The 71,686-nt window shown below is 41.3% G+C and overlaps 3 protein-coding genes across 9 annotated transcripts; all 3 read left to right on the plus strand.

The window, feature by feature from the left end:
* Positions 1–6,444: 6,444 nt before the first annotated feature.
* On the plus strand, positions 6,445–11,382 carry LOC134320307 (dynein axonemal heavy chain 8-like). 3 transcript variants are annotated; one of them, XR_010013675.1, is made up of 4 exons: positions 6,445–6,558; positions 7,895–7,992; positions 8,076–8,201; positions 10,967–11,381. XR_010013675.1 is itself a non-coding variant. In XM_063001668.1 (4 exons), the coding sequence occupies exons 1-4, from the start codon at positions 7,050–7,052 to the stop codon at positions 11,009–11,011; spliced, it is 300 nt and encodes a 99-aa protein (XP_062857738.1). In that variant the 5' UTR covers positions 6,919–7,049; the 3' UTR covers positions 11,012–11,382. The 3 variants fall into 3 exon arrangements, 1 of the variants encoding a protein (XP_062857738.1); XR_010013676.1 differs by lacking the exon at positions 6,445–6,558 and adding an exon at positions 6,608–6,678; XM_063001668.1 differs by lacking the exon at positions 6,445–6,558 and adding an exon at positions 6,919–7,080 and having other exon boundaries at positions 10,967–11,382.
* A 3,019-nt stretch (positions 11,383–14,401) lies between these two features.
* LOC134320306 (uncharacterized) lies at positions 14,402–28,125 on the plus strand. Of its 3 annotated transcripts, none has more exons than XM_063001666.1 (4): positions 14,402–14,938; positions 25,725–25,922; positions 27,387–27,431; positions 27,984–28,125. In XM_063001666.1, the coding sequence occupies exons 1-4, from the start codon at positions 14,554–14,556 to the stop codon at positions 27,989–27,991; spliced, it is 636 nt and encodes a 211-aa protein (XP_062857736.1). In that variant the 5' UTR covers positions 14,402–14,553; the 3' UTR covers positions 27,992–28,125. The 3 variants fall into 3 exon arrangements, 2 of the variants coding, with proteins under 2 accessions (XP_062857736.1, XP_062857737.1); XR_010013674.1 differs by lacking the exon at positions 14,402–14,938 and adding an exon at positions 24,967–25,153; XM_063001667.1 differs by lacking the exon at positions 27,387–27,431.
* Positions 28,126–38,386: 10,261 nt separating this feature from the next.
* Positions 38,387–52,549, plus strand: LOC134320308 (dynein axonemal heavy chain 8-like). Of its 3 annotated transcripts, none has more exons than XR_010013677.1 (4): positions 38,387–38,500; positions 39,837–39,934; positions 40,018–40,143; positions 52,081–52,549. XR_010013677.1 is itself a non-coding variant. In XM_063001669.1 (4 exons), exons 1-4 carry the CDS (start codon positions 38,992–38,994, stop codon positions 52,123–52,125), a joined length of 300 nt encoding a protein of 99 aa, XP_062857739.1. In that variant the 5' UTR covers positions 38,870–38,991; the 3' UTR covers positions 52,126–52,549. The 3 variants fall into 3 exon arrangements, 1 of the variants encoding a protein (XP_062857739.1); XR_010013678.1 differs by lacking the exon at positions 38,387–38,500 and adding an exon at positions 38,549–38,620; XM_063001669.1 differs by lacking the exon at positions 38,387–38,500 and adding an exon at positions 38,870–39,022.
* Positions 52,550–71,686: the final 19,137 nt, after the last annotated feature.

The following is a 71,686-nucleotide window of genomic DNA, read 5'->3' on the forward strand; positions in this document are numbered from 1 at the left end:
TTGAATAAAACCGACTAAAAGAATGTATTTCTGTGTAAATTTGTACATGCTTTACATTAAAAAGGAATCTATTTCATTTACACAGCTCTAATGCATCCAGAGATGTCACCCAGATTGCTAATGGCAATATATTTCATCACACTTTTAATCTAGACCTTTCTCATAATGTCAACATATCTGTCATTCAGTGTAAGCCTTCCCCCAACAAATTCATCTACAAGGTGAGGCAGCATACATGAAAAGTAAAAACATTTCAGACGCTGTGCATGCTCCTGTACAAACACCTTGTCAAACTCAACTGTGAAAACAACATTCTCATTAGGTGTCCAGATAAATAGTCTGGCTGTGTTAAGACCTGTGCAAAACATTGAAAGTTGTAACTGCATGTAGTATCATCTGCTACCAGTTTTCTGCAGCTGAAGTTTTCCATTCACTAACTTGATGTCACTGCATTTCTGTGTGAGCTGATCAATGAGTGATGTATGGCTTTTGTTTGGCACTGGACATTTTATCTCAAGAAGCACAGTGGAGTCAATAACTCCATCTGGACTTGCTGAGAGCCAAGGTTCTTGAAGACTTATAACAGATCCACTGTGTGTAATGTTCATGCCTTGCTCTTCCAGGTGGTTGCAAGCTGCAAGTTCATTTTTTTCCATAATTGGTAGCATAGTTGCCTCGAAAAGTAGGATACATATGCTCACATAGAAATTTGTCGCTTCTTGTGGTGGTATGTACTGGAACTTTTTTTGCAGAACTTGCAGTAATTCTAATTTTCCTTTGCCACAAATCAGATGCACTTTGCTCTCTTGTCTCAAATTCTATCTAAGCTGCTTGTATGTCATTAACCTCAATGAATGCTTGGTAGAATGCCTTGCATGCTTTACATATAAGGTCATCACTGTGAGTCTGGTGTGCCAGGAAAATGTTTTCATTGACTGTTTTTGTTTGCCTGCAAGGTTGATCTGTTGGAGTGGCACTGTAACACTTCTCCAGTAAAGTATTCTTTAAAAGAAAGAGTGACTTGGTAGGAGCTTTGTCTACACTCTCTCTAAACTCTTTGTGTGACAGATGATGTGGTGTGTTTGGGAGCAATTTAGATCTGACAGTGCCATCATTGCAGTCATATTCATCCTCTACCCTATGGTGTCTGAAGTTAATCTGACACAGCCGTTTAGGCTGAAGGTTCTTTGACGTCCCTGCATTCCACCTGTGCTGTTTATCTGTACCTGTTATCCCTGTCTTTCCACTGACCACTGCATTCTGCACCTGAAATAGTGATATGAGACAGTCTAACATGCTTAACATGGAAAAAAAGCTTAACATGGTTTAATGCACTAAAACAACTAGGAACACAAAACACTTCTTACTCATTACTGCTCATAAATGCTGCTTAAATAATGAACCTGTGATTAAAAAAGAAAGTAAGCAATTTAATGTTTTTTTCCCCCCTTATAATGGGTTTAAATGGGGGGGTGTGAGCTTAACAAAAGTTGCTACTTTTCTTTTGGATCACAGGTTCACTTCAGCAGCAGAATGTAGTTATGAGCGGGGAGGGGGGGGGGGGCGAACGGAGGATGTGGAGGAGTGGTGAAATTCATTTTCACTTTCACATTCAGTTCCGTAACATAACTCGTATAATGCACTTTCACTTTGTATGGTCCAAAATTTTAGAGAACGTTGCAGAAATTGGACAAATAACATTCAAATCCGGACACGGCTTGTCCAAGTGAATACCGAACGGGTATATACACTGTTTGTTGTTCCCAGTTCATCGTTTTAGTAAATTAAACAACGCAACGCGTTTTATTCTGTCCCTTCAGCTCCCCTTTCCTGCTTTACATCCACTCATGAACCAATATAAGTATACACTGTTGTAGAAGTAAAAACAATCAACAAATCAGTCGTGATACATCGTTTATTATTTCCAGTGTTTCACAGCTATTAGAATGTTCCTCGGCTCATCCCTACCTTCCACAACTTCGCTAACCCTGCAATGCACGAGTAACCCACCGTCTCCACTACTCCACTCTCCCTCAGCATTACCCACGCCTGATGTTTACCTTCAGCAATTCCTACGCATGTAAGCCTCTGTGCTTTTATAGTTCTGTAGCTCCTCACCGTCTACAGCTTCGGAAAAGACGAAATGGTTCACTTATATCAATATAGCTAACCTCATGTCATCTACCCACTCTGTAGACGTGGAGCACTGTCAGAACACGGTCACCACAGCTTCTTAAAATGTCCTTACTGTCAAGTGCTAGGAATTAAGAAATGACTCAGTTTTAACTCAAACAAAACTGCTTTATTGTTCGGAGTATCAGCTTGCAGAGACGCAGAACATTCGGCGAGTGAGCAGGGTGCGTTCCGACAACACACCGAGAGGAGGGAATAAGTAAAGTAAGTAAGTAAAATTTATTTATATAGCACTTTTCACAGATAAGAATCACAAAGTGCTTTACAAAAACATTGCATTACAAAATATATATACTCATTGTTGCCAGAAATCACAAAGTCATTTACAAAAACATTGCATTACAAAATATATACGCTCCTCTATATAATAAACAATAATAAAAAATAATAAAAATAAATAAATAAATAATTCATTCAACATTATACAAATGCCTGCTTGAAAAGATAAGTCTTTAGTTGTTTTTTAAAAGAATCTACAGAATCTGCAGATCTTAAAAAGTTGGGTAGTGCATTCCATAATTTTGGAGCAATTACCTCAAACGCGCGATCCCCACGAGTCTTTAAGCGGGAGCGTGGGACAGACAGCAAGTTCAGCTTGCTAGACCTAAGAGAGCGCCCCGATACATATGGGTGGAGTAGCTCTGATATATACATCGGAGCCTGATCATGCAATGCTCTATAGGTAAAAGTCCAAATTTTAAACTGGATCCTATAATGCACAGGAAGCCAGTGTAGAGATCTTAACAGTGGGGTTATGTGACACCGTCTATTTGAGCTAGTAAGTAATCTAGCAGCGGCATTCTGTATTGTCTGCAACCGATCACAAGCAGACATACTAAGAGCAGAAAACAGGGCATTGCAGTAGTCAATACGAGATGAAATAAAAGCATGTATAATCATCTCTAGGTCAGCATTTGAAACTATAGATCTCAATTTGCTTATATTTCTTAAATGAAAAAAACAAGATCTAGTCAGCTGTTTAACATGTGTGTCAAATAACAAAGACTGATTAAAAACAACACCCAGATTTCTTAAATCTGAATGGACAGCAGAGGAGAGAGATCCAAGACCATTTTCAATCAAGAGGGTCACCTTATCAGGGGCAATGATCATGACCTCAGTCTTTTCTGCATTGAGCTGTAGAAAATTATTTGCTGTCCAGTCCCTAATAGCACCCACACAGTCCATGAGTCTACTTATATTATGCAACTCATTAGGTTTAAATGAAAAATATAATTGGATATCATCAGCAAATAAGTGATAAGTAATATCAAAACTATTAATAATCTGTCCCAGAGGCAACATATACAAAGAAAATAACAGTGGCCCCAAAACTGATCCTTGTGGAACACCACAAAGTAGTGGAACAGAAACTGACCCAAAATCTCCAATAGATACAGCAAAACTTCTCTCAGTCAGATATGATTTAAACCAATCTAGCGCTATGCCCGATAAGCCCACCCAGTCATGTAACCTATCTAGCAAAATTTGATGATCTACAGTATCAAACGCAGAGCTAAGGTCAAGCAAAACCAAAACAGAACATTCACCTGCATCAGAAGACATTAACAAATCATTGGAAACCCTCAAAAGAGCGGTCTCCGTTGAGTGTCCCTTTCGAAATCCTGACTGATACTTATCAAAAATATTATATTTCTCTAGAAAAGCAGTGAGCTGGTTAGCTACCACTTTCTCTAACATTTTTGATAAAAATGGGAGTTTAGATATGGGTCTAAAATTTTTAAGCTCTGCAGGATCTAAATTGGGTTTCTTCATTAAGGGCTGAACAATAGCATGTTTAAAATAAGAAGGTACACACCCTGTTGCCAGTGAAGAATTGATTATATTTAACAATGCGGGGCCTATACTTGGTAAAACTCTTAAAAATAATGAAAAAGGCATCACATCTAAGGTGCTTGTTGATGGCTTTAATTACCCAGCAACATCCAACAACTCACCTAAATCGATAGGTTGGAAAGAATCCAAAACAGTAAAAAGACCTGGAGGACCAATATTGGACAGATACAACCTCGTCTGAATATTAGATCTAATAGCCATTACTCTATCAACAAAAAAAGAAAGAAATCTGTTGCAGACCTCAACAGAAACACATGACAATGTTGTAACTGGTGGCGAAACAATGGTATTAATTGTATCAAACAAAATCTTAGGATTTTTCTTGGATGATAAAATTAGATTTGCAAAATAAGCAGAACGAGCATCTTTTACTAAATCATTAAAAGAAAGACGAAGATCTTTTAAGTAAAGGCGGTGTACTTCCAACCCAGTAGACTTCCATAATCGTTCATAACTTCGGCACTTCCGTCTTAAGGAGCGGACCTCATTAGTCATCCACGGAACACTGTTATGAATGGCTCTAGACCTGGCCTTTACCGGAGCTACTTTATCCAGTATTGAAGAACAATGATTATTAAAAGACTGCATTAAAAACTTAGCATTACTGCAATCCATCTCGAAATCACAACCATAATGAGTTAGAAATTGATCAATCGATTTCTGAGTTATGATGCGAGAATGTGTCATCTTTTTAGGACAAAAATGTTCAACATTTCCAGACAGGTTAAAAAAGACACATTTATGATCACTAATCAAAAGATCTTCACACCAGATATGATCGATATCTAACCCCAGAGAGAAAACCAGGTCTAAAGTATGACCACCCAAATGAGTGGGACCCGAAACAAACTCTTTAAAATGAAGAGACTCTGTAATATTAATAAATTCTGTAGCTACGCAATCTGAGGCATCATCAATATGCAGATTAAAATCTCCAACCAGTAGAACATTGTTCAGCTTAATAACTGAGGTTAAAAAATCAGTAAACTCAGATAAAAACTCACCAGCTGGACCAGGAGGTCGATATATTAAAGCACAGTAAAATGGCTTAAGCCCTCCAACTTTTATGAATTGCAGTTCAAAAGTAGTAAACTCTTCAATACTTACTAACTGACAATTATATTGATTTTTCCAAAACACCGCAAGACCTCCACCGCGACCAGACAATCGGGGGGTCCCAATAAAAGAACAGTCCAGCGGGCAAAGTTCATTTAGGTGCACAAAATCCATATTTCGTTGCCAGGTTTCAGTTACAAACAGAAAGGCCAAATTGGTCCTAATAAATAAGTCATTTAACACGTGGGCCTTATTCCCCACTGAGCGTGCATTAATTAAGCACATATTCACAGGGGGAGCCAACGAGGTTTCATTAGCTGAGGGAATCCGTCGAAGAGTATTGAAGTCCACTCCACGTTTTCTATCCCGCTCCGCATGTAGTGTTGAGACGGAGCGCACAGCTGACCAGATAGATGGAATCGCGCTGGGACTGGAATCGGACTGGGAGTAAACAAACCTTCTCCGGGAGCTCCTATGAATGTAGCGGCGCCGGCGTAAAAGTCCAAGTTGTTTTATTGCTGATGAACACGATGGAGTAGTGTAGTTGTTGAGTTTCCTCAGTTGATTGACAGAATACCTTAACATCGTGTGTGTGTGTGGAGATCAGCTGTAGCTGCTACTCGTGGAAGCGGTGTACAGGACCAGACCACAAGGCAGGGCACACCAGAAAATTTAAGTCCAGGTAAAAAGTTCCTATTGTGAAACGCTGACAGCAGATAGGTAGAAAACGAGAGTCACTGTAGCATCCTCAAAGAGAATTATGAAGATAGAGCTGCAGTAGCCAAACGTACCAGTGCCCGCATCTTTTAAAATAACCCAACACACTCCATAGTCATCAATCAACAGGAGCGGTAGTGATTACAGGAGTGTATAAAAAGATGAAAATGACAGAAAAACACGATAAAAATACAAAAATACAATAAAATACGGTAAAATACAGTAATGGTAGCGGCAGCCAAATGCGCCAGCGTCCACCGTCACCATGGCAAAAAAAAAATCAGGATAAGGGTACACAGTGCACTCGTCTAACAAAATGCATAAATAGACAGTCGCTCTACACTTACTATTCAACCACCGAGTGCTTTTGGTCATGTTTGTTAAAAAAACCCAGTTACGAATGACCACTACTTCTGTCGTTCAGAACGTAAACACTGTAACCGGAAGTCAAAAACCGGCTTCAGCTACGAATCACGGGAAAGGTCAAAGTTCAGGAAAATCGTGGATACCAAACATATGCGGATTCCTGGCTGCGTTACGAACCTCATACAGGTTTAATATATAGGATGCCTAACGAGTGCACAATAACATGGTATATATGGGGTTTTTTACACACTACAGCAGTGTGCGGTTTGGGACGCGACCATTTCTTCTCACGAGACTCGACGGTTAAAATTAAAATGTATACATAAATAACAAATAACGGTTTTCTGCCAGAGGGAGCTTCTCTTATCGGTAATTTTCTATCCAAACATTTATAACTTTTATATTTGAAATCGAAATGAAACTGAAATATTAGCCAAAAATTCGAGTGAAATTCATTTTTAAAACGCTATTTTGAAAGGTAAAGTTAAGGTAAGTCCGTTAAAAGGTAAGCTAACCTTAATGACAGTTACTACTGAATCGACCCTGGCTCTGAGCTAGTTAGTAAGTCCTGTTTAATATTAATTTAGATACATTATTACTTAGACCGTTCGGTATTTATTTTCATTTCACGATTTTGCAATGAACCCGTTTTATACCGGTTAACGGTTTCAAATGATTTACAAATGATTATTTTTGGTGAGTCGGTTCGTTTTAGTCAATGTGTAAATGAATCGATTCCTCTATGAATTCTCGGAGCAGGTCCCACTGAATCGATTCTTTTACTTACTGACTCCTTCAGAACGAGTTCAAACCTATCTATTCATCAGGATTTCAACAGTGGCACACGAGACTGACGGAGGATGTGTCCGAGACGTGCGTCATCCAGGGAAGGTGGGCGTGGCGGCGGCGGCAGGGCTTAGCACACGCTTTCGCGCTCCAACAAGGGGAGGAGGGGGAGGGGGGGTTGAGGGGGCGCAAGGCTCGCCAGGCACACGAAGGGGGGCGCATGCCTAAAAAGGTTGAAAACCCCTGACATTCATGACAGAAACGGTATTGACTCGTTACACAAGGACAATTTTGTTTCTCCAGTTAACTTGGCACGTCTTTGTACTGTGGGAGGAAACCAGTGTTCCTGGAGGAAACCCACATGGACATGCAAGAGAACATGCAAACTCCACACAAAAAGGACCTGGGTATCGACAAATCTGTTATGTAACTAACTACAGTGCACGGGTGCGCAGCAGATCGAGTAGATGTGGCCTAGCAACATGAACTCCGAGGGCCTGGATTCGAATCGCCCCTCCGGCTGCTGACTATGAGAAATTTTGCACGTTCTCCCCAAGTCCACATGGTTTTCTACTGTGTACTGTGGTTTGATAGCACCATCCAAAACATGCAGAAGGTGGAATGGCTAATCTAAACTGTACAGTACACACACATTCTAAATTGGGGAGGTTGGGCATTTGTCTGTGTACTATTAAGTAGGGAGGGTCGCCTCAGGAAGAGCATCCAGATCCATTGTGGTGACACATAAATACAGTAGTACAAAACAAAAAACATTAAAAAAACACTGACGATCCTTTAAAGTTCATGTCACATCAGTGTTTGTCCTGTTACAGGAAGTGATGTGACTGATTCATTTTATATGGCAGCTTTAAATATCACATAACTCTATATGGATTTAATGCACTTGTGCTTTTGATAGAAATGAACCCATCAGAGTCTGTAAAACAAAGGCCAGGCAGGTCTCACCAATCTGTTGTCAGCATGCAGGCCATTCACAAATCCACAATGGAGAAACAGGTGAGATGAATTTACATTAAACCATAATGAAAGACCTGTTCTGTAGACGTGAAGCTGACCAGCAGGACTTTGTTAACCTGTAGGCCAGATACAGACAGGAGAGGAAGGCTAGTCTGATGCCAGCACACCACTACATATTTGAAGTCCTGGCTGTTGTGCTTGGCCTGGAAGTTTCGGCGGTTGAAGATTTAATTCTTGATGCCCCATCAGTAAGTTTTACAGCAGATTTATAGGGCTGGGCGATTTTGCAAAAAAAAAAATCTCGATTATTTTAAAATTATACCCGATTGTCGATTACGATTTCGATTTTTTTTGTTACAAAAATAGTAACAGCACCAAGGACGGACTTAGGATAGTCTGGGCCCCTGGGCAAAGAGTTGCCCAGCCCCCCCAAAAAAAAAACATAAATAAATTAATACATTACTCAACCTGTCAATAGCTAACCCTAACACAAGAATCTATTTTATATAAGTTTCTTTCTACTCTTCTTTCTTGCACAGTCATCCACTAATTCATCAAAATTAAGCTGTCTGACCAAATCTGATTCAATGGCCAGAAGTGACAGTGAGTTCAGGCGGTTTTGGCGCATCCTAATCCTGAGTTCATTCTTAATACGAGCCAGTTTGGAGAATGAACGCTCCCCTTGACAATTTGTGATAGGCACAGTCAAAAAAAGTCTAAGTGCTATGTAGACATTTGGAAAGGTTGACTGTAAATTCAAATTGATCATGGTTTTGAGCATTTCACTAGGACATTTTTCTTTTTCTGTTATGAATGATTTGTATTGTATCAATTCATCTGCCAGGCTCATGTTCAGATCTGAAGGATATGCTGCAGCGAGTGAGTTAGCCTTTAAAGTGAGCTCACTGTTGGACATATTGTCAGGCATGAAAAGAACATCAAATAGCTCAGTTAAGTGTGTGTATGCATTCAAACTGCTTGAAATTGCTTGTCTTAAATTTAAATAATTGCTAAATTAATTTGTGTCTCTGCGCTTAAGAGAAATTGAACATAATAATTTTGAAACAATACAAATTCAGAAACATTAAGTAAGGGCCTGAAAAATATGGTAGCTTGTAGGTCCCTAGAAAGTCAAGGAGCCATGGTAAACGACTTCTATGGAAGTCAAGGGCTGGGGCCTCGTGATCAAGGGCCCTTTAATGGTATGCCCTGCTCTTCTCTAGGGCCCCCTGGTAGGGGCTCTCATAACCAGGGCCCTCTAAAAATATGCCCCCCTCTTTCCTAAGACCCCTAATAGCCAGAAGTCGACGTCAGAGCAGTGCCACAACGCCTCATCCATTTTCATAAGGGGCCAAAAAGCATGGCTAGGGCCCCCAAAAGCATGGCTAGGGGCCCCAAAAGCATGGCTAGGGCCCCCAAGAGGCCCTGGGGTCAAAGTCCCTAATAGTCAGAGGATCCTTAAAATGGAGGGCCCTCGGAAATAAAAATATATTGTATCATAAATGTTGATAGGCATCGCAAAATGTTTTGGGCCAGGGCCCCCCTGGGGCCCCCTGACCTCAAGGGCCCCTGGGCGCTGGCCCCACTGACCCGGTCAGTAATCCAGCCATGAACAGCACCACCTATAATTATCCTTTTAAGGGACTGAAAAATTAAGTGAAATATAAGACCGTGGTAAATATAAGCGTTTTCTTTTTTTTTACCTTGGCTGGAGATTTTCAATACAAATGACATCCAAATCTATGAAAACGTGTTTGCTTTAGCACAGCTGGATTTGTGAAACTTTCACAAAAACAGTTTGTGTTATTGTTTTTGTCAGGCACGTGCACAGATAGACCCCTAGTGGTGCTCAAGCACCTGCCTTTTTGCCCTAGATGAGAAAAGTGCCCTTTCTGGAGCCCAATTTTTTTTCTACATTCATCAATATTTAAAAATAAAAATGACCCTCTCTGTCATCAATTCCCCCCAAAAGTGTTTTGATATCGGACGGGCATTTATTTGAGTTCTTGTGAGAATTCTGCCCCGATCAGATCCCCGCCTTGCCCCTCCCTCCTCCTCCTCCGGTTAGCACTCATGCAGTGCTGAGCGCCAGGCCAAACCGCTGCTACACACTTCTCCTCTGACCCGCAGCATCAGACAGACAGATAGTGACAGTGTTTCATACAAAGAGCATCCATGCATAACGCATAACCTGTACTCAGGGGTCATGAAATACGTGATTTCAAAGCCTTGTCCAGCTGTTTACTGATGTTTGTCATGTTTAATGAAGGGGCAGGGGGACAAACTGCAGCAGACAGACAGACAGACAGACAGAAAGAGAATTTAAAGACAGTTTTACTGTTTTACAAATTACAAGTTCACTAGTTTTGTTTCATTTAAAATCTGACTTATTTTGATGTGAAAGCCTGAAGACAAAAAAAGCATGAGCACAAACATTTTGCAGGAGAATGTCATGTAGCTCTCACAGTAAAGTGTTGCAAATAGGTACAAACATACAATATTTTATAATTACAGCATCCTGGCCAAAACGCTGTGTAGGAAAAGTCACCTTTAGTCAAGGAGTTATTTTCATGCAAGCATTTATACTTCAACAGTTGAGGTTTACAAATGAGGAATAATTTTGCTAGGTAATTAACATTACAAACTAATATATGTAGAAGGCTAAATATAATGCTCTATGATGTAGAACAGCATATAAAAATGATGAATAAATAGAAAAATGTTATTTAGCTGTCTATTTGATTTTATTGGCATAATAATAGGCCCATTGTTAACATTAACTACCCAAAGTGGGTTTCTGATTTAAAATCAAAGGTTAGGTCTTAAGTTGAGCTACATGACAGTCTGGTGAGGTAAATTGATACTAGTAATGGTATATTATTAGTGTAATGCTTCAACTCTGTCAGAAAACAGTAAAATGATGTATACTGAGTTCTCCCCTTTATGGAGATTCAGTAAGTCACTCTTGATTATTATGCACGACCTTGATTTATCTCATTTACAAATTTTGCAGCATAATGCCAAGAAAAGAAAGGCTACAAAAGCAGAAAGAAAATGAACTACAGCAAGCTTTTATCCTGGAGTACACCATCTACCAGTAAAGCAAATGAGGGAGATGTATCAGTTTCAGTTGTTTGGTTATTAAGAAGAGCCACAATATGACCTTGTTTTTGCCTTTTTTTCATTTATTTATGCAATTTGATAATTTGAGTTATTTGATTAGATGTGTATTGATTGTGTTAACAAAAATAAATATGTAAGTTAAATATCCTATTGTGTTTTTTTATTTTTTTTATTAATAATTTTGTCGATGGGTGCCCTTTTTTTTGGCTTGAGCACCTGCCCCCAAAAATGTCTGTGCACCTGCCTGGTTATTGTGTTATTGTCATTATTGTTAATGTAAATTCTGTTAATTTTGTAAATGCAAATATTGGTATTTTGTAAATTCTAGTCTTCTTTAAATGTATTGCTTATAACACTAGAGACTATTGCACCTTAATTTCGTTATACCTGGTATATATACCTGAATTTAAATGATTTATGCAGTTCTGCCACATTTCCATGTGTAATAACACAGCAGTTCAGCTTTTGGGGCAAATATAGAACATTCATTTATATAACTTTGATAACTGGTCATGTATAGAGATAGAAGCAGACACAAATTAACAAATTAACAGAAAGTTCATTTGTGTCTGCTTTTATACTGTTAAAGTTAATAAAATTTCAAAATATTTCAAAAAGTTATTTTGTGTCTGCTTTATGCACAATGTTCTTTTTTTGCCCTAAAAGCTGAACTACTGTAGTATTACAAAAGAAGTGAGCAGCACTTTATAAAAAAAAAAAAAAAAAAAACTATGTTTGTGGAAAATTAGATAATGCCCAAAACAAGTGATATATAATTTCTATTGTTGGTGTAAAAAAGCGTTTTAGAGTCAAACCCTCCAAATATTCATCTTTTTAATATATTAACAAAGGACTGATAGACAAAAAATATGTGTCTGCTTTTATCTCTTCACATGATCAGTTATCAAATTTTAATGAATGTTCTATATTGTCCCAAAAGCTGAACTGCTGTGTTATTACACGTGAAAATGTGAGCAGAACTGTATAAATCATTTAAATACACCAAACTGTATTTGTGAAAGATTTCACAAATCAAAGTGTGCTAAAGCAAACACATTTTCATAGATTTGGATGTCATTTGTATTAAAATCACCAACCAAAGTTAAAAATACGCTTATATTTCACTTCACTTTCCTTGTTTGCGTAGACCATGAAATCTGAATCGCTATCCGCAAGCTGACTGTACTGCGGTACCACACTGATGGTGTCAATCAACCTCTTTGAGTATTCTATTCTCTAAGCCTACATGGCTAACCTGTGGCCTTGGCGAGCGTTCGGCCTCCCTAGAACTTGGTGTCAGAAAATGCTAGCGTACTGCTCTGTTATTGGAGTGAAGGTGGATTCATGCTGTCAAGGGTCCAAGGCTAAGAATGCTGTGAAAGCAAATCCTGCTTCCTTAGCGATGCCGTTTAGCTCATAACCCGGTGAAATCTTGTAACAACGTTTGAATTTCCCTTCCTAACGCAGATATGTGAAAAATTATAACTTGTTTTGGGTGAAACTGTATAAGTATTATAAAGCCAGGCTTACCTTCCTTGGATGACCATGTACGTGAATTCCCCTACAGCATATATCCGATTTACGGAACGGAGACCCTTGTACATTCCCACTCCCTACTAAGTCGTGGCCACACGTTATTAAGGCGTGGGAACGCGTTACTAAGTCGTGGCCATGCGTTATTAAGGCGGGGGAACGCGTTAAGTAAGTCGTGGCCACGCGTTAATAAGGCGTGGGAACGCGTATGTAAGTCGTGGCCACACGTTACTAAGTCGTGGCCACGCGTTAATAAGGTGTGGGAACGCGTTAAGTAAGTCGTGGCCACGCGTTATTAAGGCGGGGGAACGCGTTAAGTAAGTCGTGGCCACGCGTTAATAAGGCGTGGGACCGCGTTAAGTAAGTCGTGGCCACGCGTTATTAAGGCGTGGGAACGCGTTAAGTAAGTCGTGGCCACGCGTTATTAAGGCGTGGGAACGCGTTAAGTAAGTCGTGGCCACGCGTTATTAAGGCGTGGGACCGCGTTAAGTAAGTCGTGGCCACGCGTTATTAAGGCGTGGGAACGCGTTACTAAGTCGTGGCCATGCTTTATTAAGGCGTGGGAACGCGTTAAGTAAGTCGTGGCCACACGTTATTAAGGCGTGGGAACGCGTTAAGTAAGTCGTGGCCACGCGTTAATAAGGCGTGGGAACGCGTTACTAAGTCGTGGCCACACGTTATTAAGGCGTGGGAACGCGTTAAGTAAGTCGTGGCCACGCGTTAATAAGGCGTGGGAACGCGTTACTAAGTCGTGGCCACACGTTATTAAGGCGTGGGAACGCGTTAAGTAAGTCGTGGCCAAGCGTTATTAAGGCGTGGGACCGCGTTAAGTAAGTCGTGGCCACGCGTTAATAAGGCGTGGGAACGCGTTAAGTAAGTCGTGGCCACGCGTTAATAAGGCGTGGGAACGCGTTAAGTAAGTCGTGGCCACGCGTTAATAAGGCGTGGGAACGCGTTAAGTAAGTCGTGGCCACGCGTTAATAAGGCGTGGGAACGCGTTAAGTAAGTCGTGGCTTCTCGATACATCAGCGGTTGGTGTATGTGCAAAGTCTCCTGAGCTCAGAATATACTTTTACCAATCTATGTATTTGATTCTTAATAAATTGCTTTATTTGACTAATTTGTATTTGTTCTTTTTCCTGGATGAAAGAACACGATTTTCAACAGTTAATTTATCAATCTATACATTTCTGCATATGTGTCCAGGTTATTATTAATGAGCGACCTATCATAATCGTTTTAATGATTTTGTAAGTGCATTCTGGTTTTATACCAAACATATGCGGATTCCTGGCTGCGTTACGAACCTCATACAGGTTTAATATATAGGATGCCTAACGAGTGCACAATAACATGGTATCTATGGTGTTTTTACACACTACAGCAGTGTGCGGTTTGGGACGCGACCATTTCTTCTCACGAGACTCGACGGTTAAAATTAAAATGTATACATAAATAACAAATAACGGTTTTCTGCCAGAGGGAGCTTCTCTTATCGGTAATTTTCTATCCAAACATTTATAACTTTTATATTTGAAATCGAAATGAAACTGAAATATTAGCCAAAAATTCGAGGGAAATTCATTTTTAAAACGCTATTTTGAAAGGTAAAGTTAAGGTAAGTCCGTTAAAAGGTAAGCTAACGTTAATGACAGTTACTACTGAATCGACCCTGGCTCTGAGCTAGTTAGTAAGTCCTGTTTGATATTAATTTAGATAAATTATTACTTAGACCGTTCGGTATTTATTTTCATTTCACGATTTTGCAATGAACCCGTTTTATCCACGATTTTCCTGGCAACACTATGGGGGCTGCCATGACACCTCCCTATTTCCGTTTGCCGGTTTTTCGTTTCCGGTCGCGTTAGATCTGCTGTAGTAGTAACAACAACATTTCTAAAGAGAACAATGTATTACTTTGGGTAAGGACCGCATGGTTCAAATATGAGCTCGGGCTCGACGTGTGCCGCTCTCGGGTGCCACAACAACTCAAAAAAATTTAAGTTGTTGTTGGAAAGTTCGTGCTTTGAACACCAGCTGATTTATAAACACTGTCCGTGCGCTGCGCCCTATGCGTTACATTCCATGCCAACAAAGAAGGAAAGGAAACTAGCGTGGCTTGCAGCTTTAAAACTGAAATATCCTCCAAAGAGGATATATGTTTGCTCATTTCACTTCGTTGAAAAGAAGCCAACAGAAATGCATCCTGATCCGGAGCTGTATTTGGGTTACGACAGACCACCCCAAAAGAAGAGACGAAAGCTAGTTCGGGTAAACCAGACGACATCTACTGCCACTGGTCTTAATGAAGATGCAGACGAGGAACCTTGTGAGTGCATTCAACTCAGTATAATGTCTTTTTGTAGTGCAGTAGTGTTTAACGTTACATACTGGATAACATATTGTAAAAAGCTTAACGCAGCTTAATGTAACGTTACTTAAACAGCCAAAAAGAACCAAAAGCTTCTTCATAACTTATTTTACTGTACTGTACTGTTCATAAATACTCTCTACTGCTGAACTGAACAAGTAATCCAAAATGAAAGTTACCAGGGTCCCAAGTCGGGGAGGGCCCTTGAGGAGTCTAGAAGGAGTTTGGACTGGGGTAAGGGGGCCTGTATATATATATACAGTTGAAACCAGAAGTTTACATACACTGTATAAACATGATGCAAATGATATTGCAGAATTGGGCAGTCCAATCCTGGTCCTGAACATCTGCCACCCTGTAAAGCCAAAATTGTTAGACAACTTTACCTCCTAAACTGTCTAAGCACCAGTGATATGCAATATTCATTACTTCATAGCTTTCATTTTTCATAAGCTACATTTAAAACCTCCGTGAAGCTGGCCCCCCATGTGGTCAAAAATGGAATATAAATATTATGATTCGTTTGTGCTGCGTTTGTGCTGGTTTGTGCCGTAGGAATCATCGTTTGTGCTGGCACCGTTTTAGAGAAATTAAGCATTATATTTTATTACCTGTGACGTCACTCAGCCCCCCATCAGAGCCCAAATTGCACCAAAACCACCTCATTCGTTTGTGCTGGTTTGTGCTGCTAAAAGAAATATTTGTGCTGGTTTAATTCTCAAGTTATAAAGCTATAAATATTACACCCGTGACGTCACCAACCCCCCATCAGAGCCCAAATTGCACCAAAACCACCTCATTCGTTTGTGCTGGTTTGTGCTGCTAAAAGAAATATTTGTGCTGGTTTAATTCTCAAGTTATAAAGCTATAAATATTACACCCGTGACGTCACCAACCCCCCATCAGAGCCCAAATTGCACCAAAACCACCTCATTCGTTTGTGCTGGTTTGTGCTGCTAAAAGAAATATTTGTGCTGGTTTAATTCTCAAGTTATAAAGCTATAAATATTACACCCGTGACGTCACCAACCCCCCATCAGAGCCCAAATTGCACCAAAACCACCTCATTCGTTTGTGCTGGTTTGTGCTGCTAAAAGAAATATTTGTGCTGGTTTAATTCTCAAGTTATAAAGCTATAAATATTACACCCGTGACGTCACTCAGCCCCCCATCAGAGCCCAAATTGCACCAAAACCACCTCATTCGTTTGTGCTGGTTTGTGCTGCTAAAAGAAATATTTGTGCTGGTTTAATTCTCAAGTTATAAAGCTATAAATATTACACCCGTGACGTCACCAGCCCCCCATCAGAGCCCAAATTGCACCAAAACCACCTCATTCGTTTGTGCTGGTTTGTGCTGCTAAAAGAAATATTTGTGCTGGTTTAATTCTCAAGTTATAAAGCTATAAATATTACACCCGTGACGTCACCAGCCCCCCATCAGAGCCCAAATTGCACCAAAACCACCTCATTCGTTTGTGCTGGTTTGTGCTGCTAAAAGAAATATTTGTGCTGGTTTAATTCTCAAGTTATAAAGCTATAAATATTACACCCGTGACGTCACTCAGCCCCCCATCAGAGCCCAAATTGCACCAAAACCACCTCATTCGTTTGTGCTGGTTTGTGCTGCTAAAAGAAATATTTGTGCTGGTTTAATTCTCAAGTTATAAAGCTATAAATATTACACCCGTGACGTCACTCAGCCCCCCATCAGAGCCCAAATTGCACCAAAACCACCTCATTCGTTTGTGCTTCGTTTGTGCTGCTAAAAGAAATATTTGTGCTGGTTTAATTCTCAAGTTATAAAGCTATAAATATTACACCCGTGACGTCACCAGCCCCCCATCAGAGCCCAAATTGCACCAAAACCACCTCATTCGTTTGTGCTGGTTTGTGCTGCTAAAAGAAATATTTGTGCTGGTTTAATTCTCAAGTTATAAAGCTATAAATATTACACCCGTGACGTCACCAGCCCCCCATCAGAGCCCAAATTGCACCAAAACCACCTCATTCGTTTGTGCTTCGTTTGTGCTGCTAAAAGAAATATTTGTGCTGGTTTAATTCTCAAGTTATAAAGCTATAAATATTACACCCGTGACGTCACCAGCCCCCCATCAGAGCCCAAATTGCACCAAAACCACCTCATTCGTTTGTGCTGGTTTGTGCTGCTAAAAGAAATATTTGTGCTGGTTTAATTCTCAAGTTATAAAGCTATAAATATTACACCCGTGACGTCACCAGCCCCCCATCAGAGCCCAAATTGCACCAAAACCACCTCATTCGTTTGTGCTGGTTTGTGCTGCTAAAAGAAATATTTGTGCTGTTTTAATTTTCAAGTTATAAAGCTATAAATATTACACCCGTGACGTCACTCAGCCCCCCATCAGAGCCCAAATTGCACCAAAACCATCTCATTCGTTTGTGCTGGTTTGTGCTGCTAAAAGAAATATTTGTGCTGGTTTAATTCTCAAGTTATAAAACTATAAATATTACACCCGTGACGTCACCAGCCCCCCATTAACGTTCAAATTGCACCAAAACCACCTCATTCGTTTGTGCTGGTTTGTGCTGCTAAAAGAAATATTTGTGCTGGTTTAATTCTCAAGTTATAAAGCTATAAATATTACACCCGTGACGTCACTCAGCCCCCCATCAGAGCCCAAATTGCACCAAAACCACCTCATTCGTTTGTGCTGGTTTGTGCTGCTAAAAGAAATATTTGTGCTGGTTTAATTCTCAAGTTATAAAGCTATAAATATTACACCCGTGACGTCACTCAGCCCCCCATCAGAGCCCAAATTGCACCAAAACCACCTCATTCGTTTGTGCTGGTTTGTGCTGCTAAAAGAAATATTTGTGCTGGTTTAATTCTCAAGTTATAAAGCTATAAATATTACACCCGTGACGTCACTCAGCCCCCCATCAGAGCCCAAATTGCACCAAAACCATCTCATTCGTTTGTGCTGGTTTGTGCTGCTAAAAGAAATATTTGTGCTGGTTTAATTCTCAAGTTATAAAGCTATAAATATTACACCCGTGACGTCACCAGCCCCCCATCAGAGCCCAAATTGCACCAAAACCACCTCATTCGTTTGTGCTGGTTTGTGCTGCTAAAAGAAATATTTGTGCTGGTTTAATTCTCAAGTTATAAAGCTATAAATATTACACCCGTGACGTCACCAACCCCCCATCAGAGCCCAAATTGCACCAAAACCATCTCATTCGTTTGTGCTGGTTTGTGCTGCTAAAAGAAATATTTGTGCTGGTGTAATTCTCAAGTTATAAAGCTATAAATATTACACCCGTGACGTCACCAACCCCCCATCAGAGCCCAAATTGCACCAAAACCACCTCATTCGTTTGTGCTGGTTTGTGCTGCTAAAAGAAATATTTGTGCTGGTTTAATTCTCAAGTTATAAAGCTATAAATATTACACCCGTGACGTCACCAACCCCCCATCAGAGCCCAAATTGCACCAAAACCACCTCATTCGTTTGTGCTGGTTTGTGCTGCTAAAAGAAATATTTGTGCTGGTGTAATTCTCAAGTTATGAAGCTATAAATATTACACCCGTGACGTCACCAACCCCCCATCAGAGCCCAAATTGCACCAAAACCACCTCATTCGTTTGTGCTGGTTTGTGCTGCTAAAAGAAATATTTGTGCTGGTGTAATTCTCAAGTTATAAAGCTATAAATATTACACCCGTGACGTCACTCAGCCCCCCATCAGAGCCCAAATTGCACCAAAACCATCTCATTCGTTTGTGCTGGTTTGTGCTGCTAAAAGAAATATTTGTGCTGGTGTAATTCTCAAGTTATAAAGCTATAAATATTACACCCGTGACGTCACCAGCCCCCCATCAGAGCCCAAATTGCACCAAAACCACCTCATTCGTTTGTGCTGGTTTGTGCTGCTAAAAGAAATATTTGTGCTGGTGTAATTCTCAAGTTATAAAGCTATAAATATTACACCCGTGACGTCACCAACCCCCCATCAGAGCCCAAATTGCACCAAAACCACCTCATTCGTTTGTGCTGGTTTGTGCTGCTAAAAGAAATATTTGTGCTGGTGTAATTCTCAAGTTATAAAGCTATAAATATTACACCCGTGACGTCACCAACCCCCCATCAGAGCCCAAATTGCACCAAAACCATCTCATTCGTTTGTGCTGGTTTGTGCTGCTAAAAGAAATATTTGTGCTGGTGTAATTCTCAAGTTATAAAGCTATAAATATTACACCCGTGACGTCACCAACCCCCCATCAGAGCCCAAATTGCACCAAAACCACCTCATTCGTTTGTGCTGGTTTGTGCTGCTAAAAGAAATATTTGTGCTGGTGTAATTCTCAAGTTATAAAGCTATAAATATTACACCCGTGACGTCACTCAGCCCCCCATCAGAGCCCAAATTGCACCAAAACCATCTCATTCGTTTGTGCTGGTTTGTGCTGCTAAAAGAAATATTTGTGCTGGTGTAATTCTCAAGTTATAAAGCTATAAATATTACACCCGTGACGTCACTCAGCCCCCCATCAGAGCCCAAATTGCACCAAAACCATCTCATTCGTTTGTGCTGGTTTGTGCTGCTAAAAGAAATATTTGTGCTGGTGTAATTCTCAAGTTATAAAGCTATAAATATTACACCCGTGACGTCACCAGCCCCCCATCAGAGCCCAAATTGCACCAAAACCACCTCATTCGTTTGTGCTGGTTTGTGCTGCTAAAAGAAATATTTGTGCTGGTGTAATTCTCAAGTTATAAAGCTATAAATATTACACCCGTGACGTCACCAACCCCCCATCAGAGCCCAAATTGCACCAAAACCACCTCATTCGTTTGTGCTGGTTTGTGCTGCTAAAAGAAATATTTGTGCTGGTTTAATTCTCAAGTTATAAAGCTATAAATATTACACCCGTGACGTCACCAGCCCCCCATCAGAGCCCAAATTGCACCAAAACCACCTCATTCGTTTGTGCTGGTTTGTGCTGCTAAAAGAAATATTTGTGCTGGTTTAATTCTCAAGTTATAAAGCTATAAATATTACACCCGTGACGTCACCAGCCCCCCATCAGAGCCCAAATTGCACCAAAACCACCTCATTCGTTTGTGCTTCGTTTGTGCTGCTAAAAGAAATATTTGTGCTGGTTTAATTCTCAAGTTATAAAGCTATAAATATTACACCCGTGACGTCACTCAGCCCCCCATCAGAGCCCAAATTGCACCAAAACCACCTCATTCGTTTGTGCTTCGTTTGTGCTGCTAAAAGAAATATTTGTGCTGGTTTAATTCTCAAGTTATAAAGCTATAAATATTACACCCGTGACGTCACCAGCCCCCCATCAGAGCCCAAATTGCACCAAAACCACCTCATTCGTTTGTGCTGGTTTGTGCTGCTAAAAGAAATATTTGTGCTGGTTTAATTCTCAAGTTATAAAGCTATAAATATTACACCCGTGACGTCACCAACCCCCCATCAGAGCCCAAATTGCACCAAAACCATCTCATTCGTTTGTGCTGGTTTGTGCTGCTAAAAGAAATATTTGTGCTGGTTTAATTCTCAAGTTATAAAGCTATAAATATTACACCCGTGACGTCACTCAGCCCCCCATCAGAGCCCAAATTGCACCAAAACCATCTCATTCGTTTGTGCTGGTTTGTGCTGCTAAAAGAAATATTTGTGCTGGTGTAATTCTCAAGTTATAAAGCTATAAATATTACACCCGTGACGTCACCAACCCCCCATCAGAGCCCAAATTGCACCAAAACCATCTCATTCGTTTGTGCTGGTTTGTGCTGCTAAAAGAAATATTTGTGCTGGTTTAATTCTCAAGTTATAAAGCTATAAATATTACACCCGTGACGTCACCAGCCCCCCATCAGAGCCCAAATTGCACCAAAACCATCTCATTCGTTTGTGCTGGTTTGTGCTGCTAAAAGAAATATTTGTGCTGGTTTAATTTTCAAGTTATAAAGCTATAAATATTACACCCGTGACGTCACTCAGCCCCCCATCAGAGCCCAAATTGCACCAAAACCATCTCATTCGTTTGTGCTGGTTTGTGCTGCTAAAAGAAATATTTGTGCTGGTTTAATTCTCAAGTTATAAAGCTATAAATATTACACCCGTGACGTCACTCAGCCCCCCATCAGAGCCCAAATTGCACCAAAACCATCTCATTCGTTTGTGCTGGTTTGTGCTGCTAAAAGAAATATTTGTGCTGGTTTAATTTTCAAGTTATAAAGCTATAAATATTACACCCGTGACGTCACCAGCCCCCCATCAGAGCCCAAATTGCACCAAAACCACCTCATTCGTTTGTGCTGGTTTGTGCTGCTAAAAGAAATATTTGTGCTGGTGTAATTCTCAAGTTATAAAGCTATAAATATTACACCCGTGACGTCACCAACCCCCCATCAGAGCCCAAATTGCACCAAAACCATCTCATTCGTTTGTGCTGGTTTGTGCTGCTAAAAGAAATATTTGTGCTGGTGTAATTCTCAAGTTATAAAGCTATAAATATTACACCCGTGACGTCACCAACCCCCCATCAGAGCCCAAATTGCACCAAAACCATCTCATTCGTTTGTGCTGGTTTGTGCTGCTAAAAGAAATATTTGTGCTGTTTTAATTTTCAAGTTATAAAGCTATAAATATTACACCCGTGACGTCACTCAGCCCCCCATCAGAGCCCAAATTGCACCAAAACCACCTCATTCGTTTGTGCTGGTTTGTGCTGCTAAAAGAAATATTTGTGCTGGTTTAATTCTCAAGTTATAAAGCTATAAATATTACACCCGTGACGTCACCAGCCCCCCATCAGAGCCCAAATTGCACCAAAACCACCTCATTCGTTTGTGCTGCTAAAAGAAATATTTGTGCTGGTTTAATTCTCAAGTTATAAAGCTATAAATATTACACCCGTGACGTCACCAGCCCCCCATCAGAGCCCAAATTGCACCAAAACCACCTCATTCGTTTGTGCTGCTAAAAGAAATATTTGTGCTGGTTTAATTCTCAAGTTATAAAGCTATAAATATTACACCCGTGACGTCACCAACCCCCCATCAGAGCCCAAATTGCACCAAAACCACCTCATTCGTTTGTGCTGGTTTGTGCTGCTAAAAGAAATATTTGTGCTGTTTTAATTTTCAAGTTATAAAGCTATAAATATTACACCCGTGACGTCACTCAGCCCCCCATCAGAGCCCAAATTGCACCAAAACCACCTCATTCGTTTGTGCTGGTTTGTGCTGCTAAAAGAAATATTTGTGCTGGTTTAATTCTCAAGTTATGAAGCTATAAATATTACACCCGTGACGTCACCAACCCCCCATCAGAGCCCAAATTGCACCAAAACCATCTCATTCGTTTGTGCTGGTTTGTGCTGCTAAAAGAAATATTTGTGCTGGTTTAATTTTCAAGTTATAAAGCTATAAATATTACACCCGTGACGTCACCAACCCCCCATCAGAGCCCAAATTGCACCAAAACCATCTCATTCGTTTGTGCTGGTTTGTGCTGCTAAAAGAAATATTTGTGCTGTTTTAATTTTCAAGTTATAAAGCTATAAATATTACACCCGTGACGTCACCAACCCCCCATCAGAGCCCAAATTGCACCAAAACCACCTCATTCGTTTGTGCTGGTTTGTGCTGCTAAAAGAAATATTTGTGCTGGTTTAATTCTCAAGTTATAAAGCTATAAATATTACACCCGTGACGTCACTCAGCCCCCCATCAGAGCCCAAATTGCACCAAAACCACCTCATTCGTTTGTGCTGGTTTGTGCTGCTAAAAGAAATATTTGTGCTGGTTTAATTCTCAAGTTATAAAGCTATAAATATTACACCCGTGACGTCACCAACCCCCCATCAGAGCCCAAATTGCACCAAAACCACCTCATTCGTTTGTGCTGGTTTGTGCTGCTAAAAGAAATATTTGTGCTGTTTTAATTTTCAAGTTATAAAGCTATAAATATTACACCCGTGACGTCACCAACCCCCCATCAGAGCCCAAATTGCACCAAAACCACCTCATTCGTTTGTGCTGGTTTGTGCTGCTAAAAGAAATATTTGTGCTGGTTTAATTCTCAAGTTATAAAACTATAAATATTACACCCGTGACGTCACCAGCCCCCCATCAGAGCCCAAATTGCACCAAAACCACCTCATTCGTTTGTGCTGGTTTGTGCTGCTAAAAGAAATATTTGTGCTGGTTTAATTCTCAAGTTATAAAACTATAAATATTACACCCGTGACGTCACCAGCCCCCCATCAGAGCCCAAATTGCACCAAAACCACCTCATTCGTTTGTGCTGGTTTGTGCTGCTAAAAGAAATATTTGTGCTGGTTTAATTTTCAAGTTATAAAGCTATAAATATTACACCCGTGACGTCACCAACCCCCCATCAGAGCCCAAATTGCACCAAAACCACCTCATTCGTTTGTGCTGGTTTGTGCTGCTAAAAGAAATATTTGTGCTGGTTTAATTCTCAAGTTATAAAACTATAAATATTACACCCGTGACGTCACCAGCCCCCCATCAGAGCCCAAATTGCACCAAAACCACCTCATTCGTTTGTGCTGGTTTGTGCTGCTAAAAGAAATATTTGTGCTGGTTTAATTCTCAAGTTATAAAACTATAAATATTACACCCGTGACGTCACCAGCCCCCCATCAGAGCCCAAATTGCACCAAAACCACCTCATTCGTTTGTGCTGGTTTGTGCTGCTAAAAGAAATATTTGTGCTGGTTTAATTCTCAAGTTATAAAGCTATAAATATTACACCCGTGACGTCACCAACCCCCCATCAGAGCCCAAATTGCACCAAAACCACCTCATTCGTTTGTGCTGGTTTGTGCTGCTAAAAGAAATATTTGTGCTGGTTTAATTTTCAAGTTATAAAACTATAAATATTACACCCGTGACGTCACCAACCCCCCATCAGAGCCCAAATTGCACCAAAACCACCTCATTCGTTTGTGCTGGTTTGTGCTGCTAAAAGAAATATTTGTGCTGGTTTAATTTTCAAGTTATAAAGCTATAAATATTACACCCGTGACGTCACCAACCCCCCATCAGAGCCCAAATTGCACCAAAACCACCTCATTCGTTTGTGCTGGTTTGTGCTGCTAAAAGAAATATTTGTGCTGGTTTAATTTTCAAGTTATAAAGCTATAAATATTAAACCCGTGACGTCACTCAGCCCCCCATCAGAGCCCAAATTGCACCAAAACCACCTCATTCGTTTGTGCTGGTTTGTGCTGCTAAAAGAAACATTTGTGCTGGTTTAATTCTATAAATATTGGTCCAGTGGCGTCAGTAGGTGTGTGTCAACTTTTGACAGGTAGTGTATTCAGTAGATGTCACTCACCAATGATGAATGCAATACTAATTGAAATGCAAGACACAGAATATCAAGAAGTGGGTTATGTTTAGTATGAATGTAAAAACAGTTACAATTAATTAATTACAAAATTGTTAAAGACAGAACGTAAACATGTGATACAAAATGTATAAAATAGAAACATTGTAGGTTAAACAATCTAGTTCACAATTGATGACTGATCATTTTTCATGGCATCCAGCCATAAAAGTAAAGACTATCAGTCCTTTGTATAAAATACAACATGTGGTTGAATTTTTGTGTTTTCAGGGGCTGTCATGACGCGATTACAAAAGTCATCATATCGCTCCCAGACAAAGTATGACCTCCTGCAGTAGGCCACATAGTGTCCAAGAGTGTCTTTTGGCCCTGGGAGAAATGCCACAATGCCTCTGAGTGTGAACGAGTCTTTGCTCAGACTAATGTTGATGGGGAATTCACTCAGTGGGAAACTGCATTCTGCTGCTGTTTCAATGTACAGTGCTGGACCACTTGCATAACTGTGCGTGACCAAACCAGTGCACATAAATTTCAGTGCTGATGGGTGTTCTGTTTTTAAACTGTCTGGACACTTTTCAGGAGACTTCAGTGGCTGAAGACATTTTGATGGCTGCAACCTCAGACCTGCTTCAAGTGCAGCCTGAAGCCCTCTCATTCCTTCTGTATTTAAAATATCGACATTGACTGGAATCAGAGGAATTTCTCTTGAGCGTACCAAACTACGGCTGCAGTATGGAGAGGAGCACTGACTTTTGCTTGTGACACTTGGCGTATGCTTCATTGTTGAGGTGATAATGTGAGCAATGTTGCATTCTGCATTTACTTGCTCCACACCTGACTTAAGTTGAACAGAGTCAAATATGTCTAACAACAATTTTGCCCTCTGTTTGTACACACCCTGTTGTACTCCTCTTATGGTTGTGGTCTTAACCAAATTGAACATTTCAACATTGTCTTGCTGTTCAGTTACATAGGAGCTAAAATTTTCACTGTCACAGAAGGCACAGCAGAGACACTGGCAAAAGGAGTCAAAGGCACAGGTGTTGATCACGCTCACAAGTGTTTTGTCTACTTTAATGGGCTGTTTTGCAGAGTAATTGCCATTTTTTAAAACACCAATTTGGGTTCTTTGTTTTTTAAGAGATAAATCAACATGTAGCCACTCTGGACAGTGTACAAGGTATGATGATTTTCTCTTTTTCAATGGCAGACCAAGGCCTCTCCAATTTTCAATCGGAGACTCCTGTTCCATTAAGTCTTCTGTAGACTGCTGTTTGTTCTCCTGAATCAACTGATCTTTCATGTTTGCAGGATGTCCACATTCATTTGACTTTGATATTGTTTTCTCATTATTTGCAGATGTGGCTGCTGAAGAAAGTCTCATGGTCCCTTCAATGAACCCAAGGTGTCGAGTGATGAAGCGGTCTACTCGAATTGGCAAACTTTCATGTTTGAAGAGGCCATACTTCAAATTTTTGAATTCAGCTTCAGCATGGGCAGAGCTTGCTGTGATGCTGTCACTTTTGAAAAGTGGAACCATTACACCTGTCCAGAGAGGTAGATAAGAACCTAGTCTTATTAGATGGGGAATAAATTCTGGAAGAAAATGTAAATTATCCCGATCACCGTCGTGAACAGCCAGAATCTTGCTTTCCTCGCAGATGTCAATCACCCACTTCTTAACATCAGTGGTACATTCTGTCACAGGCTCCTGAGTCTTCACTGTGTCCACTGTCATCAGTGCATGTGAATGGATCATATCCATCAGCAATTCTTTTTTTCAGATTTGTTTTGCATATCTCTGAGATGACAGGCATGCCCTTTTTGTCATTACCCTCAGATTCACTCAGTGCAACAATTGCAATAGAGTGTATGAGCTGCCTTGCATCCTGGATTGTCACAGACTGAAGAAGCTGTGCCATGGCTCTTAGATAAAAATCTTTAACCCGCCTTGCTTTCTTATGGAGACATTCCCATTGACTAATCATCTTTATGCAGTGTGCAACATCTACTCTGATGAAGCAAGGAGGCAGTTTTGTTGACTTCCAGCTGTTTAGTACACCAAAACACTCATTTATATAGGTCTTCAAATCAGAGTAAGGAGTAAAGGCCTTAACAAGACCACCCAGCAATGCAAGGGAGAAATCAGAAACAATTTCTTTTGGTACAGATGCTCCTGCTCTTAGCCATTCGGAGAGCCAGTTTGATATGGCGTTAATGTCATGCCGCTCAGACAGCATTTGCACCACTGGGATATGAACAGAAGTATCTCCATGTGAGGACAGAACTCCTTGATACAAAAATATATGTCCTGATGTTTCTGTTGGTCTAGTGAGCCTTTTCACTACTGTACCTGTAGCATCAAAACTTACACTTGAACCTTGAGTCTTTACTAATGTTTTGTAGACTAGTAGTTGAGAGGGGGTCCAATAATGGCAAAAAAATTTGTCAAGGCTGATGTCATGAATACTGCCCCTATGAGGCACACTGTATTTTATCAGATGAAGGGAAAGGATAGGGTCTTTGTGTCCTACCTCCTTATCCCCTCTCTCTTGTTTTGCTTTTCTTAATGTATTCAGGCTTGGTAGGTGGCTAGGCTCTGGGTCACCGAGTGCCATTATTTTGTAAGCCTCTGCGGCTCGCCACACATGTGGCAGTTTTTTATTCTCCCAGAGTTCTTTAGAGACCTGCAGTCTTTTCTCTCCAGATAGCATGCGTTTTGCCTTTCCAGTATGAAGACTTTCATCAATGTTATCAATACTGCATTTTAGCACTGCTGGTGTGCTCACCTCTGGTAGACTATCACTGGAAATGCACAATTTTGCATTGCATTCAGTACAGTGGCCAGCAATGTCAATGCACTTAGATGCACTCTGTGGGTACACTTTTGCTCTTTTAAAACTAAGTGTGCAGGCTAATTTGGTCATGTTCCAGATCTTTTCATTTAGGACATTAGACCATGTGCCACGTTTCAAGATGGTGTAAGTTCTTTCATTTGACTGTGCAGCTCTGTTCTTGTAGACTGCTTCTTCTTGCCAGATGTCAGTCCACTCTTGAAAGGGGATGGTAAGTTCAAAGTTGATGTTATTTGTCTTTTGTGTGGAATGTTTATCAGAATCAGAGCTGTCACTGTCCACATTTACCTGAATACCTATACCTAGGCTTTGCCAAATGTTGTGTCGATCCATCTTGACCAATGTGTACAAGCTTTTAGGAGTCATTTTTCCACCAAGCTGTTCACTAAGTTCTGTCCACACCTTTTCAGAGGGGTGGGCAATACACTGTGCTCTGACAATTGTATCCCTAGCAGCTTGGATGAGTTTTATGACATCATCCTTGTTACAAACTGGCAGCTTCGGCATCTATGTAAAAGAACATCAGTTATTTTTGATGCAATCATTTTCAGGTTTTTTTTTGTTCCACGTGTCTATTAATATATATGTACAGCATATGTTTGTTTTATATTTTTCACAGAACTGTCCAGTCTTGTTTTAAATGTCATTAATATGATTTAAATTCTCGCAGGACTATCACAGGGTTTTATTAGAAGCAATGAATTACCTTGAAATGAGAATTATGTGTTTGTGTTATAAAAACACTTTCCTGTTTTGTCAACAGTCGCCTGAGGAGAGGACAAAAGAAAAGTATGCTCAGACCCTCAAACGTGACAATCAACATTTTGTTGCTGGGACAATGTTCTTTCTCATATGTGAATTTTTATTTATTTATTTATTTTTAAATAAAGGTTGCATAAAAATAATGTTTTATCATGCCTTGGATTGTTGAAGCCCAATTTACTGGCCAGTGAGCATAATTAAAATGTAGGTATTCATAATAACGTGGTAATGTGGTGTATAGTGGAGCAGAATGACATTCTGCCAGGGTTTTGGTGCAGCATGCTATCTAGTGAAAGGGTACAAAGTAAAGTACAAAATTAATGAGTGCAGTGTAATTATAAAAGACAGTGCATCTTAATACAATAAATATGCAGGGCAGCATGGTGGAAAGTATAAATGTGTAAAGTATGAAGATGTGTGAAGACCTAACAGAACTGACAGCAAGTTGCACAGGGAGACAGATGGATAAATAAGTATAACCTGAATAACTAATATGACGTTATATGGCGAGGGTTATATATTTTTGTGTTTTGTAAGTGGATGCTGCAGTAAATTTTTGCTAACAATGTTAATGATCTGAGGATATTACTTCTTTCCAGTGTCATTACAGTGATACACATATGGGAATCCATTGCCCCAAGCAATGACCATGAAAACTTGATAAATTTCCCACAGTCTAGCAAACAATTTGCTGATCCCCATTAAACTGCATGACAAATCATACATTGCATTTTTTATAAAATACTTTCTGTATTCATACAACAAACAATCCAACTCTGCCTCAGTATTTTATCACTGATGTTGAGTCTACTAGAGACTTTTCATTAAGTGACAAAGTCTAAAATCTTGAAAATAGGTTATGTTACTGTTATTTTATTCATGTTTTTACCTGGAAAAGAAATGTTGGGGGCTGGGAAGAACTGCTGTCTGAAAATGACTGCTTACAGTCAACAGGTCCCCACCCCTTTTCTGCATCTCGGACTGCGGTCCACATGGAAACAGGGCTTAAAATAAAGATTCCCCTCATAAAGAAGTCACATAGAGAGAATAGGTTTATCACAGAAAATTTGACATTAAAATTATTGCTGCTAAGTGTCATCACTTTACATATTATTTAGCCTATAACTTGAGAATTACACCAGCACAAATGTTTCTTTTAGCAGCACAAACGAAGCACAAACGAATGAGGTGGTTTTGGTGCAATTTGAACGTTAATGGGGGGCTGGTGACGTCACGGGTGTAATATTTATAGCTTTATAACTTGAGAATTAAACCAGTACAAATATTTCTTTTAGCAGCACAAACCAGCACAAACGAAGCACAAACGAATGAGGTGGTTTTGGTGCAATTTGAACGTTAATGGGGGGCTGGTGACATCACGGGTGTAATATTTATAGCTTTATAACTTGAGAATTAAACCAGCACAAATATTTCTTTTAGCAGCACAAACCAGCACAAACGAATGAGGTGGTTTTGGTGCAATTTGGGCTCTGATGGGGGGCTGAGTGACGTCACGGGTGTAATATTTATAGCTTTATAACTTGAGAATTAAACCAGCACAAATATTTCTTTTAGCAGCACAAACGAAGCACAAACGAATGAGGTGGTTTTGGTGCAATTTGGGCTCTGATGGGGGGCTGGTGACGTCACGGGTGTAATATTTATAGCTTTATAACTTGAGAATTAAACCAGCACAAATATTTCTTTTAGCAGCACAAACCAGCACAAACGAATGAGGTGGTTTTGGTGCAATTTGGGCTCTGATGGGGGGCTGAGTGACGTCACAGGTAATAAAATATAATGCTTAATTTCTCTAAAACGGTGCCAGCACAAACGATGATTCCTACGGCACAAACCAGCACAAACGCAGCACAAACGAATCATAATATTTATATTCCATTTTTGACCACATGGGGGGCCAGCTTCACGGAGGTACATTTAAAAGGTGTATGTTGCATCAAAACTGTGACACTTTTCTTTTTAACAGAAATATATAAGTAATGTACATTCATAAGCCACATCTCATAACTTCAAACAACAAACTATGAATATTCTTATAATAAGAAAAACTGTATGTCAAATCATACATCAAATGAAAGAGGAGACATTTTCTGTAAAATTCTCCAATTTTAAGTTATTGCAGAAAATCTCTGTTCATGATGAATCTGTAATTCAAAATAAATGGATTAAATATTCATCAGTAGAGATTACTTATGAGCAGTAATAAGTGAGTTTAGTTTGGTGTTCCTTTGTAATTGTTTTACTATGTTAAGCCACATTAATCTTTTCTCGCGTTAAGCATTTTAATTGAATGTCCTGTACATTGGTTGTTTCATCAGGGTAGCTTAACAGAAGTTTGCCAGCCACAAAATGTAACATATTTACTTGGACTGTGTGGTACACGTGCGCAATGATTTACTATGAAGCCTTGACTTATCGATTTAATTTAGTACAAAATGTTTTTATTCTTCCAGCTGTAATCTGAGTCTTGCTATTAGACAAAAGCTTAAATTTGTTTTGTCTGTATTGACTGCTTGTGTGTAAAACTCTGTTTATCAGATTGCTGTGTGGCCTTCCCTCAGACTGGCATGGAACACTCAGGAGCTGGAAGCATTCAACATACCTCTGTCTCACAGTACCACTCTGTTCATACACAGTGGGAGGACCTTGCCCTGCTTGATCATGATTACACAAAGACAGACATGGAAAAGGTTATGCAGGACCAGATGACACAGTGTATTGACTTGGGGTACTTCATGCTTCAGAACAATTCAGATTCCTTGCTCTACACTGGCTTAAAACTTGAAACATTTAACACCCTTATTTTAACACTGGAAATGTTTGCCAGCAGTGCTTTTACAATGCCCATACGAGAACAAGTACTCATGACACTTATGAAATTGAAACTGAACCGTGTGATAGGAGACCTGAGTAGGCAGTTCTGTGTATCACAGAGTATGGCTAGTAAGATAATCTCATATTGGATTGACAAAATGGAGGAAGTCTTACGACCCCTTATTCCATGGCTTCCAAAGGAAACTATCCAGGCAACACTGCCAGCTGCATTTTAAAAGAAATTTCCAAATGCTACATGCATTTTAGACTGCAGTGAGAGCTTATTACAAAAACCCAGAAACTTGGATTCAAGAGGAGAATCATATAGCCACTACTACTCACACAACACAGTAAAATATCTTGTAGCAATTGCCCCATGTGGACTTATCATGTTTATCTCTGCAGCCTATGGTGGGCGTTGCAGTGATAAATTTATAACCATGGACTCAGGAATTTTAGACTACTTGAATCCTGGAGATGAAGTAATGGCAGACCGGGGCTTTTTAATAAGAGATTTACTCTTTGAAAAGAAAGTCAAGTTAGTAATGCCATCATTCACTAAAAAAGGAATTCAGCTAACTGAGGAACAGGTAACTGCCACTAGAAGAATTGCAAATGTTCGAATCCATGTAGAAAGAGCAATTAGACGTTTGAAAGTATATAAAATACTGTCACAGGTTGTACCAATTACCATGGCTTCCAAAATAGACAAAATTCTGAGGGTATGTGCTGCCCTTGTGAATCTGAGGGATGAACTTATTCGTGATTCTGAGTAATTTTAACTCTGTGCAAGTAACACTAGTATGCCTACACTACATTAATAGTAAAATCTAGAAAGCTGTGGTCATGCAAAGCACCAGGTCTGAAACTGATTTATTTATTTATTTTTATTCTGATAAGTATATTAAGTATTTTAAGTATTAAGTATTTTTAAGCAATAAACATTTTATACATGAAACATTGAATAAAAATTTTTTTGGTGCATTTTCCTAGAAATCTGTACAGTATGTGAACATCTTAATTTCAAATCAACATTGCATTGTATTTATAATTTATAATTTATAATTTACTGTTTACATTGAATTTAACTTGTGAATTGCAATGCTGGTTTCATAGTTAAAATATTTGAATAAAACCGACTAAAAGAATGTATTTCTGTGTAAATTTGTACATGCTTTACATTAAAAAGGAATCTATTTCATTTACACAGCTCTAATGCATCCAGAGATGTCACCCAGATTGCTAATGGCAATATATTTCATCACACTTTTAATCTAGACCTTTCTCATAATGTCAACATATCTGTCATTCAGTGTAAGCCTTCCCCCAACAAATTCATCTACAAGGTGAGGCAGCATACATGAAAAGTAAAAACATTTCAGACGCTGTGCATGCTCCTGTACAAACACCTTGTCAAACTCAACTGTGAAAACAACATTCTCATTAGGTGTCCAGATAAATAGTCTGGCTGTGTTAAGACCTGTGCAAAACATTGAAAGTTGTAACTGCATGTAGTATCATCTGCTACCAGTTTTCTGCAGCTGAAGTTTTCCATTCACTAACTTGATGTCACTGCATTTCTGTGTGAGCTGATCAATGAGTGATGTATGGCTTTTGTTTGGCACTGGACATTTTATCTCAAGAAGCACAGTGGAGTCAATAACTCCATCTGGACTTGCTGAGAGCCAAGGTTCTTGAAGACTTATAACAGATCCACTGTGTGTAATGTTCATGCCTTGCTCTTCCAGGTGGTTGCAAGCTGCAAGTTCATTTTTTTCCATAATTGGTAGCATAGTTGCCTCGAAAAGTAGGATACATATGCTCACATAGAAATTTGTCGCTTCTTGTGGTGGTATGTACTGGAACTTTTTTTGCAGAACTTGCAGTAATTCTAATTTTCCTTTGCCACAAATCAGATGCACTTTGCTCTCTTGTCTCAAATTCTATCTAAGCTGCTTGTATGTCATTAACCTCAATGAATGCTTGGTAGAATGCCTTGCATGCTTTACATATAAGGTCATCACTGTGAGTCTGGTGTGCCAGGAAAATGTTTTCATTGACTGTTTTTGTTTGCCTGCAAGGTTGATCTGTTGGAGTGGCACTGTAACACTTCTCCAGTAAAGTATTCTTTAAAAGAAAGAGTGACTTGGTAGGAGCTTTGTCTACACTCTCTCTAAACTCTTTGTGTGACAGATGATGTGGTGTGTTTGGGAGCAATTTAGATCTGACAGTGCCATCATTGCAGTCATATTCATCCTCTACCCTATGGTGTCTGAAGTTAATCTGACACAGCCGTTTAGGCTGAAGGTTCTTTGACGTCCCTGCATTCCACCTGTGCTGTTTATCTGTACCTGTTATCCCTGTCTTTCCACTGACCACTGCATTCTGCACCTGAAATAGTGATATGAGACAGTCTAACATGCTTAACATGGAAAAAAAGCTTAACATGGTTTAATGCACTAAAACAACTAGGAACACAAAACACTTCTTACTCATTACTGCTCATAAATGCTGCTTAAATAATGAACCTGTGATTAAAAAAGAAAGTAAGCAATTTAATGTTTTTTTCCCCCCTTATAATGGGTTTAAATGGGGGGGTGTGAGCTTAACAAAAGTTGCTACTTTTCTTTTGGATCACAGGTTCACTTCAGCAGCAGAATGTAGTTATGAGCGGGGAGGGGGGGGGGGGCGAACGGAGGATGTGGAGGAGTGGTGAAATTCATTTTCACTTTCACATTCAGTTCCGTAACATAACTCGTATAATGCACTTTCACTTTGTATGGTCCAAAATTTTAGAGAACGTTGCAGAAATTGGACAAATAACATTCAAATCCGGACACGGCTTGTCCAAGTGAATACCGAACGGGTATATACACTGTTTGTTGTTCCCAGTTCATCGTTTTAGTAAATTAAACAACGCAACGCGTTTTATTCTGTCCCTTCAGCTCCCCTTTCCTGCTTTACATCCACTCATGAACCAATATAAGTATACACTGTTGTAGAAGTAAAAACAATCAACAAATCAGTCGTGATACATCGTTTATTATTTCCAGTGTTTCACAGCTATTAGAATGTTCCTCGGCTCATCCCTACCTTCCACAACTTCGCTAACCCTGCAATGCACGAGTAACCCACCGTCTCCACTACTCCACTCTCCCTCAGCATTACCCACGCCTGATGTTTACCTTCAGCAATTCCTACGCATGTAAGCCTCTGTGCTTTTATAGTTCTGTAGCTCCTCACCGTCTACAGCTTCGGAAAAGACGAAATGGTTCACTTATATCAATATAGCTAACCTCATGTCATCTACCCACTCTGTAGACGTGGAGCACTGTCAGAACACGGTCACCACAGCTTCTTAAAATGTCCTTACTGTCAAGTGCTAGGAATTAAGAAATGACTCAGTTTTAACTCAAACAAAACTGCTTTATTGTTCGGAGTATCAGCTTGCAGAGACGCAGAACATTCGGCGAGTGAGCAGGGTGCGTTCCGACAACACACCGAGAGGAGGGAATAAGTAAAGTAAGTAAGTAAAATTTATTTATATAGCACTTTTCACAGATAAGAATCACAAAGTGCTTTACAAAAACATTGCATTACAAAATATATATACTCATTGTTGCCAGAAATCACAAAGTCATTTACAAAAACATTGCATTACAAAATATATACGCTCCTCTATATAATAAACAATAATAAAAAATAATAAAAATAAATAAATAAATAATTCATTCAACATTATACAAATGCCTGCTTGAAAAGATAAGTCTTTAGTTGTTTTTTAAAAGAATCTACAGAATCTGCAGATCTTAAAAAGTTGGGTAGTGCATTCCATAATTTTGGAGCAATTACCTCAAACGCGCGATCCCCACGAGTCTTTAAGCGGGAGCGTGGGACAGACAGCAAGTTCAGCTTGCTAGACCTAAGAGAGCGCCCCGATACATATGGGTGGAGTAGCTCTGATATATACATCGGAGCCTGATCATGCAATGCTCTATAGGTAAAAGTCCAAATTTTAAACTGGATCCTATAATGCACAGGAAGCCAGTGTAGAGATCTTAACAGTGGGGTTATGTGACACCGTCTATTTGAGCTAGTAAGTAATCTAGCAGCGGCATTCTGTATTGTCTGCAACCGATCACAAGCAGACATACTAAGAGCAGAAAACAGGGCATTGCAGTAGTCAATACGAGATGAAATAAAAGCATGTATAATCATCTCTAGGTCAGCATTTGAAACTATAGATCTCAATTTGCTTATATTTCTTAAATGAAAAAAACAAGATCTAGTCAGCTGTTTAACATGTGTGTCAAATAACAAAGACTGATTAAAAACAACACCCAGATTTCTTAAATCTGAATGGACAGCAGAGGAGAGAGATCCAAGACCATTTTCAATCAAGAGGGTCACCTTATCAGGGGCAATGATCATGACCTCAGTCTTTTCTGCATTGAGCTGTAGAAAATTATTTGCTGTCCAGTCCCTAATAGCACCCACACAGTCCATGAGTCTACTTATATTATGCAACTCATTAGGTTTAAATGAAAAATATAATTGGATATCATCAGCAAATAAGTGATAAGTAATATCAAAACTATTAATAATCTGTCCCAGAGGCAACATATACAAAGAAAATAACAGTGGCCCCAAAACTGATCCTTGTGGAACACCACAAAGTAGTGGAACAGAAACTGACCCAAAATCTCCAATAGATACAGCAAAACTTCTCTCAGTCAGATATGATTTAAACCAATCTAGCGCTATGCCCGATAAGCCCACCCAGTCATGTAACCTATCTAGCAAAATTTGATGATCTACAGTATCAAACGCAGAGCTAAGGTCAAGCAAAACCAAAACAGAACATTCACCTGCATCAGAAGACATTAACAAATCATTGGAAACCCTCAAAAGAGCGGTCTCCGTTGAGTGTCCCTTTCGAAATCCTGACTGATACTTATCAAAAATATTATATTTCTCTAGAAAAGCAGTGAGCTGGTTAGCTACCACTTTCTCTAACATTTTTGATAAAAATGGGAGTTTAGATATGGGTCTAAAATTTTTAAGCTCTGCAGGATCTAAATTGGGTTTCTTCATTAAGGGCTGAACAATAGCATGTTTAAAATAAGAAGGTACACACCCTGTTGCCAGTGAAGAATTGATTATATTTAACAATGCGGGGCCTATACTTGGTAAAACTCTTAAAAATAATGAAAAAGGCATCACATCTAAGGTGCTTGTTGATGGCTTTAATTACCCAGCAACATCCAACAACTCACCTAAATCGATAGGTTGGAAAGAATCCAAAACAGTAAAAAGACCTGGAGGACCAATATTGGACAGATACAACCTCGTCTGAATATTAGATCTAATAGCCATTACTCTATCAACAAAAAAAGAAAGAAATCTGTTGCAGACCTCAACAGAAACACATGACAATGTTGTAACTGGTGGCGAAACAATGGTATTAATTGTATCAAACAAAATCTTAGGATTTTTCTTGGATGATAAAATTAGATTTGCAAAATAAGCAGAACGAGCATCTTTTACTAAATCATTAAAAGAAAGACGAAGATCTTTTAAGTAAAGGCGGTGTACTTCCAACCCAGTAGACTTCCATAATCGTTCATAACTTCGGCACTTCCGTCTTAAGGAGCGGACCTCATTAGTCATCCACGGAACACTGTTATGAATGGCTCTAGACCTGGCCTTTACCGGAGCTACTTTATCCAGTATTGAAGAACAATGATTATTAAAAGACTGCATTAAAAACTTAGCATTACTGCAATCCATCTCGAAATCACAACCATAATGAGTTAGAAATTGATCAATCGATTTCTGAGTTATGATGCGAGAATGTGTCATCTTTTTAGGACAAAAATGTTCAACATTTCCAGACAGGTTAAAAAAGACACATTTATGATCACTAATCAAAAGATCTTCACACCAGATATGATCGATATCTAACCCCAGAGAGAAAACCAGGTCTAAAGTATGACCACCCAAATGAGTGGGACCCGAAACAAACTCTTTAAAATGAAGAGACTCTGTAATATTAATAAATTCTGTAGCTACGCAATCTGAGGCATCATCAATATGCAGATTAAAATCTCCAACCAGTAGAACATTGTTCAGCTTAATAACTGAGGTTAAAAAATCAGTAAACTCAGATAAAAACTCACCAGCTGGACCAGGAGGTCGATATATTAAAGCACAGTAAAATGGCTTAAGCCCTCCAACTTTTATGAATTGCAGTTCAAAAGTAGTAAACTCTTCAATACTTACTAACTGACAATTATATTGATTTTTCCAAAACACCGCAAGACCTCCACCGCGACCAGACAATCGGGGGGTCCCAATAAAAGAACAGTCCAGCGGGCAAAGTTCATTTAGGTGCACAAAATCCATATTTCGTTGCCAGGTTTCAGTTACAAACAGAAAGGCCAAATTGGTCCTAATAAATAAGTCATTTAACACGTGGGCCTTATTCCCCACTGAGCGTGCATTAATTAAGCACATATTCACAGGGGGAGCCAACGAGGTTTCATTAGCTGAGGGAATCCGTCGAAGAGTATTGAAGTCCACTCCACGTTTTCTATCCCGCTCCGCATGTAGTGTTGAGACGGAGCGCACAGCTGACCAGATAGATGGAATCGCGCTGGGACTGGAATCGGACTGGGAGTAAACAAACCTTCTCCGGGAGCTCCTATGAATGTAGCGGCGCCGGCGTAAAAGTCCAAGTTGTTTTATTGCTGATGAACACGATGGAGTAGTGTAGTTGTTGAGTTTCCTCAGTTGATTGACAGAATACCTTAACATCGTGTGTGTGTGTGGAGATCAGCTGTAGCTGCTACTCGTGGAAGCGGTGTACAGGACCAGACCACAAGGCAGGGCACACCAGAAAATTTAAGTCCAGGTAAAAAGTTCCTATTGTGAAACGCTGACAGCAGATAGGTAGAAAACGAGAGTCACTGTAGCATCCTCAAAGAGAATTATGAAGATAGAGCTGCAGTAGCCAAACGTACCAGTGCCCGCATCTTTTAAAATAACCCAACACACTCCATAGTCATCAATCAACAGGAGCGGTAGTGATTACAGGAGTGTATAAAAAGATGAAAATGACAGAAAAACACGATAAAAATACAAAAATACAATAAAATACGGTAAAATACAGTAATGGTAGCGGCAGCCAAATGCGCCAGCGTCCACCGTCACCATGGCAAAAAAAAAATCAGGATAAGGGTACACAGTGCACTCGTCTAACAAAATGCATAAATAGACAGTCGCTCTACACTTACTATTCAACCACCGAGTGCTTTTGGTCATGTTTGTTAAAAAAACCCAGTTACGAATGACCACTACTTCTGTCGTTCAGAACGTAAACACTGTAACCGGAAGTCAAAAACCGGCTTCAGCTACGAATCACGGGAAAGGTCAAAGTTCAGGAAAATCGTGGATACCAAACATATGCGGATTCCTGGCTGCGTTACGAACCTCATACAGGTTTAATATATAGGATGCCTAACGAGTGCACAATAACATGGTATATATGGGGTTTTTTACACACTACAGCAGTGTGCGGTTTGGGACGCGACCATTTCTTCTCACGAGACTCGACGGTTAAAATTAAAATGTATACATAAATAACAAATAACGGTTTTCTGCCAGAGGGAGCTTCTCTTATCGGTAATTTTCTATCCAAACATTTATAACTTTTATATTTGAAATCGAAATGAAACTGAAATATTAGCCAAAAATTCGAGTGAAATTCATTTTTAAAACGCTATTTTGAAAGGTAAAGTTAAGGTAAGTCCGTTAAAAGGTAAGCTAACCTTAATGACAGTTACTACTGAATCGACCCTGGCTCTGAGCTAGTTAGTAAGTCCTGTTTAATATTAATTTAGATAAATTATTACTTAGACCGTTCGGTATTTATTTTCATTTCATGATTTTGCAATGAACCCGTTTTATACCGGTTAACGGTTTCAAATGATTTACAAATGATTATTTTTGGTGAGTCGGTTCGTTTTAGTCAATGTGTAAATGAATCGATTCCTCTATGAATTCTCGGAGCAGGTCCCACTGAATCGATTCTTTTACTTACTGACTCCTTCAGAACGAGTTCAAACCTATCTATTCATCAGGATTTCAACAGTGGCACACGAGACTGACGGAGGATGTGTCCGAGACGTGCGTCATCCAGGGAAGGTGGGCGTGGCGGCGGCGGCAGGGCTTAGCACACGCTTTCGCGCTCCAACAAGGGGAGGAGGGGGAGGGGGGGTTGAGGGGGCGCAAGGCTCGCCAGGCACACGAAGGGGGGCGCATGCCTAAAAAGGTTGAAAACCCCTGACATTCATGACAGAAACGGTATTGACTCGTTACACAAGGACAATTTTGTTTCTCCAGTTAACTTGGCACGTCTTTGTACTGTGGGAGGAAACCAGTGTTCCTGGAGGAAACCCACATGGACATGCAAGAGAACATGCAAACTCCACACAAAAAGGACCTGGGTATCGACAAATCTGTTATGTAACTAACTACAGTGCACGGGTGCGCAGCAGATCGAGTAGATGTGGCCTAGCAACATGAACTCCGAGGGCCTGGATTCGAATCGCCCCTCCGGCTGCTGACTATGAGAAATTTTGCACGTTCTCCCCAAGTCCACATGGTTTTCTACTGTGTACTGTGGTTTGATAGCACCATCCAAAACATGCAGAAGGTGGAATGGCTAATCTAAACTGTACAGTACACACACATTCTAAATTGGGGAGGTTGGGCATTTGTCTGTGTACTATTAAGTAGGGAGGGTCGCCTCAGGAAGAGCATCCAGATCCATTGTGGTGACACATAAATACAGTAGTACAAAACAAAAAACATTAAAAAAACACTGACGATCCTTTAAAGTTCATGTCACATCAGTGTTTGTCCTGTTACAGGAAGTGATGTGACTGATTCATTTTATATGGCAGCTTTAAATATCACATAACTCTATATGGATTTAATGCACTTGTGCTTTTGATAGAAATGAACCCATCAGAGTCTGTAAAACAAAGGCCAGGCAGGTCTCACCAATCTGTTGTCAGCATGCAGGCCATTCACAAATCCACAATGGAGAAACAGGTGAGATGAATTTACATTAAACCATAATGAAAGACCTGTTCTGTAGACGTGAAGCTGACCAGCAGGACTTTGTTAACCTGTAGGCCAGATACAGACAGGAGAGGAAGGCTAGTCTGATGCCAGCACACCACTACATATTTGAAGTCCTGGCTGTTGTGCTTGGCCTGGAAGTTTCGGCGGTTGAAGATTTAATTCTTGATGCCCCATCAGTAAGTTTTACAGCAGATTTATAGGGCTGGGCGATTTTGCAAAAAAAAAAATCTCGATTATTTTAAAATTATACCCGATTGTCGATTACGATTTCGATTTTTTTTGTTACAAAAATAGTAACAGCACCAAGGACGGACTTAGGATAGTCTGGGCCCCTGGGCAAAGAGTTGCCCAGCCCCCCCAAAAAAAAAACATAAATAAATTAATACATTACTCAACCTGTCAATAGCTAACCCTAACACAAGAATCTATTTTATATAAGTTTCTTTCTACTCTTCTTTCTTGCACAGTCATCCACTAATTCATCAAAATTAAGCTGTCTGACCAAATCTGATTCAATGGCCAGAAGTGACAGTGAGTTCAGGCGGTTTTGGCGCATCCTAATCCTGAGTTCATTCTTAATACGAGCCAGTTTGGAGAATGAACGCTCCCCTTGACAATTTGTGATAGGCACAGTCAAAAAAAGTCTAAGTGCTATGTAGACATTTGGAAAGGTTGACTGTAAATTCAAATTGATCATGGTTTTGAGCATTTCACTAGGACATTTTTCTTTTTCTGTTATGAATGATTTGTATTGTATCAATTCATCTGCCAGGCTCATGTTCAGATCTGAAGGATATGCTGCAGCGAGTGAGTTAGCCTTTAAAGTGAGCTCACTGTTGGACATATTGTCAGGCATGAAAAGAACATCAAATAGCTCAGTTAAGTGTGTGTATGCATTCAAACTGCTTGAAATTGCTTGTCTTAAATTTAAATAATTGCTAAATTAATTTGTGTCTCTGCGCTTAAGAGAAATTGAACATAATAATTTTGAAACAATATAAATTCAGAAACATTAAGTAAGGGCCTGAATCGCATATTTGCAACAAAACGTCTGTTATGAAATCTGGTAGCTTGCCTGGCAATTTGTAGGTCCCTAGAAAGTCAAGGAGCCATGGTAAACGACTTCTATGGAAGTCAAGGGCTGGGGCCTCGTGATCAAGGGCCCTTTAATGGTATGCCCTGCTCTTCTCTAGGGCCCCCTGGTAGGGGCTCTCATAACCAGGGCCCTCTAAAAATATGCCCCCCTCTTTCCTAAGACCCCTAATAGCCAGAAGTCGACGTCAGAGCAGTGCCACAACGCCTCATCCATTTTCATAAGGGGCCAAAAAGCATGGCTAGGGCCCCCAAAAGCATGGCTAGGGGCCCCAAAAGCATGGCTAGGGCCCCCAAGAGGCCCTGGGGTCAAAGTCCCTAATAGTCAGAGGATCCTTAAAATGGAGGGCCCTCGGAAATAAAAATATATTGTATCATAAATGTTGATAGGCATCGCAAAATGTTTTGGGCCAGGGCCCCCCTGGGGCCCCCTGACCTCAAGGGCCCCTGGGCGCTGGCCCCACTGACCCGGTCAGTAATCCAGCCATGAACAGCACCACCTATAATTATCCTTTTAAGGGACTGAAAAATTAAGTGAAATATAAGACCGTGGTAAATATAAGCGTTTTCTTTTTTTTTACCTTGGCTGGAGATTTTCAATACAAATGACATCCAAATCTATGAAAACGTGTTTGCTTTAGCACAGCTGGATTTGTGAAACTTTCACAAAAACAGTTTGTGTTATTGTTTTTGTCAGGCACGTGCACAGATAGACCCCTAGTGGTGCTCAAGCACCTGCCTTTTTGCCCTAGATGAGAAAAGTGCCCTTTCTGGAGCCCAATTTTTTTTCTACATTCATCAATATTTAAAAATAAAAATGACCCTCTCTGTCATCAATTCCCCCCAAAAGTGTTTTGATATCGGACGGGCATTTATTTGAGTTCTTGTGAGAATTCTGCCCCGATCAGATCCCCGCCTTGCCCCTCCCTCCTCCTCCTCCGGTTAGCACTCATGCAGTGCTGAGCGCCAGGCCAAACCGCTGCTACACACTTCTCCTCTGACCCGCAGCATCAGACAGACAGATAGTGACAGTGTTTCATACAAAGAGCATCCATGCATAACGCATAACCTGTACTCAGGGGTCATGAAATACGTGATTTCAAAGCCTTGTCCAGCTGTTTACTGATGTTTGTCATGTTTAATGAAGGGGCAGGGGGACAAACTGCAGCAGACAGACAGACAGACAGACAGAAAGAGAATTTAAAGACAGTTTTACTGTTTTACAAATTACAAGTTCACTAGTTTTTGTAGCGGAAACGTGATTGAAAGACTTATTACTGGATTAAAACTGGACATTGTCTTCAATTTCTCTGCATATTGAGATCTCCAGTGACGGTTTATCTCCAGAGACTGTTTGTGACGTTCCCCCTGGGAATGTCTCCGAGTTTACAACCCCAGAGGGAACCATAAAAGGCCTTTGGGACCTGGACCGTTACTCCCCAGGGGATCTTTTATGACTGATCAGAGCTCTATAATTGCCAAGGTAATCTGTAGCCTTAAGCAGACCGGGGCATTAAGGTCAGCTTTCGGATGCCGGCAAGTCTGGCCAAATGCCACCATTAAACCCTGATTGTTTACACTTAAAGGATGCTAAAGACATAAAGCCACTTTTACGAGTCCAGAGGCCCGAGACAATGTGTGTCCACACACACACACACACACACACACACACACCTACACACACTGGAATTCAGAGACTGGAACAATATGGAAAATGAACTAAAATAAGTTCATTCTAACCAAAGGACCTTCTTACAATTACTTTGACAAATTTGTATGTGTTATGATACAAGTGACGTGTGGCTTCGTTTGTTCTATTTACTCTTCATGGACCTCATACCAGTGTTAAAGATGTGAAGACCCATACTGTATGCTTTGATTCAATGTGTGTGATTTTTTTTGTATGTGGCACTGGCATAATCCATGAATGACTTAAGATTTTCTTGTATAATTTTAGGTACTATTAAGAGTTGAGTTAGAAAACTTCCACAAAGATCTAACTTTTACAAACTTAATTTGTAAACTTAATCAACTCATGTATTGTGGTATCTTAGCGCTACCTGCTGGTTGTCAGTAGTTAAAAGTACATGGTGGGAGGAGCCCTGTCGCCACATGACCTCAAAGAGAAATTTAACTTATTGGCTCTGCCTTAGGTAACTCCGCCCTTCTTTGAGAGGTTTAAAAACCCAAGGCGGGCCTTTGTAAAGAAGAAAGAAAAAGGAAGAGAGAAAGTTTTCCAAGAACAAGGAGAAGATGGAGTAATTGGAGAAAGAGGTCAACCAGGCCTCAGAGAAAACTGCATGGTAGCATGCCTGCTAATCATTAGCATTCGCAAGTTTGGGTTAAACAAAGTTTCGTGCTTGGACAAACAAAGTCCTTATTCGACCGCGTGTAGGAATCCAACCTTTTTGAGCGAATAACCCAACTCGTGGTGACCGGAAGAGCCGTACCTGTGGAGAGACTCAGCAAGGAGCATCATTTGGCCCCAACGGACACCTTCTGTACGCGTGTGTGTTCGAGATTCGTCGGTGGAGAGACGTTAGGACCGCAAGTGTTCTACGGATCCAAGGCCGAAATAGAATCAACCAAGACGACCGGCGGCGAGGTGATCTAAACTGGGGTATTCGCTTCTTCCTCCTACGGCTTATGGCTCCAGGTGACACGGTTTATGTGCTCTTGGTAAAAGTTGGGTTTCACTACAAATGTTTTATTCGTTTCACTATTCTCGTATACTCTTTAATTAGATCTTAGAAGGGTTTCCTTCCATCATCCCATCGTAAATCTCAAACTAATTTTATATAGTAGTCCATCTAACAATGTATGCATGAATCTTTAGGTATTTAGGTAGTAAGCATTGTATTCTTAGTTTTATTGTTCTTTTAATAAACATTATCGTTTTATGCAACTTGGCACAGTGTTTTTAATTGCTTTGAGGCGAGGAATAGTCCATTTGAAAGAACTTACAATCAGAGGAAAGAGACTTGTTTATGTATGATATTTTAAAACTTAGGTTCCCAGCGGTCAACCTTTAAATCCAAAATCGCTGGTGGTGCTCCGTTATCAAGGCTATTAATTATATAATTATTTAATTATATAATTAATTAATCGATCATTATTTTAATCCAATTAATACTACATTATTTGGTGCCCCGCGCGAGGAAATGGAAATCAAATCTAGTAATTAAAATCCACGTGCTATGTACATGCTGATAAACCTGCCCAAATTAGGAATCGAGTGTGAGATGCGTAACATTCTAAATGCGATTAACATGCGTGAAACATTGAACTAACCCTGCTGAACTGCGATCAAACTCCATATAAGCTGCGAGTTAAACGAAATTACTGCTTATAGAAAACTCTTCTTGTTCATATTAAACACCTCCATGGGTGTTATAACGAACACAGCTGTGCGTTGTGTTAAAGCGAATGGTTTGCACCAAACGTGCTTGAGTTCGCTTATGTGTGTGCGTCACGTTTGATCAAACAAATGACCAAACGTGCTTGAGTTGGCTAAATGTGTGTGTGCCTTAAAGTTTTCAGCTTGCTTTGGTTTGCGATATTCCAAATCTTAGTTTAAGTTCTAGACCAATTATCTGCGAAAATCCAGGCTTTGGTATTAGAGGAATAACTTAGAAAAGCCACACTAGTTAAGCGATAACTTAATAAACCATAAACTAATGCGTCACGAGATTCTGATTGCATAATAGTGTTAAAGTGGTGTAAAACTTGTTCTCTTAGTGCTGAAATAAGTGAAAAACTCTCCAATCGCGATTGAGTTGGTAAACTTTATTAATAAAGCTGTGTGTAAGTTGTTTTTAAGCAAACTTTGGCTTTATATCTGTGTTAATGCGTGGTGTTGACCCTTCGGTGGTTCAAGGTGGACTGGGAGAAATCCCATGCTACAGCGAATGACCTTAAAGGGGCGGTGCTTAGTGACGTCAGAGTGACTGACACTTTTGTGCGACGCCCCCTGTCTTGTTGAACATTATTACCCCCTAGTGGTCGACTCGGTAATTGCGCTCCCTATAAGGGTAGATAATTGTACTCAACATTGTCTCCCTCTGTTGGCTAAACAGAGTAATGAACTTGAGCAACAAGTTAGTTTAGTACATTCATGTAAATGTATTTTAATGCTTTAGCAATACTGTAACCACTACCACAGTCATGCTAATAAAGCTCTTTGAATTTAACTAAATTTAATATCACGTGTGACTGGTATTAAATTTGTTTTGTATCCTTAATGAATTGGAAGCCACTGAGTGGTTCAGTTCTATCCTTGAGTTAGGTACTTTGTTGTCTTGTATACCTATCTTAGCTTGTCTTCTTCTAGTAGCGTATGTAGTTTAAAGCGCTCTGTGTCTACATGCTTAATTGATTCTGTCTTTTGTCTAGCTATGTCATTGGTTATATTGTTTGATACCTGCTGGTAAATACATCTCTAAATCATCAAAACCTGTAGGTTTTCTTAGCATAAGCCCTAACCTGGGTTAGCCAAACAAGTTGCTGTCGCTGATGCGAGACAACACTTGTGAAATTAGAGATACTTCCTAACTACCCGTGGTAGATGAAGGAAAACATTCAATTTTAATCATTGATATGTGGGCAAGACCATTGTCTCAAAGCTACTTGCTTTAAAACTAAGTGCTTTACATTTGGATGCATAGGTTTGCAGGTGTCACCAATAGATCCAATAAAGCAGACCATACACAGTGTCAATTCTAAAGCAATATGGCAGATGAATTTCGGTCAGATCCCCTCAGTGAGGAGGGTTCTGACATTGAGTCAGTACTGGCTGACATTACTTATGCTTTAGCACCTGATCACATAGAAACTGCCCAAAATGCCAACATGGCTAAACTACAATCACTGATGACAGACTGCATGGCACAGTGCCTGTCTGGTGACATGTCGGGCAAAGAAATAAACACCATTTTAGGTAAAATGGCTACCATGCTAGTAACCCAGTCCAAAGAACTGGAACGGGTTAATAGGAAATGCGCAACCTATGAAAAAAGGGACGCATTATCTAAGAATAGGATTAAAGAACTAGAACATCAGGTTGATATGGCAATCACTAAGACTGAACTTCTGCATAGTGTAGAAAGGGAATTGGTAGTAACCCAGGGTGAGTTGGCGAAATCTCAACTGCAACGGTCGCGCACAGAATGCGAGTTAGCAGAGGTAAAGATTGAGTTGTGGGTTGCTCAAAAGCGACAGGAAAGTCTGGAGTCAAAACTAGCTGATGCTGAAAATGAGCTAAAGTATTCTTATGATACTAGGCATGGTCAATCCACCGGATGGGAGTCTGCTCTCCGTGATGATGGAGAATGGGCGTCAGCATCCACCTACTCCCCTAGGGACTCAGATTTGCACCCCCACTCGCCGCCAATTATTCCCAAAACACCGTTTCCCACTCAGGTCAGCAGAGCACCTCCTGGCCTCGTTAGGACCACGTTCTCACAGGGACGTGGCCCGACTCCTGGCTTTTATCAAACCCAGAGTCCCACTGACCGGGACCTAGATAAAATTGCCCGTAATATAACTCGCTTTGAGCCAGACCCTGATGGCTTCCCAGATGTCAACATGTACTTGAAAGACATCGATTATTATTTGCGGAAATTTCCCCAAGCTACGGTAGATGATAAAATCTACCTAATTAAAGCGACTTCAAACCGAGAGGTTAGCCGCTTCATTGAACGTCAACTTGACGATGTCCGTGGCAATTACCACTTGTTGCGCCAGGTGCTGGAGGATGAATTCTCCAACCACCTGCTACAAGCGGGATTGACTGCGGCCCTAGCCGTCAAACAGGGCCGACAAGAGTCACCCCAAAAATATTACCACCGTCTCCTCCAAGCCTATTTTGGAGTCCAAAACCAACCAGCTATGGAGGAAGAATTGAACTTTAAATCACTGTTTGTTCAAAATCTTCATCCCACTACCAGTTATTACTTAGGTATTGCAGCCTGCCCACGTACTTTAACCAGTAGGGAATTACGTGATTTAGCCCTAAAGGGATTTGCAAAACATTTGCAGGCATCGAGTAAAAGAGCAAAGTCCCCCAGCGTCCAAAGTCCTGAAAATGCCAGACCCCCATGGTCTGAGCATAACCGGAACCATCCAAGTTGTGAGGTAGGTCAGTATCCTTCAGGTTACAACCAAGGTAGGCCCCCACCTGACCAATGGCAAGGCCCCAAGTCCGGCGACAGTCACGGACCTGGCAGGCACGCCTCCCAGTACTCTGAACCCTGGCGTAAACCAAAACATGACCAGTCCGATCAGGAAGCTACTGAGGCAGGGACAGAGACCCGGGGTCAATTCCCACGTAAAACTAGGGATCCTGAGAATGAATCTCATTCGTTTGAACCAAGTGAAGGAGGCTTGGAAGCCCTAAAACGAATTATTGATCAAATGTGCAAAGACGGATCTAAGAAAGCCGATCTTTTTACAATCACTTCAGTGACACCTCCATCAGCGGTTAAAATCTTGCCAGGTCAATCAAAATTGATCAAAGGAAAAGATCTCGCAGATCCCAATGAACATGACCAGTCACGGCCGGTGCCTAGCCAAACTCCTATGGCACAGGTTCGCCCGCCTGATCAACCATGCTCAGAAGGGGCAGAACAAATGCCCAATAGCGCCCTTTTAGCAGGCCAGTCTGAACCCCTAGGTACTTCCAGCGAGGATCCTGTTCTTGTATTTCTTAGCCATTTAACCACGAAAGGAATTGCACAAAAATGGTATTTGCCCACTACTCTCGAAGGCTGTTTCAAACATGATGCCCTTCTTGACACAGCGGCAGACATTACACTCATGTCCACTACACTTTTCCATCAGGTGAAAGCTGCGGCCAACCCAGTGAGTCGAGAGCTGCAACTATTCTCCTGTCCTATTAACATCTTGCCGTATTCAGATACTAAGTTAGAGCTGGAGTTTGTGGCATTCATCCGCCTGACCATTGGACCAATGGATTTGATTCACCCAGTGTACGTGTCCCCATTAGAAACCATTCCTTTTCTTATTGGCAAAGATCTCCTAAACCGACTGGAACCCCTGATTGACTGTAAACGCCAAGTGATATGGGCACAGGTCCGCAACCCGCTGCCCACCCCTCGACCCCTAGATCTGGAGCCTCAGGACCACTTAGTTCAGGCTATTGATAAAGCACCTGATGGTCCCAGTATGGTCCCCTATCAATCAGGCGATGTGAGCGTCACCAGTAGCAATGCTACCTGCCAATATGTGGCTAACGTACCGGCATGCAAAATGGCTATCTCTGTAGACACAAGTGCATGCCCCGGCCAAAAGGCACCATACGATAGAGGAAGGAACAAGAAACAGTACGATGTCTTTTCTCTGCCAGCGAGGGGACACAGGCATGGTGCGAAAAACTCAGTTTGTGAGTTCTGTTTCGATCAGGTAGAGCCAGTGTTCGAATGTGACAACATTAAGCCGACTGATACCTCGATGGGACTAGGGGGGGACATCCGCGTCCCAATTAGGTTTTAAAGCAACCATTTAAGGCCTGACACTTCAGAGTGTCGATTAGGCCACAGGTGTGTAGCCCATTAGGGTCAGTATACCTTAGTTGTTGTGTTTGTCTTGCTTTCTATATCTTCTAGTAACTTTGTTGTGCTAGCTTCACGGTGTCCCAAGAACCTGTTCTAACTAAGGGGGGTTAAGTTTATACTCCTACTGTATGGAGGTAATGGTACCGCAATTGGCCAATGTTTAATTATACCCACCTTCTCCAATAGGTGGCATTGGGGTTTGTTTTTGACCTTTTAGTCTGCTAAGAGCAGCCTTCGTCATAGGAATTACTTCTGGTCGAACACTTAAATCATAAACACCACTCCTTTAGCCACCATCGAATCGTACGCTTCATATTTGCGGGCAGAAATTTTGAATCTTCGACTTCAGTTGTTCCAACGAATAGCACAGCTGCAAACGCTAAACAAACCATATGTGGCAGAGTTCTAATGATTAATGTCCACAGTTTTGCCTTAAAGAAAATAGGCAAGCAGTAAATTCACTCGTTTTGGTAGTACCAGCGAATTATGCTCACACTCAACTCCTAAACAGGTTAATGTCTGGCATAGCACGTGAAATGCAATGATCTGATCTCCTTTAACATACTGTAGAATTAAAATTTTGAAATTATCACGTGTTTAGGTTGGGAAAGCCCAAAACCCAAACGTTGCTTCAACTGACGACACTCGTATTAATAACCGTTTAAGATTTAGGAGTCTAGCTAATCATAACCTTAAGCTTTGATACCACCTTAACAATAGGTCAGTTCATCTACCTACTAGTGGAAACAAACCTTACGGTGTTAGATTCATGCTAAATTCAATGTGAAACCCACAGTTTGACATGAGCATGTGAATTGTGTTACATAAACGCCTCATCTCCACAGCCATTTCCGCATGGTGCGTTCCAATGATGGATGTTGGGCCAATCAATGGATCGAAGGGGGGAATATGTAGCGGAAACGTGATTGAAAGACTTATTACTGGATTAAAACTGGACATTGTCTTCAATTTCTCTGCATATTGAGATCTCCAGTGACGGTTTATCTCCAGAGACTGTTTGTGACGTTCCCCCTGGGAATGTCTCCGAGTTTACAACCCCAGAGGGAACCATAAAAGGCCTTTGGGACCTGGACCGTTACTCCCCAGGGGATCTTTTATGACTGATCAGAGCTCTATAATTGCCAAGGTAATCTGTAGCCTTAAGCAGACCGGGGCATTAAGGTCAGCTTTCGGATGCCGGCAAGTCTGGCCAAATGCCACCATTAAACCCTGATTGTTTACACTTAAAGGATGCTAAAGACATAAAGCCACTTTTACGAGTCCAGAGGCCCGAGACAATGTGTGTCCACACACACACACACACACACACACACACACCTACACACACTGGAATTCAGAGACTGGAACAATATGGAAAATGAACTAAAATAAGTTCATTCTAACCAAAGGACCTTCTTACAATTACTTTGACAAATTTGTATGTGTTATGATACAAGTGACGTGTGGCTTCGTTTGTTCTATTTACTCTTCATGGACCTCATACCAGTGTTAAAGATGTGAAGACCCATACTGTATGCTTTGATTCAATGTGTGTGATTTTTTTTGTATGTGGCACTGGCATAATCCATGAATGACTTAAGATTTTCTTGTATAATTTTAGGTACTATTAAGAGTTGAGTTAGAAAACTTCCACAAAGATCTAACTTTTACAAACTTAATTTGTAAACTTAATCAACTCATGTATTGTGGTATCTTAGCGCTACCTGCTGGTTGTCAGTAGTTAAAAGTACATGGTGGGAGGAGCCCTGTCGCCACATGACCTCAAAGAGAAATTTAACTTATTGGCTCTGCCTTAGGTAACTCCGCCCTTCTTTGAGAGGTTTAAAAACCCAAGGCGGGCCTTTGTAAAGAAGAAAGAAAAAGGAAGAGAGAAAGTTTTCCAAGAACAAGGAGAAGATGGAGTAATTGGAGAAAGAGGTCAACCAGGCCTCAGAGAAAACTGCATGGTAGCATGCCTGCTAATCATTAGCATTCGCAAGTTTGGGTTAAACAAAGTTTCGTGCTTGGACAAACAAAGTCCTTATTCGACCGCGTGTAGGAATCCAACCTTTTTGAGCGAATAACCCAACTCGTGGTGACCGGAAGAGCCGTACCTGTGGAGAGACTCAGCAAGGAGCATCATTTGGCCCCAACGGACACCTTCTGTACGCGTGTGTGTTCGAGATTCGTCGGTGGAGAGACGTTAGGACCGCAAGTGTTCTACGGATCCAAGGCCGAAATAGAATCAACCAAGACGACCGGCGGCGAGGTGATCTAAACTGGGGTATTCGCTTCTTCCTCCTACGGCTTATGGCTCCAGGTGACACGGTTTATGTGCTCTTGGTAAAAGTTGGGTTTCACTACAAATGTTTTATTCGTTTCACTATTCTCGTATACTCTTTAATTAGATCTTAGAAGGGTTTCCTTCCATCATCCCATCGTAAATCTCAAACTAATTTTATATAGTAGTCCATCTAACAATGTATGCATGAATCTTTAGGTATTTAGGTAGTAAGCATTGTATTCTTAGTTTTATTGTTCTTTTAATAAACATTATCGTTTTATGCAACTTGGCACAGTGTTTTTAATTGCTTTGAGGCGAGGAATAGTCCATTTGAAAGAACTTACAATCAGAGGAAAGAGACTTGTTTATGTATGATATTTTAAAACTTAGGTTCCCAGCGGTCAACCTTTAAATCCAAAATCGCTGGTGGTGCTCCGTTATCAAGGCTATTAATTATATAATTATTTAATTATATAATTAATTAATCGATCATTATTTTAATCCAATTAATACTACATTATGTTTCATTTAAAATCTGACTTATTTTGATGTGAAAGCCTGAAGACAAAAAAAGCATGAGCACAAACATTTTGCAGGAGAATGTCATGTAGCTCTCACAGTAAAGTGTTGCAAATAGGTACAAACATACAATATTTTATAATTACAGCATCCTGGCCAAAACGCTGTGTAGGAAAAGTCACCTTTAGTCAAGGAGTTATTTTCATGCAAGCATTTATACTTCAACAGTTGAGGTTTACAAATGAGGAATAATTTTGCTAGGTAATTAACATTACAAACTAATATATGTAGAAGGCTAAATATAATGCTCTATGATGTAGAACAGCATATAAAAATGATGAATAAATAGAAAAATGTTATTTAGCTGTCTATTTGATTTTATTGGCATAATAATAGGCCCATTGTTAACATTAACTACCCAAAGTGGGTTTCTGATTTAAAATCAAAGGTTAGGTCTTAAGTTGAGCTACATGACAGTCTGGTGAGGTAAATTGATACTAGTAATGGTATATTATTAGTGTAATGCTTCAACTCTGTCAGAAAACAGTAAAATGATGTATACTGAGTTCTCCCCTTTATGGAGATTCAGTAAGTCACTCTTGATTATTATGCACGACCTTGATTTATCTCATTTACAAATTTTGCAGCATAATGCCAAGAAAAGAAAGGCTACAAAAGCAGAAAGAAAATGAACTACAGCAAGCTTTTATCCTGGAGTACACCATCTACCAGTAAAGCAAATGAGGGAGATGTATCAGTTTCAGTTGTTTGGTTATTAAGAAGAGCCACAATATGACCTTGTTTTTGCCTTTTTTTCATTTATTTATGCAATTTGATAATTTGAGTTATTTGATTAGATGTGTATTGATTGTGTTAACAAAAATAAATATGTAAGTTAAATATCCTATTGTGTTTTTTTATTTTTATTTTTTTTATTAATAATTTTGTCGATGGGTGCCCTTTTTTTTGGCTTGAGCACCTGCCCCCAAAAATGTCTGTGCACCTGCCTGGTTATTGTGTTATTGTCATTATTGTTAATGTAAATTCTGTTAATTTTGTAAATGCAAATATTGGTATTTTGTAAATTCTAGTCTTCTTTAAATGTATTGCTTATAACACTAGAGACTATTGCACCTTAATTTCGTTATACCTGGTATATATACCTGAATTTAAATGATTTATGCAGTTCTGCCACATTTCCATGTGTAATAACACAGCAGTTCAGCTTTTGGGGCAAATATAGAACATTCATTTATATAACTTTGATAACTGGTCATGTATAGAGATAGAAGCAGACACAAATTAACAAATTAACAGAAAGTTCATTTGTGTCTGCTTTTATACTGTTAAAGTTAATAAAATTTCAAAATATTTCAAAAAGTTATTTTGTGTCTGCTTTATGCACAATGTTCTTTTTTTGCCCTAAAAGCTGAACTACTGTAGTATTACAAAAGAAGTGAGCAGCACTTTATAAAAAAAAAAAAAAAAAAAACTATGTTTGTGGAAAATTAGATAATGCCCAAAACAAGTGATATATAATTTCTATTGTTGGTGTAAAAAAGCGTTTTAGAGTCAAACCCTCCAAATATTCATCTTTTTAATATATTAACAAAGGACTGATAGACAAAAAATATGTGTCTGCTTTTATCTCTTCACATGATCAGTTATCAAATTTTAATGAATGTTCTATATTGTCCCAAAAGCTGAACTGCTGTGTTATTACACGTGAAAATGTGAGCAGAACTGTATAAATCATTTAAATACACCAAACTGTATTTGTGAAAGATTTCACAAATCAAAGTGTGCTAAAGCAAACACATTTTCATAGATTTGGATGTCATTTGTATTAAAATCACCAACCAAAGTTAAAAATACGCTTATATTTCACTTCACTTTCCTTGTTTGCGTAGACCATGAAATCTGAATCGCTATCCGCAAGCTGACTGTACTGCGGTACCACACTGATGGTGTCAATCAACCTCTTTGAGTATTCTATTCTCTAAGCCTACATGGCTAACCTGTGGCCTTGGCGAGCGTTCGGCCTCCCTAGAACTTGGTGTCAGAAAATGCTAGCGTACTGCTCTGTTATTGGAGTGAAAGGTGGATTCATGCTGTCAAGGGTCCAAGGCTAAGAATGCTGTGAAAGCAAATCCTGCTTCCTTAGCGATGCCGTTTAGCTCATAACCCGGTGAAATCTTGTAACAACGTTTGAATTTCCCTTCCCAACGCAGATATGTGAAAAATTATAACTTGTTTTGGGTGAAACTGTATAAGTATTATAAAGCCAGGCTTACCTTCCTTGGATGACCATGTACGTGAATTCCCCTACAGCATATATCCGATTTACGGAACGGAGACCCTTGTACATTCCCACTCCCTACTAAGTCGTGGCCACACGTTATTAAGGCGTGGGAACGCGTTACTAAGTCGTGGCCATGCGTTATTAAGGCGTGGGAACGCGTTAAGTAAGTCGTGGCCACGCGTTAATAAGGCGTGGGAACGCGTATGTAAGTCGTGGCCACACGTTACTAAGTCGTGGCCACGCGTTAATAAGGTGTGGGAACGCGTTAAGTAAGTCGTGGCCACGCGTTATTAAGGCGTGGGAACGCGTTACTAAGTCGTGGCCACGCTTTATTAAGGCGTGGGAACGCGTTAAGTAAGACGTGGCCACACGTTATTAAGTCGTGGGAACGCGTTAAGTAAGTTGTGGCCACGCGTTATTAAGGCGTGGGAACGCGTTACTAAGTCGTGGCCACACGTTATTAAGGCGTGGGAACGCGTAACTAAGTCGTGGCCACGCGTTATTAAGGCGTGGGAACGCGTTAAGTAAGTCGTGGCCACGCGTTAATAAGGCGTGGGAACGCGTTAAGTAAGTCGTGGCCACGCGTTATTAAGGCGTGGGAACGCGTTAAGTAAGTCGTGGTCACGCGTTATTAAGGCATGGGAACGCGTTACTAAGTCGTGGCCACGCGTTAATAAGGCGTGGGAACGCGTTAAGTAAGACGTGGCCACACGTTATTAAGGCGTGGGAACGCGTTACTAAGTCGTGGCCACGCTTTATTAAGGCGTGGGAACGCGTTAAGTAAGTCGTGGCCACACGTTACTAAGTCGTGGCCACGCGTTAATAAGGCGTGGGAACGCGTTAAGTAAGTCGTGGCCACGCGTTATTAAGGCGTGGGAACGCGTTACTAAGTCGTGGCCACGCGTTATTAAGGCGTGGGAACGCGTTAAGTAAGTCGTGGCCACGCTTTATTAAGGCGTGGGAACGCGTTACTAAGTCGTGGCCACGCGTTATTAAGGCGTGGGAACGCGTTACTAAGTCGTGGCCACGCGTTATTAAGGCGTGGGAACGCGTTAAGTAAGTCGTGGCCACGCTTTATTAAGGCGTGGGAACGCGTTACTAAGTCGTGGCCACGCGTTAATAAGGCGTGGGAACGCGTTAAGTAAGTCGTGGCCACGCGTTATTAAGGCGTGGGAACGCGTTACTAAGTCGTGGCCACGCGTTATTAAGGCGTGGGAACGCGTTACTAAGTCGTGGCCACGCTTTATTAAGGCGTGGGAACGCGTTAAGTAAGTCGTGGCCACGCTTTATTAAGGCGTGGGAACGCGTTACTAAGTCGTGGCCACGCGTTATTAAGGCGTGGGAACGCGTTAAGTAAGTCGTGGCCACGCGTTATTAAGGCGTGGGAACGCGTTACCAAGTCGTGGCCACGCGTTATTAAGGCGTGGGAACGCGTTAAGTAAGTCGTGGCCACACGTTACTAAGGCGTGGGAACGCGTTATTAAGGCGTGGGAACGCGTTATTAAGGCGTGGGAACGCGTTAAGTAAGTCGTGGCCACACGTTACTAAGTCGTGGCCACGCATTAATAAGGCGTGGGAACGCGTTAAGTAAGTCGTGGCCACGCGTTATTAAGGCGTGGGAACGCGTTACTAAGTCGTGGCCACGCTTTATTAAGGCGTGGGAACGCGTTACTAAGTCGTGGCCACGCTTTATTAAGGCGTGGGAACGCGTTAAGTAAGTCGTGGCCACGCTTTATTAAGGCGTGGGAACGCGTTACTAAGTCGTGGCCACGCGTTATTAAGGCGTGGGAACGCGTTAAGTAAGTCGTGGCCACGCTTTATTAAGGCGTGGGAACGCGTTACTAAGTCGTGGCCACGCGTTATTAAGGCGTGGGAACGCGTTAAGTAAGTCGTGGCCACACGTTATTAAGGCGTGGGAACGCGTTACTAAGTCGTGGCCACGCGTTTTTAAGGCGTGGGAACGCGTTAAGTAAGTCGTGGCCACGCGTTATTAAGGCGTGGGAACGCGTTACTAAGTCGTGGCCACGCGTTATTAAGGCGTGGGAACGCGTTAAGTAAGTCGTGGCCACGCGTTACTAAGTCGTGGCCACGCGTTAATAAGGCGTGGGAACGCGTTAAGTAAGTCGTGGCCACGCGTTATTAAGGCGTGGGAACGCGTTACTAAGTCGTGGCCACGCTTTATTAAGGCGTGGGAACGCGTTACTAAGTCGTGGCCACACGTTATTAAGGCGTGGGAACGCGCTACTAAGTCGTGGCCATGCGTTATTAAGGCGTGGGAACGCGTTAAGTCGTGGCCACGCGTTATTAAGGCGTGGGAACGCGTTAAGTAAGTCGTGGCCACGCGTTATTAAGGCGTGGGAACGCGTTACTAAGTCGTGGCCACACGTTATTAAGGCGTGGGAACGCGCTACTAAGTCGTGGCCACGCGTTAATAAGGCGTGGGAACGCGTTAAGTAAGTCGTGGCCACGCGTTATTAAGGCGTGGGAACGCGTTACCAAGTCGTGGCCACGCGTTATTAAGGCGTGGGAACGCGTTAAGTAAGTCGTGGCCACACGTTACTAAGTCGTGGCCACGCGTTAATAAGGCGTGGGAACGCGTTATTAAGGCGTGGGAATGCGTTATTAAGGCGTGGGAACGCGTTAAGTAGGTCGTGGCCACACGTTACTAAGTCGTGGCCACGCGTTAATAAGGCGTGGGAACGCGTTAAGTAAGTCGTGGCCACGCGTTATTAAGGCGTGGGAACGCGTTACTAAGTCGTGGCCACGCTTTATTAAGGCGTGGGAACGCGTTACTAAGTCGTGGCCACGCGTTATTAAGGCGTGGGAACGCGTTAAGTAAGTCGTGGCCACACGTTACTAAGTCGTGGCCACGCGTTAATAAGGCGTGGGAACGCGTTAAGTAAGTCGTGGCCACGCGTTATTAAGGCGTGGGAACGCGTTACTAAGTCGTGGCCACGCTTTATTAAGGCGTGGGAACGCGTTACTAAGTCGTGGCCACGCGTTATTAAGGCGTGGGAACGCGTTAAGTAAGTCGTGGCCACACGTTACTAAGTCGTGGCCACGCGTTAATAAGGCGTGGGAACGCGTTAAGTAAGTCGTGGCCACGCGTTATTAAGGCGTGGGAACGCGTTACTAAGTCGTGGCCACGCTTTATTAAGGCGTGGGAACGCGTTAAGTAAGTCGTGGCCACGCTTTATTAAGGCGTGGGAACGCGTTACTAAGTCGTGGCCACGCGTTATTAAGGCGTGGGAACGCGTTAAGTAAGTCGTGGCCACGCGTTATTAAGGCGTGGGAACGCGTTACTAAGTCGTGGCCACGCGTTATTAAGGCGTGGGAACGCGTTAAGTAAGTCGTGGCCACGCGTTACTAAGTCGTGGCCACGCGTTAATAAGGCGTGGGAACGCGTTAAGTAAGTCGTGGCCACGCGTTATTAAGGCGTGGGAACGCGTTACTAAGTCGTGGCCACGCTTTATTAAGGCGTGGGAACGCGTTAAGTAAGTCGTGGCCACGCTTTATTAAGGCGTGGGAACGCGTTACTAAGTCGTGGCCACGCGTTATTAAGGCGTGGGAACGCGTTACTAAGTCGTGGCCACGCGTTATTAAGTCGTGGCCACGCGTTATTAAGGCGTGGGAACGCGTTAAGTAAGTCGTGGCCACACGTCATTAAGGCGTGGGAACGCGTTACTAAGTCGTGGCCACGCGTTTTTAAGGCGTGGGAACGCGTTAAGTAAGTCGTGGCCACGCGTTAATAAGGTGTGGGAACGCGTTAAGTAAGTCATGGACACGCGTTATTAAGGCGTGGGAACGCGTTACTAAGTCGTGGCCACGCGTTATTAAGGCGTGGGAACGCGTTAAGTAAGTCGTGGCCACGCGTTATTAAGGCGTGGGAACGCGTTATTAAGGCGTGGGAACGCGTTACTAAGTCGTGGCCACACGTTATTAAGGCGTGGGAACGCGCTACTAAGTCGTGGCCACGCGTTAATAAGGCGTGGGAACGCGTTAAGTAAGTCGTGGCCACGCGTTATTAAGGCGTGGGAACGCGTTACCAAGTCGTGGCCACGCGTTACTAAGTCGTGGCCACGCGTTAATAAGGCGTGGGAACGCGTTAAGTAAGTCGTGGCCACGCGTTATTAAGGCGTGGGAACGCGTTACTAAGTCGTGGCCACGCTTTATTAAGGCGTGGGAACGCGTTACTAAGTCGTGGCCACGCGTTATTAAGGCGTGGGAACGCGTTAAGTAAGTCGTGGCCACACGTTACTAAGTCGTGGCCACGCGTTAATAAGGTGTGGGAACGCGTTAAGTAAGTCGTGGCCACGCATTATTAAGGCGTGGGAACGCGTTACTAAGTCGTGGCCACGCTTTATTAAGGCGTGGGAACGCGTTACTAAGTCGTGGCCACGCGTTATTAAGGCGTGGGAACGCGTTACTAAGTCGTGGCCACGCGTCATTAAGGCGTGGGAACGCGTTAAGTAAGTCGTGGCCACACGTTATTAAGGCGTGGGAACGCGTTACTAAGTCGTGGCCACGCGTTATTAAGGCGTGGGAACGCGTTACTAAGTCGTGGCCACGCGTTATTAAGGCGTGGGAACGCGTTACTAAGTCGTGGCCACGCGTTAATAAGGCGTGGGAACGCGTTACTAAGTCGTGGCCACGCGTTTTTAAGGCGTGGGAACGCGTTAAGTAAGTCGTGGCCACGCGTTATTAAGGCGTGGGAACGCGTTACTAAGTCGTGGCCACGCGTTATTAAGGCGTGGGAACGCGTTAAGTAAGTCGTGGCCACGCGTTACTAAGTCGTGGCCACGCGTTAATAAGGCGTGGGAACGCGTTAAGTAAGTCGTGGCCACGCGTTATTAAGGCGTGGGAACGCGTTACTAAGTCGTGGCCACGCTTTATTAAGGCGTGGGAACGCGTTAAGTAAGTCGTGGCCACGCTTTATTAAGGCGTGGGAACGCGTTACTAAGTCGTGGCCACGCGTTATTAAGGCGTGGGAACGCGTTACTAAGTCGTGGCCACGCGTTATTAAGTCGTGGCCACGCGTTATTAAGGCGTGGGAACGCGTTAAGTAAGTCGTGGCCACACGTTATTAAGGCGTGGGAACGCGTTACTAAGTCGTGGCCACGCGTTTTTAAGGCGTGGGAACGCGTTAAGTAAGTCGTGGCCACGCGTTAATAAGGTGTGGGAACGCGTTAAGTAAGTCGTGGCCACGCGTTATTAAGGCGTGGGAACGCGTTACTAAGTCGTGGCCACGCGTTACTAAGTCGTGGCCACGCGTTAATAAGGCGTGGGAACGCGTTAAGTAAGTCGTGGCCACGCGTTATTAAGGCGTGGGAACGCGTTACCAAGTCGTGGCCACGCGTTACTAAGTCGTGGCCACGCGTTAATAAGGCGTGGGAACGCGTTAAGTAAGTCGTGGCCACGCGTTATTAAGGCGTGGGAACGCGTTACTAAGTCGTGGCCACGCTTTATTAAGGCGTGGGAACGCGTTACTAAGTCGTGGCCACGCGTTATTAAGGCGTGGGAACGCGTTAAGTAAGTCGTGGCCACACGTTACTAAGTCGTGGCCACGCGTTAATAAGGTGTGGGAACGCGTTAAGTAAGTCGTGGCCACGCATTATTAAGGCGTGGGAACGCGTTACTAAGTCGTGGCCACGCTTTATTAAGGCGTGGGAACGCGTTACTAAGTCGTGGCCACGCGTTATTAAGGCGTGGGAACGCGTTACTAAGTCGTGGCCACGCGTCATTAAGGCGTGGGAACGCGTTAAGTAAGTCGTGGCCACACGTTATTAAGGCGTGGGAACGCGTTACTAAGTCGTGGCCACGCGTTATTAAGGCGTGGGAACGCGTTACTAAGTCGTGGCCACGCGTTATTAAGGCGTGGGAACGCGTTACTAAGTCGTGGCCACGCGTTAATAAGGCGTGGGAACGCGTTACTAAGTCGTGGCCACGCGTTTTTAAGGCGTGGGAACGCGTTAAGTAAGTCGTGGCCACGCGTTATTAAGGCGTGGGAACGCGTTACTAAGTCGTGGCCACGCGTTATTAAGGCGTGGGAACGCGTTAAGTAAGTCGTGGCCACGCGTTACTAAGTCGTGGCCACGCGTTAATAAGGCGTGGGAACGCGTTAAGTAAGTCGTGGCCACGCGTTATTAAGGCGTGGGAACGCGTTACTAAGTCGTGGCCACGCTTTATTAAGGCGTGGGAACGCGTTAAGTAAGTCGTGGCCACGCTTTATTAAGGCGTGGGAACGCGTTACTAAGTCGTGGCCACGCGTTATTAAGGCGTGGGAACGCGTTACTAAGTCGTGGCCACGCGTTATTAAGTCGTGGCCACGCGTTATTAAGGCGTGGGAACGCGTTAAGTAAGTCGTGGCCACACGTTATTAAGGCGTGGGAACGCGTTACTAAGTCGTGGCCACGCGTTTTTAAGGCGTGGGAACGCGTTAAGTAAGTCGTGGCCACGCGTTAATAAGGTGTGGGAACGCGTTAAGTAAGTCGTGGCCACGCGTTATTAAGGCGTGGGAACGCGTTACTAAGTCGTGGCCACGCGTTATTAAGGCGTGGGAACGCGTTAAGTAAGTCGTGGCCACGCGTTAATAAGGCGTGGGAACGCGTTAAGTAAGTCGTGGCCACGCGTAAATTTTTTTTCAGGGGATGTCACCTTAGGGGCTCCATACAAAAGAGAAATATTTTGCTTTTTTTTTTTTACATTTACCGGCAATGAACAACAAGAGAAGGCGGAGTCAAGATTAGAAAAGCAACGAGACACGAGGAAGAGGCAGGGTTCTCGATACATCAGCGGTTGGTGTATGTGCAAAGCAGTGTTGCCAACTTTGTCGCTATATTTAGCGACTTTTCAGACCCCTCTAGCGACTTTTTTTCAAAAAAGCGACTAGCGACAAATCTAGCGACTTTTTCTGGTGTTATTGGAGACTTTTGGAGACTCGAACGTGAAAACACATTGTTCTGCAGTTACTGTCCTCAAGCACGGGCGGTCAGTATCACAGTCAGTGTTGCCAGATTGGGCGGGTTTCCACCAAAATGAGCGGATTTTGTTGGAAATTGGCAGGGTTAAACACACTTTGGCAGGTGGACAAAATTTGGGCTGGTTTGTAATTATTTTGGCAGCTTAAAATATAAATAAAAAAAGCTATTGCTAAAGCAGGTGGAATATGTGGCGCCGGCGAGCAGGTTAGGATAGCGTCAGGGCCGCAAGTGAACTTCCTTTGGCAGTTCATTCAGTGGTTTAGGGACAGACACCCATTCATACACACATACATTCATACAACAGACAAACATATAAGCTACTTACCCAACCCTCACCGCAGCCACCCCACTCCCAACAACGGGATACACGGCTACGGTGAGCTTAGACACCACTGCCGCAAGGCTTTCTGGGTAAAGCCTGTGCCGACGCTACAATAAATAGGTCTCCCTTCTCCCACCACATCCAACCCGTTGTCAAAAGTTTGATTGACAGGTTATTCTTTCCAGTCCAAGACACTGTTGCCACGCCCATCAATACAGTGATTCATATGTTAGACAAGTGATTTGAGTTGAATATGAAGGTAAGCAAGTCTCATATGTACGAGAGGTTAAACTTTCATTGCTTGCAAGTTTATTTTTATTTACATGCAAAGGGTTGTGTGTCCTAACAAATAATGCATTTTACAAACTTGGCAGGCTACTTTAAAGACATGCAAGCAAAAAAAATTGTCCTTTATAATGTATAATTACTGATCTGTACATTTTAAGGTATTAATTTGTAGGTCATGATGGTTTAACTGGTTTATTATTTGTGAAATGCTAAACACCATCTGCTTATCCTGTGTTTTGGGCGTTTTTTCATGCATTTTGGCTGAAAATTACTGTCGCAATCTGGCAACCCTGCCCAGAGTAGCTCAGTGTTTTCTTAAAAAACAAAAACAAACCACGAATTAACAGAAGAATGTTCATTTGTAGTTCTAAACATATTTAGGGTGTTTTTTTTACCCACTTTTTGTCTTTCCCACGATGTTATTCCTCTTCTACAGCGTCAACTACATGCAAATGGATCATATGCAAATTAGGCAATGACGTCATTTAGCGACTTCTAGCGACTTTTAGGACAGCCAATAGCTACTTTCCTTACTGAGGAGTTGGCAACACTGGTGCAAAGTCTCCTGAGCTCAGAATATACTTTTACCAATCTATGTATTTGATTCTTAATAAATTGCTTTATTTGACTAATTTGTATTTGTTCTTTTTCCTGGATGAAAGAACACGATTTTCAACAGTTAATTTATCAATCTATACATTTCTGCATATGTGTCCAGGTTATTATTAATGAGCGACCTATCATAATCGTTTTAATGATTTTGTAAGTGCATTCTGGTTTTATACCAAACATATGCGGATTCCTGGCTGCGTTACGAACCTCATACAGGTTTAATATATAGGATGCCTAACGAGTGCACAATAACATGGTATCTATGGTGTTTTTACACACTACAGCAGTGTGCGGTTTGGGACGCGACCATTTCTTCTCACGAGACTCGACGGTTAAAATTAAAATGTATACATAAATAACAAATAACGGTTTTCTGCCAGAGGGATCTTCTCTTATCGGTAATTTTCTATCCAAACATTTATAACTTTTATATTTGAAATCGAAATGAAACTGAAATATTAGCCAAAAATTCGAGGGAAATTCATTTTTAAAACGCTATTTTGAAAGGTAAAGTTAAGGTAAGTCCGTTAAAAGGTAAGCTAACCTTAATGACAGTTACTACTGAATCGACCCTGGCTCTGAGCTAGTTAGTAAGTCCTGTTTGATATTAATTTAGATAAATTATTACTTAGACCGTTCGGTATTTATTTTCATTTCACGATTTTGCAATGAACCCGTTTTATCCACGATTTTCCTGGCAACACTATGGGGGCTGCCATGACACCTCCCTATTTCCGTTTGCCGGTTTTTCGTTTCCGGTCGCGTTAGATCTGCTGTAGTAGTAACAACAACATTTCTAAAGAGAACAATGTATTACTTTGGGTAAGGACCGCATGGTTCAAATATGAGCTCGGGCTCGACGTGTGCCGCTCTCGGGTGCCACAACAACTCAAAAAAATTTAAGTTGTTGTTGGAAAGTTCGTGCTTTGAACACCAGCTGATTTATAAACACTGTCCGTGCGCTGCGCCCTATGCGTTACATTCCATGCCAACAAAGAAGGAAAGGAAACTAGCGTGGCTTGCAGCTTTAAAACTGAAATATCCTCCAAAGAGGATATATGTTTGCTCATTTCACTTCGTTGAAAAGAAGCCAACAGAAATGCATCCTGATCCGGAGCTGTATTTGGGTTACGACAGACCACCCCAAAAGAAGAGACGAAAGCTAGTTCGGGTAAACCAGACGACATCTACTGCCACTGGTCTTAATGAAGATGCAGACGAGGAACCTTGTGAGTGCATTCAACTCAGTATAATGTCTTTTTGTAGTGCAGTAGTGTTTAACGTTACATACTGGATAACATATTGTAAAAAGCTTAACGCAGCTTAATGTAACGTTACTTAAACAGCCAAAAAGAACCAAAAGCTTCTTCATAACTTATTTTACTGTACTGTACTGTTCATAAATACTCTCTACTGCTGAACTGAACAAGTAATCCAAAATGAAAGTTACCAGGGTCCCAAGTCGGGGAGGGCCCTTGAGGAGTCTAGAAGGAGTTTGGACTGGGGTAAGGGGGCCTGTATATATATATACAGTTGAAACCAGAAGTTTACATACACTGTATAAACATGATGCAAATGATATTGCAGAATTGGGCAGTCCAATCCTGGTCCTGAACATCTGCCACCCTGTAAAGCCAAAATTGTTAGACAACTTTACCTCCTAAACTGTCTAAGCACCAGTGATATGCAATATTCATTACTTCATAGCTTTCATTTTTCATAAGCTACATTTAAAACCTCCGTGAAGCTGGCCCCCCATGTGGTCAAAAATGGAATATAAATATTATGATTCGTTTGTGCTGCGTTTGTGCTGGTTTGTGCCGTAGGAATCATCGTTTGTGCTGGCACCGTTTTAGAGAAATTAAGCATTATATTTTATTACCTGTGACGTCACTCAGCCCCCCATCAGAGCCCAAATTGCACCAAAACCACCTCATTCGTTTGTGCTGGTTTGTGCTGCTAAAAGAAATATTTGTGCTGGTGTAATTCTCAAGTTATAAAGCTATAAATATTACACCCGTGACGTCACCAGCCCCCCATCAGAGCCCAAATTGCACCAAAACCACCTCATTCGTTTGTGCTGGTTTGTGCTGCTAAAAGAAATATTTGTGCTGGTTTAATTCTCAAGTTATAAAGCTATAAATATTACACCCGTGACGTCACTCAGCCCCCCATCAGAGCCCAAATTGCACCAAAACCACCTCATTCGTTTGTGCTGGTTTGTGCTGCTAAAAGAAATATTTGTGCTGGTTTAATTCTCAAGTTATAAAGCTATAAATATTACACCCGTGACGTCACCAGCCCCCCATCAGAGCCCAAATTGCACCAAAACCACCTCATTCGTTTGTGCTGGTTTGTGCTGCTAAAAGAAATATTTGTGCTGTTTTAATTTTCAAGTTATAAAGCTATAAATATTACACCCGTGACGTCACTCAGCCCCCCATCAGAGCCCAAATTGCACCAAAACCATCTCATTCGTTTGTGCTGGTTTGTGCTGCTAAAAGAAATATTTGTGCTGGTTTAATTCTCAAGTTATAAAGCTATAAATATTACACCCGTGACGTCACTCAGCCCCCCATCAGAGCCCAAATTGCACCAAAACCACCTCATTCGTTTGTGCTGGTTTGTGCTGCTAAAAGAAATATTTGTGCTGGTTTAATTCTCAAGTTATAAAGCTATAAATATTACACCCGTGACGTCACCAGCCCCCCATCAGAGCCCAAATTGCACCAAAACCATCTCATTCGTTTGTGCTGGTTTGTGCTGCTAAAAGAAATATTTGTGCTGGTTTAATTCTCAAGTTATAAAACTATAAATATTACACCCGTGACGTCACCAGCCCCCCATTAACGTTCAAATTGCACCAAAACCACCTCATTCGTTTGTGCTGGTTTGTGCTGCTAAAAGAAATATTTGTGCTGGTTTAATTCTCAAGTTATAAAGCTATAAATATTACACCCGTGACGTCACCAACCCCCCATCAGAGCCCAAATTGCACCAAAACCACCTCATTCGTTTGTGCTGGTTTGTGCTGCTAAAAGAAATATTTGTGCTGGTTTAATTCTCAAGTTATAAAGCTATAAATATTACACCCGTGACGTCACTCAGCCCCCCATCAGAGCCCAAATTGCACCAAAACCACCTCATTCGTTTGTGCTGGTTTGTGCTGCTAAAAGAAATATTTGTGCTGGTTTAATTCTCAAGTTATAAAGCTATAAATATTACACCCGTGACGTCACCAACCCCCCATCAGAGCCCAAATTGCACCAAAACCACCTCATTCGTTTGTGCTGGTTTGTGCTGCTAAAAGAAATATTTGTGCTGGTTTAATTCTCAAGTTATAAAGCTATAAATATTACACCCGTGACGTCACCAGCCCCCCATCAGAGCCCAAATTGCACCAAAACCATCTCATTCGTTTGTGCTGGTTTGTGCTGCTAAAAGAAATATTTGTGCTGGTTTAATTCTCAAGTTATAAAGCTATAAATATTACACCCGTGACGTCACCAGCCCCCCATCAGAGCCCAAATTGCACCAAAACCACCTCATTCGTTTGTGCTGGTTTGTGCTGCTAAAAGAAATATTTGTGCTGGTTTAATTCTCAAGTTATAAAGCTATAAATATTACACCCGTGACATCACCAGCCCCCCATCAGAGCCCAAATTGCACCAAAACCACCTCATTCGTTTGTGCTGGTTTGTGCTGCTAAAAGAAATATTTGTGCTGGTGTAATTCTCAAGTTATAAAGCTATAAATATTACACCCGTGACGTCACCAACCCCCCATCAGAGCCCAAATTGCACCAAAACCATCTCATTCGTTTGTGCTGGTTTGTGCTGCTAAAAGAAATATTTGTGCTGGTGTAATTCTCAAGTTATAAAGCTATAAATATTACACCCGTGACGTCACCAACCCCCCATCAGAGCCCAAATTGCACCAAAACCACCTCATTCGTTTGTGCTGGTTTGTGCTGCTAAAAGAAATATTTGTGCTGGTTTAATTCTCAAGTTATAAAGCTATAAATATTACACCCGTGACGTCACCAGCCCCCCATCAGAGCCCAAATTGCACCAAAACCACCTCATTCGTTTGTGCTGGTTTGTGCTGCTAAAAGAAATATTTGTGCTGGTGTAATTCTCAAGTTATAAAGCTATAAATATTACACCCGTGACGTCACCAACCCCCCCATCAGAGCCCAAATTGCACCAAAACCACCTCATTCGTTTGTGCTGGTTTGTGCTGCTAAAAGAAATATTTGTGCTGGTGTAATTCTCAAGTTATGAAGCTATAAATATTACACCCGTGACGTCACCAACCCCCCATCAGAGCCCAAATTGCACCAAAACCACCTCATTCGTTTGTGCTGGTTTGTGCTGCTAAAAGAAATATTTGTGCTGGTGTAATTCTCAAGTTATAAAGCTATAAATATTACACCCGTGACGTCACTCAGCCCCCCATCAGAGCCCAAATTGCACCAAAACCATCTCATTCGTTTGTGCTGGTTTGTGCTGCTAAAAGAAATATTTGTGCTGGTGTAATTCTCAAGTTATAAAGCTATAAATATTACACCCGTGACGTCACTCAGCCCCCCATCAGAGCCCAAATTGCACCAAAACCATCTCATTCGTTTGTGCTGGTTTGTGCTGCTAAAAGAAATATTTGTGCTGGTTTAATTCTCAAGTTATAAAGCTATAAATATTACACCCGTGACGTCACCAGCCCCCCATCAGAGCCCAAATTGCACCAAAACCACCTCATTCGTTTGTGCTGGTTTGTGCTGCTAAAAGAAATATTTGTGCTGGTGTAATTCTCAAGTTATAAAGCTATAAATATTACACCCGTGACGTCACCAACCCCCCATCAGAGCCCAAATTGCACCAAAACCACCTCATTCGTTTGTGCTGGTTTGTGCTGCTAAAAGAAATATTTGTGCTGGTTTAATTCTCAAGTTATAAAGCTATAAATATTACACCCGTGACGTCACCAGCCCCCCATCAGAGCCCAAATTGCACCAAAACCACCTCATTCGTTTGTGCTGGTTTGTGCTGCTAAAAGAAATATTTGTGCTGGTTTAATTCTCAAGTTATAAAGCTATAAATATTACACCCGTGACGTCACCAGCCCCCCATCAGAGCCCAAATTGCACCAAAACCACCTCATTCGTTTGTGCTTCGTTTGTGCTGCTAAAAGAAATATTTGTGCTGGTTTAATTCTCAAGTTATAAAGCTATAAATATTACACCCGTGACGTCACCAGCCCCCCATCAGAGCCCAAATTGCACCAAAACCACCTCATTCGTTTGTGCTGGTTTGTGCTGCTAAAAGAAATATTTGTGCTGGTTTAATTCTCAAGTTATAAAGCTATAAATATTACACCCGTGACGTCACCAGCCCCCCATCAGAGCCCAAATTGCACCAAAACCATCTCATTCGTTTGTGCTGGTTTGTGCTGCTAAAAGAAATATTTGTGCTGGTGTAATTCTCAAGTTATAAAGCTATAAATATTACACCCGTGACGTCACCAACCCCCCATCAGAGCCCAAATTGCACCAAAACCATCTCATTCGTTTGTGCTGGTTTGTGCTGCTAAAAGAAATATTTGTGCTGGTTTAATTCTCAAGTTATAAAGCTATAAATATTACACCCGTGACGTCACTCAGCCCCCCATCAGAGCCCAAATTGCACCAAAACCATCTCATTCGTTTGTGCTGGTTTGTGCTGCTAAAAGAAATATTTGTGCTGGTGTAATTCTCAAGTTATAAAGCTATAAATATTACACCCGTGACGTCACCAACCCCCCATCAGAGCCCAAATTGCACCAAAACCATCTCATTCGTTTGTGCTGGTTTGTGCTGCTAAAAGAAATATTTGTGCTGGTTTAATTCTCAAGTTATAAAGCTATAAATATTACACCCGTGACGTCACTCAGCCCCCCATCAGAGCCCAAATTGCACCAAAACCACCTCATTCGTTTGTGCTGGTTTGTGCTGCTAAAAGAAATATTTGTGCTGTTTTAATTTTCAAGTTATAAAGCTATAAATATTACACCCGTGACGTCACTCAGCCCCCCATCAGAGCCCAAATTGCACCAAAACCATCTCATTCGTTTGTGCTGGTTTGTGCTGCTAAAAGAAATATTTGTGCTGGTGTAATTCTCAAGTTATAAAGCTATAAATATTACACCCGTGACGTCACCAGCCCCCCATCAGAGCCCAAATTGCACCAAAACCACCTCATTCGTTTGTGCTGGTTTGTGCTGCTAAAAGAAATATTTGTGCTGGTTTAATTTTCAAGTTATAAAGCTATAAATATTACACCCGTGACGTCACTCAGCCCCCCATCAGAGCCCAAATTGCACCAAAACCATCTCATTCGTTTGTGCTGGTTTGTGCTGCTAAAAGAAATATTTGTGCTGGTTTAATTCTCAAGTTATAAAGCTATAAATATTACACCCGTGACGTCACTCAGCCCCCCATCAGAGCCCAAATTGCACCAAAACCATCTCATTCGTTTGTGCTGGTTTGTGCTGCTAAAAGAAATATTTGTGCTGGTTTAATTTTCAAGTTATAAAGCTATAAATATTACACCCGTGACGTCACCAGCCCCCCATCAGAGCCCAAATTGCACCAAAACCACCTCATTCGTTTGTGCTGGTTTGTGCTGCTAAAAGAAATATTTGTGCTGGTGTAATTCTCAAGTTATAAAGCTATAAATATTACACCCGTGACGTCACTCAGCCCCCCATCAGAGCCCAAATTGCACCAAAACCACCTCATTCGTTTGTGCTGGTTTGTGCTGCTAAAAGAAATATTTGTGCTGGTGTAATTCTCAAGTTATAAAGCTATAAATATTACACCCGTGACGTCACCAACCCCCCATCAGAGCCCAAATTGCACCAAAACCATCTCATTCGTTTGTGCTGGTTTGTGCTGCTAAAAGAAATATTTGTGCTGGTGTAATTCTCAAGTTATAAAGCTATAAATATTACACCCGTGACGTCACCAACCCCCCATCAGAGCCCAAATTGCACCAAAACCATCTCATTCGTTTGTGCTGGTTTGTGCTGCTAAAAGAAATATTTGTGCTGGTGTAATTCTCAAGTTATAAAGCTATAAATATTACACCCGTGACGTCACCAACCCCCCATCAGAGCCCAAATTGCACCAAAACCACCTCATTCGTTTGTGCTGGTTTGTGCTGCTAAAAGAAATATTTGTGCTGGTTTAATTCTCAAGTTATAAAGCTATAAATATTACACCCGTGACGTCACCAGCCCCCCATCAGAGCCCAAATTGCACCAAAACCACCTCATTCGTTTGTGCTGCTAAAAGAAATATTTGTGCTGGTTTAATTCTCAAGTTATAAAGCTATAAATATTACACCCGTGACGTCACCAGCCCCCCATCAGAGCCCAAATTGCACCAAAACCACCTCATTCGTTTGTGCTGCTAAAAGAAATATTTGTGCTGGTTTAATTCTCAAGTTATAAAGCTATAAATATTACACCCGTGACGTCACCAACCCCCCATCAGAGCCCAAATTGCACCAAAACCACCTCATTCGTTTGTGCTGGTTTGTGCTGCTAAAAGAAATATTTGTGCTGTTTTAATTTTCAAGTTATAAAGCTATAAATATTACACCCGTGACGTCACTCAGCCCCCCATCAGAGCCCAAATTGCACCAAAACCACCTCATTCGTTTGTGCTGGTTTGTGCTGCTAAAAGAAATATTTGTGCTGGTGTAATTCTCAAGTTATGAAGCTATAAATATTACACCCGTGACGTCACCAACCCCCCATCAGAGCCCAAATTGCACCAAAACCACCTCATTCGTTTGTGCTGGTTTGTGCTGCTAAAAGAAATATTTGTGCTGGTTTAATTCTCAAGTTATAAAGCTATAAATATTACACCCGTGACGTCACTCAGCCCCCCATCAGAGCCCAAATTGCACCAAAACCACCTCATTCGTTTGTGCTGGTTTGTGCTGCTAAAAGAAATATTTGTGCTGGTTTAATTCTCAAGTTATAAAGCTATAAATATTACACCCGTGACGTCACCAACCCCCCATTAACGTTCAAATTGCACCAAAACCACCTCATTCGTTTGTGCTTCGTTTGTGCTGGTTTGTGCTGCTAAAAGAAATATTTGTGCTGGTTTAATTCTCAAGTTATAAAGCTATAAATATTACACCCGTGACGTCACCAGCCCCCCATTAACGTTCAAATTGCACCAAAACCACCTCATTCGTTTGTGCTTCGTTTGTGCTGGTTTGTGCTGCTAAAAGAAATATTTGTGCTGGTTTAATTCTCAAGTTATAAAGCTATAAATATTACACCCGTGACGTCACCAGCCCCCCATCAGAGCCCAAATTGCACCAAAACCACCTCATTCGTTTGTGCTGGTTTGTGCTGCTAAAAGAAATATTTGTGCTGGTTTAATTCTCAAGTTATAAAGCTATAAATATTACACCCGTGACGTCACCAACCCCCCATCAGAGCCCAAATTGCACCAAAACCACCTCATTCGTTTGTGCTTCGTTTGTGCTGGTTTGTGCTGCTAAAAGAAATATTTGTGCTGGTTTAATTCTCAAGTTATAAAGCTATAAATATTACACCCGTGACGTCACCAGCCCCCCATCAGAGCCCAAATTGCACCAAAACCACCTCATTCGTTTGTGCTTCGTTTGTGCTGGTTTGTGCTGCTAAAAGAAACATTTGTGCTGGTGTAATTCTCAAGTTATAGGCTAAATAATATGTAAAGTGATGACACTTAGCAGCAATAATTTTAATGTCAAATTTTCTGTGATAAACCTATTCTCTCTATGTGACTTCTTTATGAGGGGAATCTTTATTTTAAGCCCTGTTTCCATGTGGACCGCAGTCCGAGATGCAGAAAAGGGGTGGGGACCTGTTGACTGTAAGCAGTCATTTTCAGACAGCAGTTCTTCCCAACCCCCAACATTTCTTTTCCAGGTAAAAACATGAATAAAATAACAGTAACATAACCTATTTTCAAGATTTTAGACTTTGTCACTTAATGAAAAGTCTCTAGTAGACTCAACATCAGTGATAAAATACTGAGGCAGAGTTGGATTGTTTGTTGTATGAATACAGAAAGTATTTTATAAAAAATGCAATGTATGATTTGTCATGCAGTTTAATGGGGATCAGCAAATTGTTTGCTAGACTGTGGGAAATTTATCAAGTTTTCATGGTCATTGCTTGGGGCAATGGATTCCCATATGTGTATCACTGTAATGACACTGGAAAGAAGTAATATCCTCAGATCATTAACATTGTTAGCAAAAATTTACTGCAGCATCCACTTACAAAACACAAAAATATATAACCCTCGCCATATAACGTCATATTAGTTATTCAGGTTATACTTATTTATCCATCTGTCTCCCTGTGCAACTTGCTGTCAGTTCTGTTAGGTCTTCACACATCTTCATACTTTACACATTTATACTTTCCACCATGCTGCCCTGCATATTTATTGTATTAAGATGCACTGTCTTTTATAATTACACTGCACTCATTAATTTTGTACTTTACTTTGTACCCTTTCACTAGATAGCATGCTGCACCAAAACCCTGGCAGAATGTCATTCTGCTCCACTATACACCACATTACCACGTTATTATGAATACCTACATTTTAATTATGCTCACTGGCCAGTAAATTGGGCTTCAACAATCCAAGGCATGATAAAACATTATTTTTATGCAACCTTTATTTAAAAATAAAT

This window comes from Trichomycterus rosablanca, chromosome 9, assembly GCF_030014385.1.
Source record: "Trichomycterus rosablanca isolate fTriRos1 chromosome 9, fTriRos1.hap1, whole genome shotgun sequence".
NCBI lineage: Eukaryota > Metazoa > Chordata > Actinopteri > Siluriformes > Trichomycteridae > Trichomycterus > Trichomycterus rosablanca.

Bases quoted from the DNA above. Each gene is read 5' to 3' on its own strand.
- LOC134320307 (XM_063001668.1), top strand. From the start codon at position 7,050: ATGTGTCCGAGACGTGCGTCATCCAGGGAAG. The intron at 7,993-8,075 runs GTGAGATGAATT...GTTAACCTGTAG, and splicing joins AATCCACAATGGAGAAACAG to GCCAGATACAGACAGGAGAG. The intron at 8,202-10,966 runs GTAAGTTTTACA...CAAATTTTGCAG, and splicing joins TAATTCTTGATGCCCCATCA to CATAATGCCAAGAAAAGAAA.
- LOC134320306 (XM_063001666.1), top strand. From the start codon at position 14,554: ATGAGCTCGGGCTCGACGTGTGCCGCTCTCGGGTGCCACAACAACTCA. The intron at 14,939-25,724 runs GTGAGTGCATTC...CATTATTTGCAG, and splicing joins AGATGCAGACGAGGAACCTT to ATGTGGCTGCTGAAGAAAGT. The intron at 25,923-27,386 runs GTAGATAAGAAC...CTGTTCTTGTAG, and splicing joins CATTACACCTGTCCAGAGAG to ACTGCTTCTTCTTGCCAGAT.
- LOC134320308 (XM_063001669.1), top strand. From the start codon at position 38,992: ATGTGTCCGAGACGTGCGTCATCCAGGGAAG. The intron at 39,023-39,836 runs GTGGGCGTGGCG...TGCTTTTGATAG, and splicing joins ACGTGCGTCATCCAGGGAAG to AAATGAACCCATCAGAGTCT. The intron at 39,935-40,017 runs GTGAGATGAATT...GTTAACCTGTAG, and splicing joins AATCCACAATGGAGAAACAG to GCCAGATACAGACAGGAGAG.